The sequence below is a fragment of the Ambystoma mexicanum genome, chromosome 5p (genome assembly GCF_040938575.1).
Source record: "Ambystoma mexicanum isolate Mex_15411 chromosome 5p, UKY_AmexF1_1, whole genome shotgun sequence".
Lineage (NCBI taxonomy): Eukaryota > Metazoa > Chordata > Amphibia > Caudata > Ambystomatidae > Ambystoma > Ambystoma mexicanum.
The window spans coordinates 557,782,254-557,854,342 of NC_090930.1; positions in this window are offsets into that span (position 1 = coordinate 557,782,254).

Here is a 72,089-nt window from a genome sequence, read left to right on the forward strand (position 1 = left end):
ATTTAGAAGTAAGGATTGGCAATAGGTTTATTAGTATAGGCCCTTTTATTTTGACAGACTCGGCTAGGACTATGTTAGTATTATTTGACGGTCGTAGCTTGCTCCCATCCTTAGATTTAGGTTTAGATAGGCATTCAACCAACACATTTAAAGTTCAATAAACACCCTTGAACTGTGATCACCTGTGTCTGTCTTCACTGCCTTCACTGTTTGATACCATGCCTTCCTTATATGTGGTGTCAGCAGTGTGATGTGATTTAATTGAGACAAATTGGGGGACCCTAAAATTCCAGAAACTGAGTCACAGAGCCTCAACTCCCTCCACCCCATGAAAGAATTCATAGGCTTTGGCATTTGTAGTAGCTGAGACACTACTATCCCTCCAGGGAAAAGAGGGATGGTTTGCACAGATTTAGTCTTATTACCCCCTGAGGGTTGTTATATAAGACTAGCCCCAAAATCTGGCCCATCCTGGAAGTTTGCTCTGGATGTCCTAGCAGGCATCATAGATCCTGACTTTGAGGCAGACATAAATGTTCTACAGAATCATGGTGAAATTCCATTTGAAATACATTGTGGGGCCAAAATTACACACAAAATTCTTGATAAGGCTCTATTTCCCAGTTTTCAGGAAGAAAGTGAACCAGAAGAAACCGAGTGATGTAGCTTAGGCTTTGAAGAGGTTGATAAACCACCCACCATTGAGGCAAAAAGGGAAGAAGAACCTACCATCTTTCACGATTTAGCCTTCGCCCATAGAATTGATCCAGCACTCTCAGAAGCTTTCGTACAGGTGATTTCTGAGGGAGAAGGACAAGAAAGTGGAAGCTACTTTTTCTTCCTGAAACAGGGATTACCATATAGAAATTCAACATCCAGAGAAGGTCTAAGTAAAGTTCCATTAGTAATCCCCAAAACTCCTCGTAAGATTATGTTAGAGATTGCACATTCTCATTTGACAGGGGGACATATAGGACAATCTAAAACCCAAGCTCACATCAGTGGGAAGTTCTACTGGCCTGGTATACATGTGGACATAAGGAACTTCATCCAGACATGTGAAATATGCCAGACACTTAGTGCTCATATTCCCCTACCTGCCCCTCTAAACCCGTTACTAATAATCAAAGTCCCTTTCTCCCAAATTGAGATAGATACCATTGGACCATTGGAAACATCTAGACTGGGTAATAAATATGTCCTCATAATCATTGATTACACTACCCGATACCCAGAGGCTTTCCCCATGCAGAACAATACAACCCAAAAGATCTTAAAACATCTTTTACCATTGTTTTCGAGGGTTGGTTTCCTCAAGGAAATTCTAATGGATCAGCTATCCAATTTTATGAGCAAATTGATGAGTGAAGTCAAGGAATTACTACATAGCTCTACCTTAAGAACCTCAGTTTACCACCTCAAATGGATGAGCTGGTCAAGAGATTTAATAAATTACTTAAGATGATTTTGAGAAAATGGTAGATCAGTATGGAAAGGACTGGGATGGCATCATCTCTATTGCTCTATTTGCAGTAAGATAAACCCCTCAGCAGCCACTGGTTTCTCTCCCTTTGAACTACTTTGCAATAGAGAACCAGGAGATGTATTAGACATGCTCTGGGAGACCTGGGAAGAGAGGGAAAAGGCACCTATTCCCCTTTCACAAACCACTACCCGATTACGAGAGCATATGAACCTTGTTCGAAATCTAGTCTACACTCACATGGAAAAAGCTCAAGCCCAACAGAAGTCCACCTGTGATAAGAAAGCAAACTTAAGAACTTTTTCAGTAGGACAATTGGTATTAGTCCTCTTACTTACCTCTGAAAATAAACTTGTCTCAACGTGGCATGGACCATATGAGGTACTAGAGCAAACAAGGACCTGTACCTATAAAATAGCCCAACCTGATAGAAGCAAAAGACCCACCTTTACCATGTAAATCTCTTAAAGGAGTGGAAAGAAAATCCTTCTGCTGCCTGTACCTTGATATTGCCTTGTATAATACCGGAGGAGATAGACAACTCAGAGCTTATTCCCCAAGAATTACCTAGATAAAAAACAAGAAGACTTAAACAATCTGGTCATGTCCTTCTTTGATGTATTCTGTAAAAAAAAACAGGGAGCGTACATGGTACTTATCATTATATCAGAACTCCAAAGAGAAAAGTGGGCTATTTAAAACCCTATAGACTCCCAGAAGCTTGAAAACAAATAGTGGCAGAGGAAGTTAAGAAAATACTGAATGCAAACATTATCAAGCCTTCTTCCAGCCCATGGTCCTCCCCTATTGTACTGGTAACAAAACTGGATAATTCTTGGAGGTTTTACATAGACTTCACACAGGTTAACACCATCTCCACCTTTGATGCCTATCCCATGGCGCACATCAATGAGTTAACAGATAAATTCGGAAGCGCAGTCTTTCTTTCGACCCTAGACCTAACCAAGGGATATTGGCAGGTCTGAGTATTTTGACCTTTCAAAGAAAAAACTGCTTTCTCGACACCCCTGGGACTATTCCAGTTTAAGGTCCTCCCTTTTGGACAACGTGGGGCCCCAGACACTTTCCAAAGGCTTATGGACAGGATATTTCAGCCCTATTCCAATTTCTATGGGGCTTGCATTGATGACAATGTAATTTACAGAAAGACTTGGAAAGATCATATTTTCCATCTGTATACCATAATGAGAACCCTCAGAATAGCGGGCTTAACTGCCAATCCATCCAAATGTAAGCTGGCCCAATCAGCTATGAAATACCTCTGCTTCTTTGCAGGGAATGGCAGTGTCCATCCCCAATGAGAAAAAGTGAAAGCTGTCCTAGATACCCCCACACTTAAGACTAAGAGAGACCTCAGGGCATTCCTAGCATTGATTGGTTATTACTGTAGGTTCATTCCAAATTTCTTGGATAAAACAGCTACGTTAACTGACAAATTAAAGAACGCTGAACCCCAGAAGCTTCATTACACTAATGAGGATGATATATGCTATTCCAATTTAAAACAAACCTTGTGCCAAAATCCAATCCTAAAAGTGGTAGATTTTTCAAAGGAGTTTGTGTTACAAACTGGTGCATCTCTCACAGGGTTAGGAGCAGTCTTATCACAAATGTGTGATGTATTAGAACACCCTATCCTGTTCACTAGCTGAAAACTCTTCCACCGTGAAAAGAACTAGTCCATCTTGGAGTTAGAGGCCCTAGCCATCAAATGGGCAATTACCCATCTAAAATACTACCTTTTGGGGAGTAAATTCACGCTTGTCACAGACCACCATCTTTAGTATGGATAAGCCAACAAAAGGACTCTAACCCACGAGTCATGCGATGGTTCTTCGACCTGCAACCCTACTGTTTCACTATGGAACACTGAAAAGGCAAAGACCAAGGCAACATTGATTTCCTTTCCCGGGTACCCTGTGAAACAGATGTGGCTACATCGCAATGGGGAAGGGTGTGTGAGAAACCAGAAGGTGTCTCACCCACTAGTCTCTGCAGATATCTCTCTCAGGTGGCCAGGGCCAGCCATCGCCTATGGATCCAGACCCTGGGGGTGGACCAGAGTGGGAGGATCACCTGGGTGAGGGGTCTTCGTGGAGTGTGAGTATCACACTGGATGGCGAGATGCAGTATCCCTCCTCCTGCAACACCTTTACCCCATCGTACCAGGTCAGACACATGGGAACCTTACCTCTCCTTTCCCTTATCCAGCACTTTCACATGGACAGCCCACTCTGGGAGAAAACAGACTCACACCTGAGCAGTGTACCTGACATGTCCCGCTACTGTGGTCAGGCAAGGTCAGGCAATTACTGACAATCACTCACACCTGACTTCTATTAAACTTCCCCACATTGATAAAAGGCAGAGCCCGAGAGCACACTCTGAGTGAGGCAAAGCACAAGAAGGAACAGCAGTTTCAAGTTAGCAGCTGAACGAGGGGAGAAAAATGGCAAACCAAGAAGGGCTCGTAAGAAGGGAAGTAGCCTTGACCATTTTGGCAAGACGCCATTACTTTCAAAGAACCTTCAAGGCAGAAAGTGAAAGCCCAGGAAACCAGGGTAAAGAATCCTTCATTTTGTGTTGAAAATACAGAGGGCTCTCGCGCGTAACTGACCAAGGTGGGGAGGAGCAGCAGCATCAACCACTGTGGTATTGTTGTTGGCTCTAAGAACAAAGAAGCGCAAAATAGATCAACAAAGCCGGTAAGTTGGGGAGGCTGATGTAAGATCGGTCTGTGTTCAATTCAAGGTTACAAGCGGCAACATTGTATAACAAGCGCTGGAATAAACATTGTTCAACATGTTACAATGCTATTGAGATAGTGGTCCGGCACCATGAATGTGCTCAATCAAAGGTCTCTGTAAATTATCCCGCCAAGAGAGATGAAAGTAGAAGATTGAGGAAAACAATTGTGTGATGTGAATCAAAGTGGTCCTGTAACGGTTCAAGCAAAACGCATTGCACATTCGTAAGTCTTCTATTTTGGTATAAAAGAGGATCCGAGCCCAAATGAGGGAGGCCAAATGTAAACATTGAGATAGCAAAAGGATCCGAGCATGAATGAGGGAGATCCATGGTCCTAGCCCAAATGAGGGAGACCAAGTGTGAACATTGTGATAAAAGGGAGTCTCAGCCTGAAGAGGGAGACCCATGATGAACATTGAAAGTGAGAACTTGTGCATGTGAAAATCCCAATAGAAATGGAACTTTGAGACTTTGTAACAACAGACCTTCGGCAGTAAGAGACTTTTATGGGAATAGAGGCTTTGGCAGAAGGCCCTGATATGTGTGCTTTGAACTGTATCCCCATGGCCGGGAAGCCCAAGTGTGTGTGAAGCCCAAACATGCCGCCTTGTGCTGTGCTCAAAAAGGTGGGGAAGGGGTGCCAACTGTTCAACCTTCCTGACATATTATTTCTTGAACACTTTTCGTTTTGCATACAACATTGTCCCACACCCTTTTGTATTTACAAGTAAGGATTGGCAATAGGCTTATTAGTATAGACCCTTCTATTATGACAGACTCGACTAGGACTACGCTATTATTATTTTATGGTTGTAGCTTGCTCCCATCCTTAGATTTAGGTTTAGGTAGGCATTCAACCAACCTATTTAAAGTTCAATAAACACCCTTGACCTGTGATCACTTGAGTCTGTCTTCTCTGTTTGATACCATATCTTCCTTACAGACTCCACAGGTGACTGGATGAATTGATGATCTAGAGAAGTCCATCTGAACAAACTACTGGCGGTTGGCGAGGGAGGACTTGAACGAGCGTAGGACAGGGTTATTCACCCCATGTGGCAATGAAGGATGTTGGTGAGCACCTGGTGGTCTACTGTGTCAAAAGTGGCAGAGAGGTCGACAAGAATCAGGAGGCTAGGTTGGCTGTCATCAAGGATGTTGAGGCTGCCGCCGACCACCTGTATGGTTGCCGCCTCCGTGCTGCATTTGGGTCTGAATCTGGATTGGTAGGCTTAAGGAAATTGTTAGTATGTGTTGCTGCATTTGTGTAGCTACTGCTTTCTCAAAGATCTTACCTAGAAATGGAAGATGGGTGATGGGTCGATAGTTACCTAGGTTGCCAGGGTCCAGAGTGGATTTCTTTAGTAGAGAGAGGACTTGTCCTGTTTTTAGAGTAGATGATAAGGTGCCTTGAGTTAGGGAGCTATTGATGATTTCCAGGTAGGGAAGTAGAGTTTCTGCATGTAGGGTCTTGAGTATGGATGCTGGGGGATGTCTGGATAAATGTGACTCTGTGGGCAGCCAGGGTTTCTACTAGGCCCTCTGTAGATATTGTCTTGAAGTTTGTCCAGAGTGTGGAGAATTCATGAAAAGGGACAAGAGGTGGGTCTGTGGATGCAGAGCTGGTGTGCTGGAGAATCTTGCTGATTTTGTCGATGAAGAAGTTGTTAGGCTGTGGATTTCTGAATTGAGTATGGTATGGCAGGGTCGGTAGTGGTTGGCACAGTGTTTGATTGCTTTAAAGAGAGCTCTGCTTTTGTTGACGACTTCTGCTATGATGTTCTGATAGTAGGAGGCCTTGGCTGTGTTGATTAGTTGTCAGCGGGTTGCTCGCAATTCCTTGATAAGCACCAGGTCGGATGCAGTCCTAGAGCGTGGCCAGGTTTCTCTTGTTTCCTGATGACTCTTTTGCTATGGTTGAGTTCTTTTATGTACCAGGGTGCTGATGGTTTCGATTTGCAGATGCTTTGTTTCAGATGTGCGTGTCTGTCAATGGAGGTAGAGAGGGTGATGTTGAGTGCTTTCAGTAGAGAGTCACAGTTTGGTTGGCATGGTTTGGTCTATGTGAGATGGAGGGTGGCGAGGTCTTCTGTGATGGCTTCCTATGGGACGTTCTTCAAGGACCTGAAGGTTTCTCTGATGGGTTTCAGCTGGGAGTGCTTGACTGGGGTTGTTTGCAGGATGTTGAAAGGCACAGCCAGGTGCTCAGAGCAGTAAAGTAGCTGTAGTCGAAGGATTGCAGTGCAGTGATGATTAGGTTGAGGATGTTACTTTTCCTGTGTGTTGGGTCTTTCATGTGCTGTGTGAACCTGAGGGTGTTGAGAAGGCCAAGGAGAGCTTCCTTCATTGGTTTGGTGGCATTGTTGCCTGGGACGTTGAAGTCACCTAGGAAGATATTGTTGACGTGCATGAGGGACATGGTAGTGACCAGGTCGGTGAAGTCTCTAATCAAGGCACTTTTGGGTCTGGGTGGTCTGCAGATGAGATGGAAGGTGACTACGTCCGTTGGGAAGAGCGGGAAGTAGTAGGAGATAACTTTGAAGGAGCCAATGTTGTCGGCATGAAGTCTAGTGCAGGGCCACAAGGTCTTGTGGATGACTGCAAGGCCTCCAGCTGTCTTGTTCGGCTGGTCTCTGTGTTCAATCTGTAGCCGTCAAGGACAAGGACGTCTTTGATGTTGGTGGAGGTGTGTGTCAGCCAGGTGTCAGTGTTGAAGTTGGCTTCAAGGTTGTATGTAGTGATGAGGTCGGCAATGTCTGCTGTATGGATGATAGCTGAGTGGATGTTGCATAGCTTCAACATCTGTTTTGTGGACAGTGATGGGGTGTTGATGGGCTTGAGGCTAATGTGGCTGGGGTTGCTGCATTGCGAAGCCCATGCCTTAGAGGATGAGCAATGATATTTGCGTTGCCTGGTGATGGTGGGTATGGCCTGTGGGGACGGAGGGAGAAATGGCATGTTGGTGTGTTCCACCTGTGGTCTGAGCAGGGTTTTGTAACCATGGTCCTCCCGGTCTGAACAGGTTCAAACAGGAATTGCCCTTTTCTTCATCTGCCCTTCACTTTGGACACCCGGAGGAGAGAGACACTCTTTTTCTAGGAGGTAAGGGCAGAAAGGAAGAGGCAGGGCTAGGAAGGTTGGTGGGGTTTAGGTACATGACCTGGATCCACTTGCACCTGCTCACCAACTGAAAACGAAAATAGGCTGAGGGCTGCTTAAGTAAGGAAAAGTGGTGGGAAAGGATGGCATCTTCCTGGGCCAAGAGACCCGAGTTACTCCTCACTGATGAGGCCCAACAAGGCTGAAACATGTTTGGGGATGCTTGTGGTCTTGTCCAGATGGGATTTGACCTATCAGTTTGGGCTGGACTGCCCCTTTTGGGGTGGGACCAAACCTGATTTGCATATGGTCTTTGCCCTTCTGTAATGGCTTGGCAGGTGAAGAACGATGGTCTGGAGGATTGTCCAGAGCAACGCCAGTGGTTAAGATTCATTGTAAACCTTCCAGCCATCACCTCTTTGTTTTTGCATTTTTACATCCAGTCAGATTAAAAGGTCTGAGATATATTGCTCCAGTGGTATGCTATGGGGATACCACTAGAGGTAAATACCTATTTATAGGTTCTATGTGTGCATGACACAGCACTATCAGCATATGCTAATATTCGGAAATTGTGATTCCTTTTCTTTTTTATAAAGTGTTTTTCAGGTATGGTCCTTAATTCTTTACTCAGCATCATATTTGGCTTCAGCTGGGGGAGTGTGTCGGCCTCCCAGCCAATCAGGAGGCTCAGAACAGGGAGGTTACTACATGCCTCCTCGGAAGCAGGGGCACCATCTTCCACACCGATACTCCCTTGCTCCCCTCTTCCCACACCCCAACCCCAATGTCCACATCCCCACACACCCTTACCTCATCCCTACTTACCTTGCGCTCTTTCCGCCCTCGCTGGTGCTGGGAACAATCTGTGTTCCCGGCGCAGCTCTGTCACGACAATGGCCACCATGGAAAGGAAACAACGTGCAGTTCCCTTCTCCCTGATCGATGGCGGCCACCTAGTTTTGCAGTTCTTTTTCAAGGTGAGAAATGGCAAACACACCGTTCTCAACTTGGACAAGCAAACTACTAGTATCCTGGTACAATGTGCGGGGATGTTAATAGCAATAACGGGCCCAGGACATTACCTTGCCCGGTTATGCCCCCGCCCCTTGGGGTTTATTGCTTAATTATATGCGGTACACCCCTAATCTGTATACTACATGTCTTATGTGTACGTTTCTGATATGTTGTGGTTGTGGTGCATGTGAAAGCACATTGTAAAATGTGTTGCACGTATGTCATATAAAAAGGCTGTGGAAGGCCATGATTTATCTTCTAAGTGCATCCTTTAAAGAGTATAAGGTATGGAGAGAATGCTGAAGGAGGATTGAGGACGCATTTCAAGGAGAGTGTTAAAAGCATATTGATCTTCTTCCAATGCTTGAGCACATTACATGCTATTACATACATCACCTTCTAGAGCTATTTAACATGTCTTAATTTATTAAGATTTAAATCATGACCAAAATGTTACTCTGACAAGAAAAGAGAGGAGAGTGACCCTTGTGACTGAATGAATAGAGGCATAGCTCTCAACTCACACGCTTTTGGCGGGTGTCACCCGCCTTGTGAAGGGCTGACTCACCCGCCAAGCATCCTGCAAGCCCATTCATTCCAATGGGCGTCTCACCCGCCAAAAACAAAATCGGGTGATTACACCCGCCTTTGTGTCACAAATGGTTGAGAGCTATGATAGAGGCGTTGCTAGGGGGGCTGAGGGGGTTATAGTGCCAGGTCTTTTGGTTGTAGCCCCGTATAGAAGCTCAGGGGCTACAACAAAAAGCCTTGCCAGCCCCGAGCCCCCACAGTCCCGACATTAGCGTAGACACGGGTTTTTTCAGACCTGGCAACACCCGACAAAGACACTAAAGAAATACCTTCTTCCTTTTAATTCACGATGTGAGTTATTGTTACGGACAGGATGTGTGGAAGAAAATCTGCACGGGTTCATCTTCTGACTGTTGCCTTCTAGGGCTGCCTTAGACTTAGGATTTAAAGAGCAATATGTTCTTTTGTTGACTAAAGCCTTTAGGACCTTGTTTCGAGGATTTCCTTTTATTTGTAGGGTATAACTGTTGGCTGGCTTGAAGATAAGCATTTATGATGTTTATTTCACGATTTATGTTTGCCGTATGTCTGACATCGAGGGCTAGCTGTGTCTCGCACAGGGAAGCCTGTTCACTAACTCGATATTCACAATGATCTATGCTAGGGTCTTTTCACACTATATCGTTTTTTTAAATCGACTTTTGACAGAGCAATGCCCAGAGATTCTCCAGTGCCCTAGAAACTGTCGGAGGCTGCTGTGGTGTATGTTCGGGCTGCTGCTGCCTGTTCTGCATTCCCGCGTTCAGGGCAATGCGCAGCCTGTCACTTTGCGACTTGGCAATGCTGAGCCGAGCGCGCAGTGGCTTCTGGGGACTAACCCTGCCTCCCGGGTCCCATTGCAACATGATTTTCTGTTATACACCCACACAGATGTTGCATGATAAGCACATGGCGCACAGCGGCCTCCACATGGCAGTTGTCAGGGTCTCTGCTCTGTGGATTGTCACATGATCCTCAACCGTGAAGGTCTGTTAATAATGTAGAACATGCGTTGCTTTTTCTAAATAATTTATAGAGGTTTTAATAGATTGGTTTTTGAATTATTTTACTTCGTGGCAGACAGCATGTGCGAATGTTTTAGATAGCGGGGTTACACAGAAACATTAATATGCACCCTCTGTTATAGCAGGTTTATACACATCGAGTGCATTGCTTATTAAGTGCTCATAATTCAATTTCCTCTAGTGGTGTAGAACACGTATTTTGATGGTTGAAATATTAAGAACGATTATTGATTTAAAATAATCTATTATTTCAATCACATTTACTAACAAATTCTACTAGAAAGAAAAAGAAGTCCGGCCAGGCAAAATTATTTTTAAAAAGCTGCCTGCCTGGCGTAGCCTTATGAACAACGCAGCCCCTAACGCAATACCGTATTATCTCTTCAACTAGACATGTAGTGCAGTAACTAATATTATTTCAATACGTAGGTCTGAGTACGTCATGGATAATGTCACATACAGAAATACGTTTTTAATAGCGAGCCTGCTATGCTTTACACAAGGTGACCGTGGGGTGGCAGATCCTCTTTTCACATCTTGGCCTGTAAGGTATTCCTCTGATTTAATGTGAGGGTGAGAGCAACATATGTTAATGTTGTACCGCGGAGTGGTCCCCTGGCGCTCGCTAGGCAGAAGCATCAGGAAGGTAGGAACAGCATCAGGTTAAAACCCAGTCCAAAAGATCTCTGAAACAAGTATGGCAAAGCCACTAGCTCTGGCTGTCTTTCAGACATGGGGTAGGGTTTTTCGAGGCACTGCGGTTAATAGCACTTGGAGACGAACGAGTTGGCTTTGCCAATGCTTGTTTTAACATGAATTTCTCACAAAGAAAATATGCAAGGACACACTATGACAGAATGCCACCTGGCGAGGGTGGGATGCTAGACATTGTTTGAGTTTTGGAAATCAAATACAGTGTGTAATTTTGTTCCTGTTAATCAGACACTCGTTTCATAATGTTCCATGTCAAAATCACAGTGCACTCATGTGACTTTGCCCTCGCTGTCACTTGACATCTCAAACAACTGCCCTGCAGTGGAGCAGGACATATTCTAAGGTCACTGGTACATTCCACAAAGTTTCAGCAGGCAAAGCTACCTTTTTTCACCTCTGCCTCTGAACCAAAACATAATAATTGTGTACCCTAGTCAGCCTGATGGCTTGAGCCATGTCTGTTTATGATATGGATTAAAGAGCAAGGTCATGGGATACCTGGCTGATGAACGAAGGGTGAACACACACCTATGGGGGTTACACCTTGGTAAGTGTGTACACGTTAATGTAAATGAATTCTGACAAAAATGTATCAGGACAATTCTGAGTACTGCAGTCAGATTTTTAATAAAACTGCAGTTTACGTGTTTGTAGATACACTTAACTTGGAGTTACACAAGATACAACAGTATTTACACATTTTTCAGGTATAGTAACCGGTTTGTAAGTGACATATTTCAAATATTTGTAACGTCTTTCCAATGCTTACACATCCACTGAGGGCTCCTTGGAAGGAGACCAGTGGATTTAGTGAGGTGATAGCATGTAATAATCAGCACATATACATCAAAACAATGTGAGGTTGAACAAGGACAACGCAGACAATAAAACAGTCAACACAACAGTGTTTCGGCCAGAAGGTGAGCTGGGATGAGCTCTGATGGTGTGGCCTTTACCAGGACGAGATATTCCGAAGCAGGAAGTATCTTGTGAGGTCGGGACTTGGGAGCGCAGTGGCTCAGGGAGTAGAAGTGTCAGGAGTACACTGGAGGATTTTCGAGGTCCTAGAAGTGGCCGTTCCTTGAGGAGGCCTGTCATAATGAATACGCAAAGTCAACCGCAAGCGTGAGGGGCTAGGGTTAAAGGAAGGATGAGCGCTGCAGAGCAAGCTGTCAGCGGTTGCGGTCCCTGGCAGGGTATTCTTCACGCCAGCCTGTTCCACCTATAATTTGCGCTGCAACAGGCCTCCCCAAGCAACGGCCACTACAGGACCTGAGATGCAACTCAACCCATTGAATTGGACCAATTCAATGTGACCTGATCGCTGGCTCGACTCCATGGAAACCACTGTCAAAAATGGCAACAAAGTCACACGTGAACCAGCACGATAGTTCAAGGGTGTTTATTGTAACTTTGTGCAACCTAGAGCCCTTCCACTGTCTCTAAACCTGAGGCGGGTGTTCCGATCACATCCCAGGCAACCTTAACCCCCAAGTTAGTATCTATAGCCAGATAACCCTTCTGGCTAGATCTTTCTTCTGTAAGGATGAACTTCCCAAGTGCAGGCTATTTTACTTCCTTGCTACTCTATATGTTAGTATTCTATAAGGAGCTGGTATAGTGCCTTACACTTACACAGTGGGGCACCAGTTGGTTCTTTCAGGCACGCAGTCAACTTACTCTCTCTACTCTATTTACTCCCTACTTCTTGTCTCGTCTTCTTCTATCCATCCGATGTCACACACTCCTCCTATTACTACCACATTCAATCCGCTACTGCTCCTGTACGGCCTCCTGCTACTCATATGCCTTTCCTCTTCCTCTACTCCTCCTCCCACACTACTAATCCTCCTCCTTCCACAATTCCACTCCTCCTCCTTGCACACTACTGCAACTCCTCCTCCCACATGACTGCAACTCCTCATCAGACACTACTACAAATCTTCCTCAGACACTACTACAAATCCTCCTCCCACACTACAACTCCATACAATATTTTAAACTAACTACATTCACTATACAGATACACGCGCTCACATTGCAGTAAACGTGCCCCCACTAAACCAATTCCTCACCTTCTCAAACTGTAGCCTCCTGTGACAAATCAACTTCGAGGAACCAGTGGCCCTGGGGTGAATAACGGTTTCTAAACCATCAATCAGCCCTACACCTCTAGTACAACAGAAGGGATACAAACATATTGTATTGTATAATAACAAGCAAACTGTAAACACTATTTTCCAATTTTGGTATCGTTGACGGAAAAATACAATTATTACCCAACGATAAAAGGGACTGTCTAGGCAAGGTTGTATAAAAAATATCGACTTTATATCACAACAGAAAGTTCTAGCAACACTACGAAATACAAGCCACCCTGTGTAGGAATGCAGAGGACAGATACTTTTAAAGAAGGAAAATGCATGCACTCTGGATACTGACAGGAGGGTAGTTGGTATGATTCATAACCACAACAGTTTAAGGTTTCTTGGTTTCAGCACCAAAGGAGCAATGGGTCTGGGGCATTCTTGGAAGGATCGGGGGGCAGAACCACAATATACCTTCTGTTGGAGGTTATCTTGGTTCTCAACAGGGTTCATTCAGCTTCAGGGTGCTTCGCAGGCTTCTGTGACAGAGTTCAAGATGGGAGTCAGCTGGGGGTATCAGGCGGCAAGGCGGTTTGGGGAGCAAAGCTGAACGAATGGCTGCAGGCTGGCCTACACAGTGGCTCGGGGTCAGGAATCATTTTCTCAGTGCTGTTGGGTGGGTTTGAAGCACTGGTCGAGATGTCTCAGATGTCTTTAAGCGACTACAGCTTGACAATGGTCAGTGTTGCAGTCAGGTGCAGCTCGAGGAACTCGACTGGCTTAAAAATGTCTTTTAAGGCGGACATTGGTGGATGCTCATCGAGGCACTTCTCGCAGCTTCTTCAATGGGCTTGTTTTGTCCTATAAAGTGGACGTCCCAAAGCTGAGGATTGGGTTGAAGGCAGTTACCTTGCAGAGACATCTTTATCGGTGCACGTGTCCCGGGCCCCCATCCTGGGAAGGGGCCCACACATGCTGCCCAACTTGAGGGGGATTGGAACTTTAGGGGGGGGAGGTCTGGTGCCCAGCCCGGAGGGGGAAGCTGGCTAGGACAGAAAACATTGCCTATTGAAAAAGAAAAAGCCTTTTTTTCAAATGTTCAAATATCACAAGAATATGCAGCAGAGCCGGTGAGCCCAAGCTTGCATGTTCACATTATAAAAAAAGTAAAGTCACCTTTTCACTTCTCCCCCTCCCTGCCCACAGCCCACACTCACCAATCAACCAATCAAGTGCTGGGGCTGGGGCCTGGGCACATGTTCACTGTTGGTGGTCTGAGTGCACCAACAGGAATGATGATAAAAGCACCAACATTGTAGATGGAGGGTCCGATGGCGTGTGCTGTTGCTGAACTGGTGCTGCTCATTCTCCTCGCATAGTAACTAATCAATGATGCACCTTTCAGTAGCCAATCACACGACCTAGACTCTGGTTTCCTTTCCAGTCTCTGCCCATCTGTGGCTGCCTGAATGCAAAGAGAAGAGGACAGGGTGTGGTGCGAGCCTTCTTGACACAAGCCAAGTGTCCCAAGGCTTCAAGTGCGTATGAGTTTTGGGGTTTGTAACTTTTCATTTAGAAAAGGGAGTTGTATTGTCAATTGATTTCGAAAAAATAAATTGTTTGATGGTTTATTCTGTTCAGCTCCTGTTTGTGTTTCTTTAGGCCCCCACCATAATTAAAGAAGTTTAACCTAAAGGTGTGGGTCAATAGAAACAATGCATTATTCAATATCGGTTAAAGGGCTGGTGATCCTTGAAGCACTCCGTCCGTGTTATACCTAAATTGGTTCAGGGCTAAACCGAGCCTTGATGTGGATTGGACAATAAGGCAAACGAGTTCAATACAGTGCCCACGGTCCTTGATACCAGGGTTTTTCATCTGAGTCGTGACCATGTCCAAGGCTGCCAAAATTGCTTTCTAATTTCCTGGCATGCAGTTGTAGTATAGTCCTCCAAGTAGAGCCCACCATGTTCTGGGTTTGTATGCACTTGTAGTGAGTGGAATTGTGTTTGCAGGGAGAAAGCAAGAGAAGTGCCTTCAATTGGATGCTAATTCAAATGCTCTGGTAGGTGCCCCATCTATTGGGTTATAGACCCCCAACCCTATGTGCTTCAGGAACATAGCCATCACCCCACCACATGCGAACGCATGGCTCAGTGCACATTGTCTTCACTAGTTATGGTCTAATATCACATGTATGTCATACCTACATCATCCACATCCTGACCCTCGCACCTTGCTCAAGTAGCTGATACACCCACAGCACCCCATGTGACTGTCAATACACAGGTCCAGGCCTGACTTTTAATTGTGGGATTTGTGTTGGGCCAGTGTCCCATGTGCATGATTTATCGTTGTAGTCTGTAGAGTTAAGCAGTACACAAATGTCAACTATGCACTCATTTTAACAGCGCCTCCGAATTCAATTGGGGTAATGTGTACCATGCACAAATGGTGCATGTGCTAGGTGTGTGATTTAGTGCTGATGTGAGGCATGATGTGGTATTTATCTTAGCAAATCATAGTGTAGGGTGCTAACAACTAACATGATTAAACACTAACCCTACTAAGGAATAATCTAAACAAGACTAATACTAGTGATTATTATAAATTAGAATGGGGTTGCATAGGCCATAGTCCACACTGTAATGTCACTTTAAATATGAGAATTGAAAACTGAGCATAGAAAGCTGAGCTGCAGTGTATCTTATGAATGTTGGGCTCAAACAAATTGAAACAGCAGAACGTGCACCAGCAAAAAACTGTTCCTTTGTTTAAACAGGAAGTTGGCCTAAGAATATCAGGATGCCATGTTGCACATTTTCTCCCTGAAAATCCCTGTTTGAGGAATGGGGAATTTCAAGAAAAATGGCCCGCAAATGTGCATTTTACGCGCAAATAATTCCATGAATCAGGGGCTTTATCTGGGCTGGAAAGAAGTGCTGTACACATTTCATTGTAGAAAAAGTAGAAAGGTTTGGAAAGTTACTGGGGTGTTGACAAGAAGCATAGGTGATGATTTAGAACGGGAGGTGATGTTTGACTGATGATCTCATGACAGGAGTCATGAATGTGGGTGATGAAACAATATGGATTGTTTAGGGAAATATAGGCAGGGGGGAGGAAGCAAAGAGCTTAAAAGCTGGGCAAGGAGGAAAGAAAGGGTTTGGCTAGAGAACGATTGAGTGGGAGAAGAAGGAAGAAATTAGAACATGAAAATGTAACAAGATCAGTTGCTTGATGGTTGTGAGCTGTGAAGCTGCAGTCTGAATCAGGAGCTGGGTTTATTGCAAAGGAGGGAGACGGGTGTGTGAGGAGTGATGTCTGTAATCTCAGAGGCAACTGATCGAGAGAGAGAGTTAATGGCCACAAAAAGAAAAAGGGTCCAGCCGTGCAGACAATGTGGCACTGAATTCTTGGTGAGCATAAGAGACAACATAAAAGAGAAATATCTAATTAGAGATAACATTATCCTAATTAGTGATGTGTCAAATTAGGCACGAGGGGGAGAACCCATTTCTTCTTGGTGCACTGGAGAACAAATGTGTTTTCCTCTGCGCAAATAGTCACTTGTTGGTAAGTGGGAGTTTGTATCCCTACTAAAGTATCAGTTATATTTGAAGGTTGAATATAAAAATGTGTGTGCTCTGCCATGTTTGCTAACAGAAAAGCCAGTTTTGCTGGGCACAAAAGAGAAATCATTGTTTCGGTGGCGAAGTTAAGAAAGTCTATAACAATTTAATATGGATATAAACACACTAACCGATTATTAAAACTGCATTTATGTTAAGCAGTGTTTAGATATTTTCCTATTTCTGGAATTTGTAATGAGTTGCAGCGCTGATGTTTTTCTCTGCATTTGCTTTATTCTGTTTTGTTAAATGAAGATACAATGACAGAGCGTATTTGTGAAAGTCTTGTGTGGTCTGTATTTGTGTGATCTGTTTATTTCATGATACATAGAGTGTGAAGCATGGTGCATCTGGTACCGTCAGTGGCCAAATCTAGTGAGCTTAGCTCATCACTAACTCTTGGAAGTTTCTAGCCAGAGGTTGTGGTATAAAATCATAGCATATGAACTAATTCACTGCATCTTGGCAAGCCTTTCAAGCTTTTCTCTGTTTTTGTTTTTTTCATGCTTGTTTTGTTCAATGTAGCACCTGGATGCCTAAGGGCTTTGGCGCTTTAGAAATACATAGACATAGACATCTTAGTACAAGTGTTTCACAGAAAAACACACGCTTCTGCAAATGGTGAAAGTGGTCTAGATATATTTCCCAACATATTTGGTGAATAAAGCGGACATATTTTGGCTTGTTGCAGTTGCTGTGCTTGGCCCAATTGTAGTGTGGTCATACTGTGTTTTGCTGCGTGCATTCTCTTTTCCTTTTTTATTCTTCTTTTTCAATTGCTTCAGTGACATTGTGTGAAAGTGACAGTGGTACATTGCGGATATGACAGAAATTAAAATAGCTGACCTTTGTGCATATGCAGAAACCAAATTGTTTGCCTTAGCAACCTGGACATCTGAAAATATTTCAAATTGGCAAGAACAAATAGTGTCAGAGATGAGGGAGGAAAGTCCTGAGAGATTTTTGCCAGAAGGGACTGTTTTACAGATGTGTTTATTAAGACTTGTTAATTCTGAGGATCGGAAGACACAGACTGATTGCGTCATTCGCCTGGGTGCAAAAGTGTGGTTTGCTTTATGTAGGCTTATTGAACTGAGAACGAAGGAGAATGATATAATTGCCGGATTATGAGGTGACCTAGCAACTATGCACAAGGAAATGGTTACAATTAGTATAGAATTTGAAACAGGGTGAACTCAGTGTAAAATTACAGAGTAGATATGACAATTTAAAAGTGCAGTTTGCACAAAATGAGAGGCAGTTGGTAGAATGCGAGGGGGAAGTTGATCATCTTAAGAATATTGTGGAAACTATAGGAAAAGATAGAGCTTATCAGAGATACGGGCACCATGCACATGTAGTTCTCAATACTCCAAAGACATACAGTTGTAGGAAGATGGGATTTTCTGGTTGATGTCTGAAGGTGATACAGTTAAAAGCAATCCATGATTATCAAATGAAAATCACAGATATGAGTTCATTCTTAAACTGAGAAAAGAGAATACTGCATTTTATGAGGAAACACAAGAATTACAAGCACAGAGAGATAAAATGAAAAAATGTGGGTGTCAGAGAATGCAGCTGTTCTCGAATCCATGTGAGCAGCAGGGCATTACTCTCACTGAGGCTGAATGCAGCCACAGTCTTGGAAATTTGCCAGCCCCAGCAGCAAGAGCCTGCTGCTCTACAATGCTCAAGAACGGGCCTGCTTAATCAGAGCAGGGAAAGGGGGGGGTCAAGATCAATTGCAGTCTAATGCAATCAAAATCATGAAGAATATTTAGAGTCTGATTAAGCTTTTTAAGAAAGGTTCAGATGTAAGTATCGAAGAACACTTGGAAGCTATTGTTGAGCTATTTCAGCTGTTGGGCATCCCCAAGGCTCAGTATGCCAGATTTTTCCCTTTATCTATGGAACCCAGGTCTGCTAGCTTCATATGAGATTTGAATGAACAGGGGAATTTACCCTTGGTTGACTTTGAAAGAGAAATTAGAAAACACTTCTTGCCATATCGCTCCATTCAAGGTGCCAAAAAGGTGGCATACACCATGACAATTCAGTTAGATGAATTGCCACACCATTTCTTGCAAAACCTAAAAAGAGCTTTTTCACGTTTTGACACCAACTGTGACACAGACTCAGCAGAATTTAAGACCACTTTTTTTACGGCCTGCAAAAAGAAGTGATCTCTCAGCTCAATTGTGAATTCACTAGAGACCAGAGTCTGAAGTGGGTTGTCGAGCAGGCTACCAAAGTCTTAAGAAATAATCTCACATGGGGATAGAAATAAGGAGGCACAACCACAAAAAACAAAAGAATCATCAGACCCTGCAGTGTTATAAAAAAAAGTATGGGAAAATGCCCTTAAAGACTGCTCAAGTAAAGAATGGCACACAACATAACCAGAGAGGCTATCCCAGGCCACTGTGTTTCAATCAACGGACCCCAGCGACAGAAGCTCGTACATTAGTCCTAGGTATCTTGGTAGTTCACCAAAGGATGGATTTAGCTATCATAAGCTAGTGTCTAATAACACCCATATTCAGATGTATAACAGGTCATACCAGGTAGTAGTGGGCCAGAGTATATTTGACCCTGCCACAGTGGTATATGGCATTCAAGCAAGGCAAGGTTATGTAATAGATTCATTGAAAATGGAAATCAACAAAGGAAACAGTATCAATCAAATGAGAGATAAAATGTAACCTATGACCCTCACTCTTATGTTCAGTCCTCTCCACAGGTAGATCATGGACAGAGGATGGTTACCTAACTCTCTACCCCCTGTGACCCAGGAATTCAGTGGAAACACAAACAGATATCAGTCTCCTGAAAGGAGCCAAAACAGGCCTGATCAATTTGAATTCACCCAGTACCAGCCTAGAGCACAGAGGAATGCGTTCAGCGAAATGGACAGATTCCAGTGCTTAGAGGCAAAAGTGAAAATGTTGGCTGGGCAGTTGGAAAACTGTGTCACATAAAGAAACAGCAGCTGAGTGAGAGTGCAGAATCTCACAAGAGTGACATTGCACAAGGCAGCAACAAATCACTACTCAGCCAGGCCTCCCACAATGAAAGTGCAAATGACAATGATCCACTATTAAATGAACAAACCAAATTGCCTAATGATTTAAAACCAAGAAGACAGTCAAATAATGATGACAAAGGAAGCAAAAACAAACACATGAAGGAAGTGTGGTTTTATTTAGAGTTGAACCAAACCATTCATGTATGTGAAGATGTGAGAGAAAAAAAAGAAATACACGGGAAGAACCCAAAGAGCCAAGGATCAGAAGAGAATTTAAAAAGAACATGCAACATGAAATGAATGAAATAGTAGGTGAACATAGAAAAACAAATAAAAGAGTCTCATTGCCTGAAAATTGTGATCATATCGCCACAGAAATGAAAATGTTGCAAAGGACTGGTGTGAATGAGTCCGCTGAGGAATATTGTAAGCCACAGATGTTCCATGAGGCATAGCCGACTGGTACGGTGCAAGAAACAGGTCAGCTTCTAACACAAGATGGTGGTGTTCTGCCATACAATGCTAATGAACATACAAAACAATTGTACTCTAGAGTGAAGGTAAGTGAAGGAGATCCAAATGATGGGGAACAATCAGATGAGGAATACAGTGAGAACACAGGTGGCCCCAATATAGAAGGGGGCAATCAGTGACAAAACTCCAAATGAATCCTTAGGACAGAAAAATAAACAGAGTCAGATTGAAAAAGAGATGAGCAAAAAGGGGAGGTAAAAAGTCATTTCATATGCCTATTTAATTAGTAAGAAGCCAAGTAGGCCTAAAGAAAATAAGTCCTCAGATTAGCAACAATTCACACTTCCTGAAGACAGGTAATATGCCCCTGTTACCATTGAAGAGAAATGCAATGTTTTTGCAATGGTGGACACAGCCGCATAGGCAACCGTGATGTCAAAGAAACTATTGGACAGTATAAATGAAGGGAGACCCCCAGAAAATATGCTGGCATTGAGACAGAATGAAGTACCTGTGCATAATTGAAATGGGGAAGAAATACATGTGGAAGGTGCCACTGAAGTTGTCTTCAAGGTAGGAAAGCATAGACTGAGACAAGAGGTGGTGGTCACACCCATTGAAGAGACCCCATCCCCTCTAGGAACAAATTGCCTGTCACTTCTCATTGATGGGGTAAATTGGGTTTTGCGGTCTCTGTCCAAAAAGCTCCTGAAAACTAAATAATTGATGAGCAAGAGTAGCAATGCAAAAGAATGCCACACCATTGCTAGAGCGGAGAGAGCAGTAGAAGTGTATCTTCAGAATGGCTGCGTACCTAGCTTCACTGTCATTCTCATGTGCCAGGGTGAAATACAAGGAGAAAATGAAGAGCAGTCATTTAAGATCAATTTGGATCCCAAGAAAAACTGGCAAATACAGGTAGATGAAAACACATTGTAGTTTTATCTAAGTGATGAAGACTGTGAACAAACTGAGGTTTCAGAGTTGGATCAGAAAAAGTATATTTTAACAATTACATAAATACTAGTGAGAGAAGGTCAGGCCTGGAAATCTGTGTATGTGAACAGGCATCCAGAACTGACTAATGCAGTTTTGGCCCTTGAGCAAGAAAGACATTTTATTAATGAGAATGTGTTGAAATAAATGCTTGACAGAGAAGAGATACCAAGTTTTAAAATAATAAATCAACACATATTTGGTTTAGATGGCCCTGATTAGGGACAAAGAATTGTGGGAAGATGCATTTTGAAAATCACACTAGGCTCCAAAAATATTAATCACAATTAATATTACAACCTAGTATTGGTGTGTGCCTCTAGCCAAAGATATACAAAATCTATTTGCCTATTTGTTTAATCGACAACAGAACACATGGAATCGTACTCTGTTTGGGTATATCAATAGTGGGCATGTGTTTGGGAAATTTCTGAACAAAGTACTCCCAGATGCAGCCGAGAGAGGAACTGTGATCTATTTTTATACTGTACTGATAAAAAATGAAGACATAAAAAGCCACTTCCATTAAATTAGACATGTGCTCAGCCAGTTATAAAAGTCTGGGGCAAAAGTGTCATTGCAGAAAGCTCAGTGGTGTAGAAGAAGGGTAATCTTCCTGGGCCATGAAGTGACAGAACAAAGGTTAAACCCGCAAAAGAAAAAGTTGGAAGCTATCCAAAATGTAAAAGATCGCATAAATCTGGAATGCCTGAAGAGCTTCTTATGGATGACAAGTTACAAGAGGAAATGTATTGAAGATTATGCAGAAGTTACCCAACCATTGACTCATTGACTAAACTACTGAAGCAGGGGATGCCCTGGAAGTGGGGAAAGGAACAATGTGTGACGGTAGCAAAATTTAAAAAAACTGTCTTATAAAAGCCCCATGTTTAGCTTATCCAAAGAAGAACCAAGATTTCTTTATAGAAATAGGGTTCACAAATCAGTGTATGTCAGCAGTAAAATATTCAGATCAGGGAATTTAGCCCAGTCAAGAATTACATTATGGACATTGGCGTTGCTGGGATTCCCAGTGGAAGTGAAATGGTGTCATTTTCTTTGTCACAATAGTCACCCTGACAGCAAGCAAAATGTGTGAAACACATCAGATATATATATATATACAACTTTAGACAGTTTCATTGTTTGAGCTTGGGCTGGTGAGTGAAGATAGGAGAATGTTAATTTGGATTGTTTTTTTCTGGGCTGACACAGATAACCAATGTTTTTGGTTTAGGTTACACATCTTGTACTGTCGAAGGCTCTCCTTTGTTATCTAAGTAGAGAAACTGCTCTTTTCAATATTGCACATTATACGGGGGGGTGGATTGTCAGTGGGGTGCGTGGGACTGGGGCCGGATTGTTGGTGGTGTGGATGGGAATAGGCACTCTGGGGAAGTATTCTGGTGGTCTGGGACACAATTGACCCCCATGCCTGCAGAACATTGCTGTTCCCCTGGCAGGGCAATTTGGAGGTTTGGGCCACCATTTTGCCGACCACTGGAGGCAGCAATGGCCACTAGTCCATCTGGGAAAGTATGTTCTGATTGGTGGGGATTTCCTTGCACTGCTTCCAGGCCTACCACGCACTTAGAGAATGTAACTGTAACCCTACAGTCCCTTGTGCTGCTTGCACTACCCAGAGCCAGGCTGCCCTGGCTCCACTTACTTAGAGCATTGCTGCCCTGTTTTCCCCTCCCCTCTCCCTTGCACTTGCCCCCTCCCTTTCCCCTGCTTTTCTCGTTCTTGCACTTGCATGATCTGGATGATAGACAGTCTAGTAAGATCGTTTGTCTTGTCCTCCCTCTGTCTTCCTTCACTTGTCTTGTCGCACCTAAATGACTTATCATATCATATCATATGCCACTTGCCCTCATCCGCATTTCCCATCAGTTTGCAATTTACCCTTCCTTAGTGGTAGATGAATGATATGTCCCATTTATCTAGCCCAAGGAAGGGAAAGGTTTACAGATAGCTGCCTGAAAGTTTGGATGTGTTTTTGCTGGGCTGACCACAGATGATCATTGTTTTGGTTATTTAATTTACAGTTGGGGCAGGTTGAAGCTTTCACTGGCTTATGTAAGTAGTACGGAATGTCCTTTTGGTATTATATATTATAATTTTGGGGTGGTTTGTCAGTGCGGTGGGCGGGACTGTGGATGGAATGTCAGTGGTGTGGGTCAGAATGGGTTGTGCGGAGGTAATTGTAGAATGATGTGTGTGACCTGTATAGAGGATGCTGGCTGCTTAGTATAAAAAAAATTGCATTTTGTAAACATATTGACTACCACTTTCTAAAACACGTTTGTACTAGTAATGCAGACGTTCATTTCTTCTGAGCATGCAATGCACACTTGGTATGGGGTTCTTTCCTTTTATTAGAATTGGCACCATTTGGGTTGACAGTCTCCAAGTTCCAGCAGCGACCCAAGGAGCATCAGCAAGGTCCCCATCCCTTCCCGGAGGAAAAAGCTGTAACACGGCCCAGCTGAGAACTGCAGGCTGGGCTTGGGGACGGGCAACCCACATGGAAGACAAGCACCGAAGGCCGGGGACTAGCACCCCCAGCCCTCCCTGAAGTTCTGGCTGGGCTGCATTACTTCCTGGGTATATGAACAGCAGGTTGAGTAAGGGTTGGGCTCCCTCCTGCCCATCTTGAAAAAGCCAGACAGCTGGCCTTGTCACACAACCTACTCAAACATGGATTCGTTTTGCTGGTATCCATCGGCTTGCCGTCTTGAAAGTGGACTTGACCTAGCAGACCCATTGTCCCACTGCCTTTACTCCTGCAGAGCAGTAGTCATTTTGTCACACTGGTGGCGAGTAGTTCTATTTGATACAAACTGTGCCTAAGGCTTAGGCAGCCAAAGTACAATACTGTGCATTGAACGTTAGTGAAATAGCCAGGTATTTGGGGATTTTTACAGAATGGAACTGAACATAGAGTCAGTGAGCGGCCTGAAGTCTAGTGTCCTTTGTGAGCTATTTCAGGAAAAGTTAATCCCCATGGCAGTACGGTTAGTAGACCTGAAATGCTTAAGAGCCTCCAAGCCTTTCAGGGAGCTTGGGTCTTGGTGGAGACCCAGGGGGCTAGTAGTGGTCTGGAGCTCCCAAACCAGGTACCGGTTCAACTGAGTGTGTGGCAGTGGCTGGTGAGAGCAATAGCAACACTTGTTCTCACTATTCTTCCCAATGGATGGGTATGTAAGTGATTTCAATCCGGCACACATCCAAGTCAACACCTAGTATGTGGTGCACAACTGAAATCCTTATTTATTTTTGTCTAAAAGTTCTTTATTCTGAACGATATACCACTCATATCACGCCCTTCTCCTGGAACCCCCCCGGTCACACTGAACCAGGAATCAGTCTGGTTTGCGAAGGTAAATATTTATTTATGGATTCAAAATGTTATCACAATAGGTTTTATTAGGTACACAACAATCACCAATGGGGTGATCCAACAGTGATAAATCTCTTTAATACACAAGGAGTGAGTAGCGGGCAAAACAATTCAGCAAAGAAAATAATACTTTTGTGTTGGTGCAGATCTGATAGCACAGTGGTTAGAGATTCCCCCTGCACGCCCCACAGCCCCCAATAGGCAATGTAAAGAGATAGGAGGAGAGAGCAGGTATTCAGGAATTGCAGAATTCAAACAGAATATCAATCCCACTTCCCCCTTTTAAACACAAGAGAAAACGGAATTGACTCTCAAGCTGTCAGAAAGGCTTTTAAAGTTATCTTTAGGATGGACTGGGCAAAAACACCAAATTTCGTCAAAAATTGCTGAAATTGTTATCAATTCTTATAGGAGCTGCTTTGGATAGTTGCACACAAACACAAGCAATGATTTAATCCAAAAAAAACATTTGTAATCTTAAAATTCAAGATGGAAGCAATTAAAAGCTGTTTTACACGTGTAAAAATTTCCCAAACCGAAAATTCACGGCAAACTTTTCACTGTGCGATATTCGCGATAACGGGAGAATCGCATTGATTTTGAATGCAGTTTTGGGTTAGATGGAAAGCTGTCGATGTTAGCTACAAGCAGAAGTTGACATTTTGTTTCTATCACGTTTTAGTAGAGGACGTTTTTCGAGATAGGCGCAAGAAGGGAAAACAGGGATGCACTTTTAAAATTGACAAAAGGGTTTCTTACACTAGAGGATGGCTATGAACAAAACAAATACCACACAGGAACACAGTCACTTGATCAGGATGACTGCCTGCTAAGGAAACTCGCCTTCTTCAGAAGGGAAAAGGATCAGCGCAAAGATAGTTTTAACAGTACTACTTCTGGAGAGAAATAGGATGGTTTGGAGAGAGGTTTCAGACAATGCAAAGATACTCCTAACAATACAGGTTCTGAATCTAAGATAGGATGGGTCTAAGATAGACTAAGACTATGCAAAGTACATATGCTAGTGGCACAATTCTTCCTATTTATACTCACTGGATACATTTTTAAATGGGACCGTCAGTTCTGGTCAGGGAATCGGATCTGGCTCAGGAAAGACAGCTTGGCACAATGGACTGGGCAGGGTCAGCAAGGCGCTCTGGTCACAGCACAGCACAGGACTGAATGGGATCTGCAAGGCACTCTCGTCACAGCATGGCACACACTGGATCCGATCTGCCCTTCTTGGTTCTGAGGATATTTATTTCAGTACGGCAAGCAGTAACAGCACAGCCCAGCTGTATTATGATGCTTCCCCTTAGGCTTCTGGGGTTCTGTTCTGGAATTTGAGGCCTAGCTGAGAATGGTTCAGCTATGCAATAGGCCATTTTCTTTGCCAAGTTTCTGGATCTGGAGCAAGGAAGATGTAGAGTTCAGTAGCAGGGTGCTCCACCAGAATCAGGATAGTGAGTGAATCTGTCTGTCCTATGAGTGGTGAGCTGTCTATATTTATGCTATGAAACGACATTATAAAGGGGGTGTGTGTGCCAGTTTAGCCTAAGCTTGCCCCTTTGAAAGGTAATTTGTTTGTTTGTTTATTCACTTTTTATGCGCGCCAGACCCAGGGGTAGCAGGGCGCAGAGGTAAGAAAATGCAAAGCTTACAGGTTACATCGGAGCATAACGTGCAATATAAAATACAGTAGTTACAAAGTTTACAAATTCGAGAAAGGTCAATCACGTTAAAGGTTACATCATGGCAGAATGTACAGTAGAAAATACCATGAGGTCATAGGACACATAATTACAAAATATACATGGGACACAGTTACAAATATACAAGGTTCAACTGAGGGCAATCAGGGTTGTAGGTGACATAGGTCATGTGAGGTCAGCTGAGGTCAGTCGAGGTGAGGAGTTCGATGACATTTTTTCTAAAGCGAGGGTAGGGTGAGTCCACTCTCAAGTCTTGTGGTAGTAAGTTCCAGGTCTTTGCAGCCTATACCTGAAAACTATTACCTCTGATCGTCTTAAGTCTAAAGTTCGGTATTGTCAGGCAGTTGGAATTGACAGCTCTAGTCGGTCTGAGGGATGTTCTCCTGTGGAATTTGTCAATCAGGTATTTGGGGGCAGAGTGATTCAGGGCTTTGTGGGTCAGGGATAACATCTTAAGTGTTATTTTGTTCTCAGTGGTCAACCAGTTGTGATAGCGTCTGGCGGCAGAGATATGGGATTTTTTGTTTATGCCTAGTGCTGCTCTCAGGGCATTATTTTGTAATATTTGTAGTCTTTGTGTTATAGTTTTATTCGCTCCGGTGTAGAGAGCGTTGCAGTAGTCAATCCTAGAGAGTATTAAGGCTCTAGCCAAGATTAAGCAGCTCTTATTGGAAAGGAAAGGTTTACCGGCTCTTATTAATTTGCACATGTAAGCCGTGGAAGAGGCAAGGGATTTTAGCTGTGTGTCAAATGAGGAGAATTCCTGACCTAGTATTTAGATATTAGTTTGAGTGCCCAGGATAATCAACTCTGTCTTATCATCGTTCAGACAGAGGCCATGAGTGGCCATCCAAGCCTGGATGATAAGATATACCTTGTTCACCAATTCCGTGTCCTTCGCATGATCCCCAGAAAGCGGGAGGAGGATCTGTGTATCATCTGCGTAATTAGTGTAGGTGATACCGAGATGGTCCAAATCATCAAACAAGGGCTTGGTGAAGATGTTGTATAGAGTTGGGGAAACGCAGGAGCCCTGGGGGACACCGCATGAGATGGGGGTAGGATCTGCCGCTGCTGAGGGGGAGAATACTCTCATCGTTCTTTCACTCAGAAATGACTCCATCCATCTGATGGCTTCCGGGGAGAAATGGGCAGCAGAATCTAAGTGACTACAGAGGACTTTATGATCCACCAAATCAAAGGCGGCTGAGAGGTCAAGGAGTAGCAGAAGTACTGTTCTCCCTTTGTCTCGCAGCTCGTCAATTTGGGATTTCAAGTCAATAAGGGCAGTTTCGGTTCCATGTAAGGGGCGGAAGCCCGATTGTCTCTCTCCTAGGAGGTTGTGTAGTTCTAGATGCTTTTGAATTTGGTTATAAGCGGCTTTGTCCAGAATCTTGAGAAGAAACGGTACTGTAGTAATAGGGCGGTAATTAGTAGGGATGAGGGGGTCTAATGTCTGCTTTTTAAGTAGGGGGAGTACCCAGGACTGTTTAAGGTTGGCAGGGATGGTGGCTGAGGCAAAGGAGGCGTTAATCAGTTTGGTGATAAAGGGCGATAATTCTCTGGCAGCGTCTTTTAATAACTGTGCTGGGCAGAGGTCACCTTTACAATTAGAAGGTTTAAGCGACAGGATCATTTTTTCTACTTCCAAGGTGGTCATTTTAGAGAAGTGGAAGGAATCACTGTGAGCCAATAGATTATTGGTGTTGGGCGTTTTGGGCGAATCCTGAATTTTAAGTACTTCTTTTTTTTGTTGGATTTTATTTTGTGGAGTAGTGATTTTGTTTGTTAGGGCATGCTGGATATCTGTGCACCAAGGTTTGTCCTTGATGCAAGCGTCTGGTGTGGCGTTGGAGACTCAAGTTCCTTTAGGATAGAGAAGAGCTCTTTCATGCTGGAGTTAGAGTTGGCTATGCGGTCATCATACGAGTTACGTTTAGCCTGGCAAACTTCTTTTTTGTAAAGTGAGGAGAGAGAGGTTAGTTTGGCTTTGTTGTCGACTGAAGGACAGAGCCTCCAGGTAGTTTCACTTTTTCTTTTCAGGATGTGCAAGTCTCTTAGCTGTGGAGTAAACCATTTGTTTAGGTGGGCTTTTGGTTTACTTGATCTGAGTTTGAGAGGTGCCAGTTTATCTAGGGTGACAAGCATGATATTATTGAATTCTTGTACTAGAGTGCTGGGGCTTAGATTAGCTGATAATGCATTGAGGGTCGGTAATATAGCTGGGATCACTTTCTCTACCGTAATGCATTTTTTATTTCTGGTTAAGCAAGGCGGTGCTATAGGAGGGACTATGGGGATGGGTCTGGCAGTGGCTAGGTTAAAGGACACTAAAGAATGGTCTGTCCAAGGTAGGGGTCTTATGGATAGGATAGTGGCTGAGCAGTTACAGTCAGCTATCCAATCTAGCGTTCTTCCCTTGAAGTGCGTAGGCTTGTCAACTCTTTGAGTTAGGCCTAGTGCGTGAATAGTATTGGCTACCACTGTTGCATTAGTGTCCGTGGTATCATGGAAACCTAAGTTAAAGTCCCCAAGGAGGATTATTTGAGAACAAGGTTTAAGGTTATTAGTGAGAAGGTTGTGGAGATCCTCTTCAAAGATGCCTAGGGGGCCTGGGGGTCTATATAAAAGGTGGATGGTGAGAGTTTGATTATTATTTATCTGGAGTTTAGCAGATAAGGTCTCGCAAGATTGAATCGATTGTGTGGGTACTAGTCTAAGTGAGAGGCTTGTTTTGGAGATTATGGCGATGCCGCCGCCTCTTGCACCTTCTCGGTCATTTCTGATTATCGTATAGCCATCCGGGATGGCTAGCATGAGCGAGGGTCCTGCTGCATTGTGTAACCACGTCTCTGTAATAGCGAGAAAGTCAAGGTTGCCTTCTGAAATTAGGTTGGCAATGTCTAGGGCATGGGCAACAAGCGATCTCACGTTCAGGAGTGCTCCAACGATAGTTGGGGAGTTGGAGACCTCTGTGGCTTGGGGAGATGGAGTAGTGGGTGTGTTAGTGGGCTTAATGTTCTGAGTTGGGTAGGTATTGGAATTAGGTGAAGGAGGAGGTCTGGTATAGCGAGGAATGCAGATCTGCTGGAAGTTAGTTTTGATGTTGGTAGGGGGTAGAGACCTACAGGGAGGTTCATACAGTTTAGTAAGCCTGGCACAGAGTCTGAGGTTTCTACTAAGTGTATCACATGGACGTGATACAGAGGTGGTCAGATGTGTTACCAATGTCAACGGAGGCAGGGTGTTAGGTAGGTTAACATCTAGCATGGTGAGTAGATGTAGGATAGTCCTCAGTAGGACTGTGTAAGTAACTGGTAGATACATAGTTGTATAAGGAGGCCTATCTAAAGTGCCACATTAGTAGTCGGTGAGAGCCGTTGGTAACAAGTACAAAGCACGATGTATGCTAGAAGTATTAGCATGTAGGGACAATCTAGTAGTAAAAGTCACCTAGATAATTGCGTCAGAGTCTACTCTCTGCCTTGATAGGAGGAGAGAAACATAGTGTCATCTTTATGGTGTGATTTTATGAGGCTGAGAATCCACCCCTAGCCCCTGGAACACAAAATCTACTTTTGGTAAAATACATATTTCCACATGTGCAACCTCTATAAAAATCACATATACAGATTACATATTTTACATGGCAGCTATTCCTCAAAACCCCATAGCTGTGGGATCTTGTCTCCGCTTCTCACAGAATTGTGCCCTTTTCACTATGAACACAATGTCCAATTTTTAACAAATTTCTACAAATGTGCATGTTTAACATGGGAATAAGTATATAAAGATTCATAATTGTAGCGGAAATACATTTTGCGTAAAATCACATTTCTTGCCATTGCTGTCCAGAACATGTCACATAGTTCTGGCGCCTCTTCACCAGTGTAGCCAGAAATTAAATTAACAACTCTGTTATTTTTATATTTTTCACAATTTTACATAGTAAGTTATCAGTCTTTTTAAAATATGTTCTTTGTCCATGTTAAGCAACAAATGGTTCTTTGGCTCCACCCCTTGGTCTCTCCCTGGAAGCCCAGGAGCCATCCCCCATGTTTGTTCCTTGCAGAGGCCATTTACGACTGTCTTCACACTTCGAATTTCCTGAGCTGCAGCTTCTCATTGTTCCTTTTGCCTCTGTAGACCAGGTTCTTTCCTACCATGTAATTAACACCTCTGCGTGATTTCCTGCTGGGGGGAAAGACCTTCCTTCTGTGAGAAAAACCTGTTATTCAAGTTCTGCAGCTTCAGACAGATTTAAATTAATTGTTAAATTATGTGGCCTTTTCCTTAGCACAAAACAAACGTGTTGTGTCAAATACAGCTAGAATTCTCATTCAAGATGTTAAACTATGGGATCAAACAATTACAATATGGGTTACTATCAGTAACAGGCCTCTTAGATTGCAAACATTTTATTTTCAGTTTACATGTTAAAGTTTAATCAGGCAGGCCCCTGACAGCTGTCATCACAGTAGTCCTCTGCTGCACAAAGATTTTTGACAGATCCAGAGGCAAAAATGTCTCTATGCTTTCAGCCATGCAGGACCTTGTAAGTTCACAATGATTTCATAACTAAGTGAATTGTAGCACCCAGTAAGAATTTTGAATTTTTTTTAAAGGTGTTTTGTACCGGCATTCTGAAGTTTCAGCACCAAAGAAAAAGAGATTTAAAGCAATCTTGGAGTTTCATTTAGCAAAGCACTGCTTTTTCCTTCTGGACTCCACTTTCAATTGTTGTGGAGGCCAGTGACACATTTCAGTAGTGAGAGCTCTGTTCCACTACCGACAACATGCGTGGCAGATTGGGCAGCCATCTTTTTTGTGCATGGAAAAGCGCGATTTTCAGGGGTTTTGGCGCGCACAAAGGTTTTTCGGCAATTTCGCTTTTTCTGGCACCATCATAACAGAGTGATGCACAATAGCAGTGCAAAAGTAGGTTAATACATCCCAGAGGTAGTATTATTAACCAGAGGTCCCATATCTAAGCCAGGTCCCAGTGTACTGCAACTGGGGTGGAGCTGTGTAAGAGAAATCTCCTTCTAAAGAGGGGCACTAGCAGAGCATAAGCAAATGGATCTTGTGATGTTGTACACAATAGAGCTTGAGGAACAGAATTAGGCCCTCAAACAAATCTCTATTATGGAGGGAAGTATTTCCAGTTGTTTTACCCAAGGAAAGCCTAGGCAATACATCCCCAAGGACTTAGTCAAACAGTATGTGATGGGGAAATACATCTTTGACTGGTTAAAAGCACTTGAGTCTTGCAGCTCCAGGAGGTGGAAGAGGGATTGTGGTGTATAGCCCTAATGAGCCCTCTATCAATGGCCAGAACTGAAGTTACTAAGTTGGCTCCTGAGGAAAAGCCTGTTTATGCCAAAATGCATGCTGCCGTCCCCAGGAAGTTCTGTAAGACCCCATAACAATACTTAGGAGCTTTAGGGAGCTCAAAAAAGGGCATCTACCTTTTGAGGCATTTTTCCACCAGTCCTCGAAGTGGATGGGTCACTGGTAACAATGTTAACACATTAGAGGGATGTTTAATTTGATTGCATATACTCATGTCCTTTAAATTGTAAGGCAGAGTTATACCGCCATATAGTGGACAAGAATATCACAGACCCTAGGAAGCATGCAAAGGCTGCCAACAGGTATGTGAGTAATCATGTACAGAACAAGGCTCAAGCAAGGCAAACACATTTGAACCAGATGAAAAGCGTTCTGATAAGAGGAGGACAAGGACAAAAGTTCTACTCATGTCAGGAAATAGTCCCAAAAGCAAGATTGGAAATACCAGCTACATGTCCCATAAGCAACCCACAGAAAGGATAGGTCAGGGTACCCCTTACTCTGGGCACCAGCATCCTCACTATCCAAACAATGTTTTCTTTGTGGGACATAACCCATAGGAAGAGAGATCCAGCCTGCAAGGGTAGACCAAAAAAGGCCATTGTCAGTGCTGGCATCATAGACTGGGTCGACGTCAGTATTGGCATCTTAGTTGATGAATTCCACTCTTGAGGAGGCCCTTTTTTCCTGAACACTCTGAATGTTTTAGGGCACGTCGTCAATATTAGGAGCAAAGCAAATCTCCTGCACTGTTTGACACAGCTGCCAGTGTCACCACTGTCCGGTGACAGCTGGTGCAAGATGTACAGATGATTTCAGGTCGTGGCAGGAAATGCAGGATGTTTGATGGATTTAGCTAATACCCTCTGGCAATGGTAGAGTTTAGCTGTAGGGGGAATCTCTCAGTGCAGTAGCATGTTCCCTGAATGGGGAAATACCGGGCCCTCCAAGGTTGGAATGGCCCGGTATTTCCCCATTCAGGGAATCCAGACCCGGTATGCAGTATGGGGTAGCCATGGCTACCTCCAACCTTGTAATAAGGCCATAACTTTAACTCCAACTTGGCTGACTGGATCGGTGGCTTAATCATCCAATTCGAAGTCATCTAGTTTCAACTCCAGCGGCTAAATTAACTTGGTCGAGAGAAAAAGGGGCGGTGTTCATACCTGAAAAAGAGACGGGACATGGGTATAAGTGAAACCTTATGTCCATGGGGACTAAACAAAGTTAGCGAATCAGTGGTGAATTGTAACAATTTAACATTGTCCACCTCTGTAGAGTGTTTAATACTCTAAAACAGTAAGGGGCTGGCTTAGGACAACAGACATCAGAGACGGTCACACTAAAATCACATGAGTTAATGCTTCAACAATATTGGACTCCATGTCCCAATATTTTGAGAAAAGGACTGCATTTAACTTGACTTGGGGTACAAGTAGACATATTGCTTCCCACATCAAGGTGGACAACTATACACATCATACGTTACTCCTACATCAGAAGATTATGTGAGGGCAATACTATGGTTCACATGTAGCAACACACATTGGGGAACACTCACCAAACTCAGAACATTCATGGATCGACTTCGGGATTGAGTGCCAGAGTGATCCTCAGGAAATGATGTTGAGAAGAGTTAACGTCCCCAGTGGGTGGATGAAATCGAAGATTCAAAGTCTGAACTTGAGCGCAATAAAAGGCAGAGTGCACTTAGGTTTGGTCCGGGCAAATAACGATTTCAAATAGCGTTATGGCGGACAAAGGGTCTACTCTATATTTACCTCAACAGGTACCGGAAGCAATGGTTCGAACAAGATGTGTGCTGATCGGTATCAATCGGGCAGCTTGTCGTCTGACTTATTGGTGGAACTGTTGACAAATATGGCAAAACACATAGCCAAAATGTCAGACTGAGCTAAAATGGTGGCAAAACCAAATAAGCAGCATTAATAGCGTGCAAATCACCTGCAGGTGATTGGAGACTTTGTGCCTCAGGGTTACAATTGTCGGGTAAGCTGGTGGTTCACAGCCTTTGTATGGTATGTCTAAACAATGTAGCATTCTATATCATCGGCCTCTAACATAATGCAGACTATCCGTCAAAAGCAAAGTCCATGGATAAATAACCTGCAGACATTATGTACCTGGTGGATTATGTACCTGGTCTCAGATCCACAATGGGTTACCACATGGAACAGTCTAACAACAATCGCAAGGCTAACCCGGAGTTGAAAAAACACTTTCATGACCAGATGCCTGCTATGACAGTGTACACTTGTGACAACATGACTTCTGCCCTGCATGAATACAAGGATGAGTAGTGGCTAAAGCACCTACTCAGCACTCACAAGTCTACAAAACAACAGTGAACCCAATCATAAAGAAGAAACAGTCACATGTAACTCCTTCACCTTTTGTGGTAATATGAGCCGAGAAAAGATTGTACTCTCAAGAGGGGTGTGAATTTGATACAGTAGCTACCCAAACAACAAACTATGACAGTTCAAAACAAAGGTAATGTCCACTCAAGGTTCTATAAAAATGTATATACTTTAATTAAAAACACCATGAGCAATAATACAAAAGAAAAACACTACACAAAACCAACCCCTGTGGAAAATACCCAGAATGTGCAGAGATAGATAGATTCAGCACTCTGTGTAGTCAAACAGGCGTGAAAGGCAAGTAAAAAACACAATGTTCTTAAAAAGTATATGTTCTTGTGTGGAACAGATTAAAGGTCATCTAACCAGTCTATAAGGACCAAAGATGGATCATGAGGCAGTTATAAGTCCATAATACATTACACTGTTTTGGCAATTCAACAACATCAAACCAGGCTTCTCAGTCCGGTTTGTGCAGTTTGACTCAGGCTGAAATGTCGTGGTTGCGTTGTTCAAAGCTGGGAGCAAGTTGACAAGCTGGGGTTGAGTTGAAGTTTTTACCGGCTTGAAGAAGTTCAGATTGTGAGGACCAGCAGGGTCAGTTCCATAGTCCATTAGACAGCAGATATGCTGGTTACTGGGTGCATAGTTTGAGTCATGTGGCCTGATAGCGATGTTCGAGGGTTGCCGTTTGATGAGGCTACCAGGGTCCATTTGACTGTCAATGAAGATGCCTTTGGTCCAAAAACAGTGCACTGCAGCGTTCAATGATGTGTGGATTGTGAGGATCACCAGGGTCAGTTTGATAGCTGGTTTGATGAAGATGCTGGTGAAAAGATGAGCAGTTTGAGTTCGAAGGTCAAATGCTTTTGAAGGTCGCAGTTCGGTGAGGAGCCCAGGGTCTGGTAGACTGTCGATGTAGATCAGCAATGAAGATGCTATCAGTTTGAAAAGTGGTTAAAAGGTGCAACAATAAGCCTTGAGTTCAAGATGAGGCAACAAGGGCTAAAGCTGACACATTATATGATATGATATATGAAAAGTCATTTATAATGCGCCTGTAGACAAGTGTTTCTAGGTGCAGTTGAAGTGGCAAACTGGTTGGAGAGTGCAGTACAGCAGCTCAAAGATTGTTTGAGTGCCAAAGGCAGCGCCAGAGAGTCCTGTTAGTCTGATGGACTTGCAGCAGTTTAATGGCAAAAACACAAGGATCATGGCTGTCTTCACTGTAAGTTTACTGTGAGCCCCAATCCAGGGATTCAAGGAGAAGATTAATCCTTGTTCTCAGGCTTTGAAAAACGGTGGAGACTGACATACATCTGCAGGGTTCCTCTACCTCAGTGAGGTCCTGGGTACCAGTGTGGCTGGCAGAGAGGATTGTCTTGCTCCTGCAGCAGGTCACCCCTAGTGTACCCTGGGAATGGTTAGGGAGCAGGGCTTGCTTCTGCCTTGGACACTCAGTCTTCACCTTCACGCATCAAAGACCATTTTGGCATGAAGCAGCCTGGTGCGCTGCAAGTCTGTTTGGGATGAGTTTGCCCTTAGATACCTATTTCGTATCACAGCTCCTGTTGGGATTCTGTCCTGCTGAAGAGCGGTGCTACCAGACCTCATATAGGATCAAAGGAGAGGTCCAGCCGTTTAGTCTAATGTCTTTCAGGTTGGCAGACACAGGCTTTATGACCAGAATGCACATAACTCTTCCACAGCTAAGCTGGGCTCACAGTGCTGACACATTTATAGTATCAATTTGATGTGGCATTAAAAAATATGAGAGATACTAGCCACCATATCCTAAACTAAGGCATTGCTTATATGTATAGTTTACAACTTCCACTAGGGTATTAACTCTCATAATGATGTGGTTTTGTTAACAGGAGTGCATGAATGCAGTCCTTTACTAAAATGACTTGGCTGTCACTGTAGATGTCAGAGGGCGCATTTGACCTCTAAACAATCTATGCCACTGGAGAGCAGGCGCTACCGATCAGGATACTGATTCAGTAGCAAAAGGGTGTACTCTATGCTTTCGGCATGTGAGGTTGTTGAAAGGGTGTTCTAATCATCAGCAGGCCACCGTTTCTGAGAAATACCCGCAGCATTCTATATTTAATACAAATTAAAAAAAGCTTTTCCCAGCTGTAATTACTCACATGTCTACAGCCGAAAAGGTCGAGACTCATCTTTCTAAGGGTCTGGTTCATCCTCCTGGTGACAGTACCTGCTGAGGACATCTGCACTGGAGTGCTGTGACCTATGCTTATGTTGGATGTACAAGTCTAATCCCTGTAGAGATATTGCCCAATGCGGTAACTTGGGATTCTATCCCTGCTTGGAGATAATCCACCTAAGAGGTATGTGGTCTCTTTGGAAATTGAAGTCAGACCCAACAATGTTTCAGTTGCGTACCACCCAAATCACTTCAAATACCTCCTTTTCAATTGTGGCCCAGTCACGCTCTTGCTTAGTCAAGCGCCTACTTAGGTACGTGGAAGGTTGTTCTACCTCCTCAAAGTTCAATTGTGCTAACATTGCACCATTTACAAACCCACTGGAATGAGTCTAGATAATTAATTCCTGGCCATAATCTGGAATCTGTAGAACTGTAGCCTGGCACAGGCCATCCTTTAAGCTATTGAGTCATATCTGAACTTCAGGGTTCAGGTGACCTTCTTCAGTCATTTTCTGGAGTTGGAATCATTGAGGGGAAGGGCAGGTGTCCCATACCCATTAATAAAAGGCTTGTAATAACCTGTGAGGCCCTGGAAGGCTTGACGGTAGGGATGTCGCAATTAATCACTGCCTGGACTTTGGCCGAGAGAGGCTGTCTCTTACCGGCGCCCACTTAGTGTCCTAAGTAAGTCACAGTTCTCTGTGCTACCTCGCACTTCGTGGCCTAGCTAGTCAAGCCTTCTGCATGACTTATAGCACCTGTTTCAGATGGGATATATGGTCTTCCCAGATCTGACTGTAAACTGCAATGTCATATTAGTGGGAAACGCTGACGTTTTACAGTCCTGATAGTACCTGGTTTAAAGGTATAACAGAAAATGGATAGTGCCATTCTAGAGTGGAAACACTGCCTTCTCTTTTGCTTGGTCTTTTAGGCCGAGCTGCCAGTACCTTGCTGTGATGTCAAAGATATTCATGAATTTTGCAGCATCAAATCTGTCACTTAGCTTGTCCACCTTTGGCATGGATTGTGCATCCTTCTTGGTGACATAATGGAGCCCTATCTGGCACACCCAAAAGCAGACTGCAATCTTCCCACTACTGGACATTTTAATGACCAGTACCACTGGGCTAGCCCAAAGACTGCAGAATGGTGCAATAACTGCACAAGTCCAACATCTTGTAGACTTCCTCTTTGATGGTGTCCTTGACCTTGTTGGACATCACGTGCATCCTAGCCTTCACTGTTCCAGTATCGATATAATGTATGCACCAATAAATGTTCCACGGAAACAGTGGGAACCGACCTGTGAACTAGCCCAGAAGTTGATAGCAGTCCCACAATTGTTTCTAGATAGGTTGTGGGAGATCGGGACTCCCCCTAGAGATCCTTCAGTGTACTAGGTGTGCAACAAGTCTGGGAGAGGATCTGTCTCCTCCTCAGTATATTCATTAGTGACCAGAGCTGTCAATAAGAGATCCTGGCTGCAATGCAGCTTTCGCCAGTTGACATGGAAGAGCTGATGCAGCTCCTTCAGGGCCTTGATATTAGTGAGGTAGTTAACCACACTGAATCTCTTGAGTACCACATAGGGTGCAGTCTACTTATCGTGAACAGCACTGGCCTTGTCTGGTCTCATGATCCAAACCATTTGGCCTAACATGTACACAGTCATAGTGGCCTTCTGGACATGCCAGTGCTACATGGGCTCCTAACTAACCTTCAGGCTCTGGGAATTCTATTCCCTATACTTGGCCATTCTGGACCTGAGGCCAAGTACATAGTCCACTGTGTCTCGGGAAGGAGTTAAGGTATTGTCCTCCCACTCTCTCCAAGCCTAACCACACCAAACTTAGAAGGCTCCTAAGAGGGTGGCTAAACAAGAGCTTGAAGCAATTGAACCCAAAACTGATTTGTGGCACCTGCGAGTAGAAGAACTGCAGGCATGGCAGGAGAATATCCCAGGAAATGTATTTGACTACCCTTCAGAAAGCAATGCATGACTAAAACTTTAATATGGGATTGAGGCACTGAGTGATTACTCATACAGAGCCAGGACTCTATAGTGCATACATACAGGAGGGGATGAAACCAGGCTTACTTGATTAGATTCCCTATCCCTTGGATAATGAAAAAATGTATGCATCTGAGACTTAATGTGTTAACTTACTGAGCAGTGAAAATACCTTGATTTAAAATTGCTTGTGAGGAAAAACACTGGTGACTCTACAAGGACATAGAGGCCCTAGGGTCTCAAAGTGTGGTTTTAAACAACACACATTGCCTATTCTTGGACTGTTTTGCTCATAGCAAAGCACCAATTCGAAACCGACACTTTTTGGGAATGGAAGGCAGCAATCATTATTAACTGCTTTAATGCACCTATGGGTTGAAATAATTAAACTAATTACGCAACAAATGAACCGATGAAGTACTGAAGTCTGTGAACAGGAATGATGTATATGACTGACGATGGTATTAGGAACATAAGGAAATGCAGACTCTTTTGGGGAAAATCTGATTTTTTGCAATTGTTACCTTGATTTTAATATATTACATATGTTATTTTTAAGTGTGAAACGTTAGTGTTTAGAACTGTCACACGTTATTTACAAATAAAAAAAAGATCAGAGAAACAAATCATGAATTGCAAGGGGACTAATATTACTATTGATGGGGACTGATAAATAGAAGTGGCCAAAACATTGGTCTTACTGATGATTACTGCTGAATCTAGATGTGTCTAAAGTTCCAATACTAAGAACACATCAAAATGTAGCAACTAAATCCCTTTTGTGGGTTTTTATAGTTTTTGCAGTAGTTAGTTGTATAATTTATTTATTTAATTAAAGTATATATATATATATATATATTCAGTGAAAAAACTTCATTAAAGGGATGTTATGGTTAAGTTGCCCTACTAAAAACCAATGAAATTCAGTGAAAAAACTTTGTTAAAGGGACGTTATGGTTATAAGTAAAACCGAAAAACCACTGAAATTCACCAGTTATGATAGGGTAAGCAACCATAAATCACGCCACCACTGTGCACTGCTGAGAATAACACCTATGACATCAAAGATGACATCACAAATATCATTGATGACATCACTGATGAGATGACATGTGCGTTTAATTGTCATAGGAAGTCTCTACAAAGGGTTGTGAATATAATGTTGCCAAAAAAGTGTCAGGGATGATCGAGAGATGTGTAAAAACTACATACTTCATTACACAATGTACTGCTCTAAAGAACATTCCATTGCAGTGTTCTTTCTAGTACAGGAACCTGCTCATACAGAAATGTAGGTATTGGATGCAGTATACACCATAGAGGTGCGATATTTGTAATTTTCCAATGTTAGATAGTAAACCGGTGAATGTTTCTGTATCAGACTTTTCTGCACTTGGAAACATGTACTGAGTACCTAATAATGCATCACTTACTAAATATGTGTACCACTACAGACAAAACATAAAAAGACAACAATGCATACAAATATGGGACTTATATAGGGAAAGTAAAGTAAGCAAACAAGAGGCAGTATCATTAGCAACTGTGTATAACTGAAATGATTATTTTCATGCACAAAAATGATTCCTGTGTTTCAGGCCTGCTTTTCCTATGTATATGCATCATAAGATGCGATTGAACTCTAAGGAAAGTAGCGTAAGAACATGTGAGAATGCAAACGTCTACAAATGTAATACCTTTTGCATTTTACGTTTCTGACTATCAGTGTATAAACCCACCTGGCCTAGATATATCAGTGAACAATAAAGAAGGGGATAGACACGTGATGTCATCAGTGATGTCATCAATGATATTTGTGATGTCCTCTTTGATGTCATAGATGTTATTCTTAGCAGTGCACTGTGGTGGCGCGAATTATGGTTGCTTACCTTACTATAACTGTCGAATTCCAGGGGTTTTTTGGTTTTACTTATAACCTATAACCATTTTCACTGAATTTCATAGGTTTTTAGTAGTGCAACTTAACCATAACGTCCCTTTAACAAAGTTTTTTCACTGAATTTCATAGGTTTTTAGCAGTGCAACTTAACCATAACAGCCTCTTAACAAAGTTTTTTTAGCTGAATATAGATATAGATATCATGAATTATTTGATAGTTTTTTAGCAGGATTCCTTTCGTTTACATACATGTACCATACTGAACCCCCTGTCCTATGGTAGTGGTTGTGATGTCCGCGGACCGTACGCATGTCCGCGGATGGACTCGGTCAACATCAACACTATCCACAAACTCAGAGGGTATTTTACATTGTTTTATCATGCAATAAACACACTAAACATGGTCAAGGAGCTGCATATAAATAAATTACATTAAAAAAGAAATAAAAAGTGCAAACTGCACATATGTAACACAGCAACAGTCCAATTACAGAGTTTTTACACATAATGGGACATACCAAAAAAAAAATGTCATATGCCCTCAACTGAATTACCTCACTGATGCTTTATTCAGAAACTACACAACAAATATCAACAGCAAACCTACATAGCAGTAAGAGGAAAACTAAAAACAAACTGGTATGTACACTACATTAATTCCTATATTTTTAAACTTTCTATAGTACAATACTCTAAAAAATAATGTATCTTTTTTATACACAGAATTGTCTAGTACTTTGTAATGGCTAGAAGAAAATTTTCCTCAGGACGAAATGAGTGAAAATAGTGATACTAATGGTAGACACTGCTCTTTTCTAAGTAAGCCGTCATTAATAAACATTATTTTGTGTGTACCTAACACATTTATTTTTCTTTAACAGAACACACAGAAAATAAGAATAATACTAAAACAGACACTTTGGAAAATCATCTACAGCGTTTAGAGCAAATTATGGATCAATTAATGACCAATTTCATTATTTTGAAGAACTTTGTAGAAAACCATATCACGGAAAAAAATAAATATCACTGTCCCACATGCACCTGCACCCCTTCTCCATGTCTCAGTCAACCATCCCCAAAAAATCCCCATCACCAAAAACATTATGATGAGACTTTAATCCCTTCCTTCCCTACCATCCAACATGTAGAAAACGTTAATTCCCCTATATTTGTCTCAATTTCAGCTTCCCCCTCTCTTTCATAATTTCTATATGTTTGTACAATAATAAAATATGATGTATGTTGTTACTATATTCCTCTATTTTTTTTTAAAGGCTGTTGGGGTGTCCATGGACAGCGCGGGTGTCCGGCTTGTCCTCAATTAACCAAAATGGGGGTGTCCTAAGAACACTATGCCTGTCTGCACTGTCCACAATCGAAATGGAGGTGCCGCAGGGCACAGAATCTGTCTGCATGTCCGCTATTATTCAAAATAAGGTGTCCTAAGAACATCTCCCTGTTCGCATTGTCCGTAATCAAAGTCAATATGTCCGTAGAACAAATAGCCTGTCTGCATGTCTGCAAAGTTGTAACGCACATTTAATTAGTTCGGGGACCTGAACCCTGTCCGGCGGACACCTGCACACATGCGTATCCCATCCTCGGGTCCTACGAACATTGCGCCTGTCCATAACTGTCTGCCACAGGTGTGTCGCACTTTTAGTTGGTTCGGCAACCCGAACACTGTCCGTAGAACACCCGCACACATGCGTACAACCAACGCTGTGCATTTGGTGTCCTACGGACCCGTCCCATTCGTGAATGTGTCCGTGACGTCATCATGTGACCACACCCACGCTAAGCATGGGTCCTTGTTTGCGAACACAGTCCAGGCCTCCAGACACCCAAAAAGTGCTTTTATTTAGCAATCCAAGGTATTTTCCTGTGAAACTTCACCCTTGCACATGTCCCAGACCATGTCCCTAACGATCTGGATACTTTTTGGATCATTTTGAACTCTTTTTGCTGTTCGAAGTGTTTGTGGACCGCGCGCTATCTGCAAAGCGCACACCAGCACCCCTATAAAAGGCCACACCCCAGAGCTCCTCCTTATTCTGCTTTTGATTTCCAAGTCATAACATTGCCTCTTTGGCTTATACTGACATTGGCTGTCATTCCTGTCAATTGGTGCAGGTTCCTGCTGTTCCTGATTCCTGGTTGCTGATTTCCATAAACTTCCTGATGGCATCCCAAGCTGCTCCTGCTATTACACCCTCAGCTTCAGCACCACCCCCACCCCCTCCACCACCAACACCACTTTCCCAAGGGCCTGGAGAGGGGAACAGGCATGAGGATGCAGAGGCGGATGAAGAGGATGACCAGGATGAGGTAGTGGAAGTCCCTACTATTGACAGCCCCTGTGAATCATGGGTGTGGAGGTTGTTTGCCACTCTTGAAGGAGTACCCAAGGCTTGCACAAACAAGGTGCGCTGCACTGAGTGCCAGATGGTGCTCAGTCGTGGCAAACCAGGTTTGTACAGTTACAGTACTACCTCCATGGAGCGACACCTAAGGTCATTTCACACTGGGGCAATTCGTAGGGTTGTCCCCTGCGATAAACGTTGTAGGTTGAGTTCCTCTGCAGCATCCTCCATTTCTGCTTCTGCCACCATAAGAGGCATTCCTGTGGGGCAACGCATCCCTCCAGCTGCCTCGCAGGCCTTACGCGACACAGTAGACCCTTACCTTTCAAGGGTCACGGTATTGTGTATGTACTGCGACACAGTACTCTGTAGGGGGAAGTGCTTTTGAGGCTGCAGTCCGGTAGCATGAGAAGGACTGCTCATTACCTGATTAAGACCCACCCTACTTCTTCCTCTCTCCACCTTCCCTTTCTTATCCCCATGGTTGGTGCCCCTTCCTTACCCTCTCTTCTCTTCCTTTCCTTTTGTGTCTTGTTAAAAAAAAACAAATACAAAACAACAAAAAACAAAAAAAGACTCTTTTGAGAGCCGGCTTTCACAGTTTAAAAATAGAAGTGCCAATGAAATGCTGCAGGTCCCTGTGCATTTTTAGAAGTCTGCGGACAGTCTGCTGACATTTAACATTTTTGGGGTGCTGCGCTATCAAAACCATTGCACTCTTCTCCGGGAGGAAGTGGTGGCTCTGAAAAGAGCCTTTTTGTGGGTTTTTTTGTGTTTTGAAAAATTGAAATGGTCAACACCTACGAGAAAAAGGCTTGCTATAATTCTAAAAAGGGTTGCAATGCATTTTGTATATTTTGCAGAAAAATCTGATTCCCAGCATAAGAAAGATGTATTCCATCTCTGCGAAAAATGTGTGTACTTCGAAACATAATATTTTCATTGTGAAAAGAGGACATGCCAAAATCTCTCAGAAAGGCACAAACAGCGTTGTTGACATTGCACCTCGCTTTCTCCATTTGTGGACCAAATGAAGAAGAACGCAGCCACATTTGTCTCTGCGCAATACGAGTAAAAACTACTCAGGAGTTTGGAAACATGTCCATGACTTTCCCAAGACCTTCTTTCATTGCAAATTGCAAAGAGATTCCGGACACATGTCCTAAACTGTTCCCTCCACAATGAATAATAATAATGTCTGGATTACTCTGTGTCACCAAAGTAGCACAAAGAGGTACCAAATCCAGCCACTTCATTCCACACACTCCATGCCAGTGCACATCCACATGAGGGAATTCAAGATGTACATCCACTCCACAGCGATCTGCATGCACCTCCAACCAATTTATCCACAAGTCACCCAAAATCCAGACAATCTGTCTTCTGAAAGACACAGCCATAGTTATCTGTTCTCCTCTTAGAAACAGACTTTCTGCCAAAGTCTTTCCTTACACATCACACCCAGTTATCCTTATTGACCAATCCCTTGCCCTGCACAGTCTCATTTGCATGCCTCTCAGCCTCAAATTCCCGGTATGTAATACACACTGTCCGCGGAAAAACGTGGTGTCTTTTCAGGGGGAACTGCTAACCACAGTGCTATCTGATTTGAACCAACACAAAGCATTATTTTCTGTGCTGCATTTGTTTTGCTCATTACTTAGTCCTAGTGTATTAAAGAAGATATTCTGAGTTCTGTCACCCCATTGGTGATTGTTGTTTAGTTGTTTACCTATCAAAATATATATATTGTGATTTTGATCTTAACTAAGTAAATAAATAATCCCTTTTACAAACCAGCCTGATTTCTGGTCCAGTGTGACCCAGGGTATTCTTAAATAAGGGGTGTGACACGAGTGGTACATCTTTCAAATAATTGAATCTATATCTTATATACGTTTTTCCATTGTGCTGTGCACTAGGTCAGGAACAGAGTGTATAGCCTGATTGAAATCCTCAACAATATTTGCTAATATGGGTGGAGAATGAAGCTGGGCCAATGCCAATAATTCCCCAGAAGACCCCCAACCCTGTGCTACCAGAACAATGGTGATGTTGAAGTTGGTGAAAACGCAGGATGCAGGGCGATTGAACAACTTCCAGCAATGAACGTAGGAATGACAGTAATAATGGATCACTATTGGATGTGTGGATCAAAGACGTATGAAAAACTGCCACTTTATTGGGGAAGGGTATACTCCCTGGTACACATCAACATGCCTTTATTGGTGGTACCCAAGAAAGATGTGAAGGTTGAAGAGTACCCAAAGATGGAGAATAACAGACGAAGGAAGCGGTCGGTTGAGAAAGCACCAACAACTAAACCCAGGGAAACAGAGAAACCTGCCAGGGTGAGAAGAGTGAAAAGAGTGAAAAGAGGGGGGAATTACTTCTCAGACAAATCAGAAGCAGCTCTGGATGAGATCCCAGTGGAACACAGACTGTTCAGCAGAACAGAAATGTTCTTCGCATCACTGATACCAGGAATACAGACATATATGAATGCCAAATGGTAACAGATCACTCAACAGTAAATGGGTTCAACACCATAAAGGAAGCGGTCAGAGCAATTAGGTTGGTGGCACTCCAGAATAGATATGTTCTGGATCTCCTCACAGGAATGGATGAAGATAATGGAACTCTCTCAGATGCAGCAGTACAATTGGCACAAATGAATGCGAAGATGGAAGTTGAAGCATGCAGGACTGCAGTAGAGGCCATTAGAATGCAGGAACTCAGTGCGATTCTCCCATTATCGCCAATATCGCACACGGAAAAGTTTGCCGCAAATTTTCATTTTGAGAAATGTTTACATGTGTAAAATAGCTCTAAACTGCTTCCAACATGGAATTTAAGATTTCAAATGTTTTCGTTGCATTAAATCATTGCTTGTGTTTGTGTGCAACAATTCAAAGCGGCTCCCCTCGGAATTTACAAACATGTAGGCATTTGTCCATACATTTAGAGTTCTTGCTCAGCCACTTTAAAAGTCATCCTGACAGTTGAAAAGCCCACTTCGTTTTTCTCTTTCTGTGTAAGGGGGGAAGGGGGAAGTGAGGCACTGTTTGACCTGTACATTCCTGAATACCTGCTCTCCCCTCATATGTCTTTACATTGCCTATTTGGAAGTTGTGGGGGATTGCAGGGGGAACTGCTAACCACAGTGCTATCTGATTTGAACCAACACAAAAGCATTATTTTCCATGCTGCATTTGGTTTGCTCATTACTTTGTCCTAGTGTATTAAAGACATCATTCTGTGTTCTGTCACCCCATTGGTGATCGTTGTTTACCTATTAAAATATATATATTGTGATTTTGATCTTAACTAAGTAAATAAATAATCCCTTTTACAAAACAGCCTGATTTCTGGTCCAGCATGACCCTGAGTATTCTTAAATAAGGGGGTGATATGAGTGGTACATCTTTCAAATAATTGAATCTATATGTTAAATAAGTTTTTCCATTGCGCTGTACACTAGGCCAGGAACAGAGTGTATCGCCTCATTGAAATCCTTACCAATATTTACTAATATGGGTGGAGAGTGTAGCTGGGCCAATGCCAATAATTCCCCAGTAGACCCCAACCCTGTGCTACCAGAACAATGGTGATGTTGAAGTTGGTGAAAACGCAGGATGCAGGGCGATTGAACAACTTCCAGCAATAAACGTAGGAATGACAGTACTAATGGATCACTATTGGACGTGTGGATCAAAGGCATACGAAAAACTGCCACATGATTGGGGAGGAGTATACTCCCTGGTACACATCAAAATGCCTTTATTGGTGTTACCCAAGAAAGATGTGAAGCTCGAAGAGTACCCAAAGATGGAGAATAACAGACGAAGGAAGCGGTCGGTTGAGAAAGCACCAACAACTGAACCCAGGGAAACAGAGAAACCTGCCAGGGTGAGAAGAGTGAAAAGAGTGAAAAGATGGGGGAATTATTTCTCAGACAAATCAGAAGCAGCTCTGGGTGAGATCCCAGTGGAGCACAGACTGTTCAGCAGAACGGAAATGTTCTTCGCATCACTGATTCCAGGAATACAGACATATACGAATGCCAAATGGTTACAGATCACTCAACAGTAAATGGGTTCAACACCATAAAGGAAGAGCTCAGAGCAATTAGGTTGGTGGCACTCCAGAATAGGTATGTTCTGAATCTCCTCACAGGAATGGAAGGAGGAGTTTGCGCAAAAATAGGGAGTTGCTGTTGCACTTTCTACCAGCTAACGATGAAGCTAATGGAACTATCTCAGATGCAGTTGTACAATTTCCACAAATGAACGCGAAGATGGGAGATGAAGCATGCGAGACAGGAAAGGACAAGAGCTGGCTAGCCTATCTATGGTCATGGATGCCATCATGGCTGTCTGATGGCCTGAAGGTGATAGCTAGAGCACTCCTATCTGGAGCAGCATCAGTATGCGGGATAAAGATATGCGTTGGAAGGTGTAAGAAAACAGCAGAAGAGGTGATTGGAATGCAGATACTAATGGATGTGAACATAGAGGGAACAAAGGATGACATTGTGAGAGAAAGAGACAGGCTGAGAGAGAAGATTGCACAATGAGACTTATTTCTGGCAGGAACAATAAAGCTGGAGAATCCCTGTATTCCAAGAACCTAAGAAGGGAACTGAGTGTGCTGCAACCCTGGAGGAGTATGCTGTTACATGTACTGGTCTTTTGATAATCACACAAACTATTATGGACAGCTTGGAAGAATAAGGAAGATATGGCAGCCCAGAGAAAAGGGGTGGACCTATCCAGATTTTGTCGACAAGTCGACCACAGGGGGGACTGAAGAGAGATGGTTGAATCCTACTTCTACTCCCCCTCCCACAAGATACATGGCCCAGAAGAAGAACCACAGATACCACAATCGCTGACACCATTTTGGACCAATTCCTAGCGCTCCTGTGATAGACAAGTATGTGGAGAGGTACCCACTCAGCCAACCCTATAGCCCAGGAGCAGTGCAAACGCTACCTTGAGTGGATGATGAGCCTCAAACTGTGACTAACAGACTTCAATTGATAGTATTGACTAAAGCGCCATAAAGCCACGCTACTGACATCATTTATTATTATTATTATTTATTGATATTTTTAAAGTGCACATCAGACCAAGGGCATCGTGGCGCTGTTACATATATAAATTGCTGGTTACACAGGAAGGCTTGGTAGTTACATTGATATTTGCATTTACGGTTCATCTTGGGTTTACATAGTTCATGGAAGATAGCATATATAATGCAGCTAATGGGTTTGCTGGGCAAAGAGTGTTAGGGCGCCAGGGTTTGGTGAGGGTTATATGAATAGTGTGGTTTTGAGGGATTTGCGAAAGGCAAGTAAGGAATGTTCTGATCTGAGTTTGTTGGAGAGGGCATTCCAGAGTTTCGGTGATACGTGGGGAAGCCAATGCCGCCGGCATTGGCTCTTTTTATGGATGGTACGCAGAGTTGGTTTGCATGATGGTTTTGTGGGACGGGCAGAGATTTTTTGGGATATCTTTTCTGATAGGTAGGATGGGGCGGAGAGATTAGATGCATTTATGCATAAGGGTGAGAATATTGAAGTTGATCCTTTCCTTGACTGGAAGCCAATAGGCTTCCCGTCTGGACTGTGATATATCGTCACTTTTTGGAATGTGTAGGGCTGCGTGGGGTGCGTTGATTTGTGTTATTTGGATCCTGTTGATGTTTATTGTAGAGGTGCCTGCCAGAAGGGCATTGCAGTAATTGAGTCTGGCTCCTATTGTGGCTCTGGTTATGCATAGGCAGTTTTGAGTGGTTAGGTAGGGTTCTATGGCAGTTATACATTTTGTGGTTTGGGCGGAGGCAGAAGAGATGGTGCTGACCTGTCTTGTCAGCGAGAGTGTGGAGTCTAAGTATACTCCAAGGGTCTTTACAGATGTAGAGACTGATATATTTGTGTGGTCAATGGTAAAGTGAGTGTATTTAGTGTTGAGTTTGGGGCCCAGGATGATGATCTCAGTTTTATCCCTACTTAAGCAGAGACTACTGATTGCCATCCAAGTTTGAATGGTGGAATATATCTGGAGGAGAGCTTCTGCATCATGGTCATATTCTCCAGTAAGGGGGAGGAGGATGTGGGTGTCATCCGCCTAGTTTGTGTATGCTATGCTGAGCGCATCCAACATGTCAAAGAGAGGTTTGGTTAACAGGTTGTAAAGGGTAGGTGCAGTACATGAGCCCTGGGGGACTCCACAGTTGATGGTGGTGGGGGCTGCATTGGCTTGGTCAGAGTAGACCTTCATGGCTCTTCCTTCTAGGAAGAAGGTTATCTAGGAGGTGGCTTTGTCAGAGAAGTGAGTGGTGTTGGGCAGGTAGGAGGTGAGGATATCGTGGTCCACAAGATCAAACACGGCAGAGAGATCGAGGAGGAGCAGGAGGGCAGGTTTTGCCAGTATCCATTATTTTGGTGATTTGGTTCTTAAGATCTAGGAGGGCGGTTTCTGTGCCATGGCCTTTGCAGGAGCCTAATTGTCTTCTGCCTAGGATGGCATTGGATTCCAGATATTGTTGGATTTGGATGTGGGCGGCTTTATCCAGGATTTTGAGGAGGAAGGGAACAGTAGAGATGGGGCGGTAGTTGTTGGGGCAAGTGGGGTCTAAGGTATTTTGTTATGAGTGGGCGAACCCAGGCTTCTTTTAGGTTTTGTGTTACGATTCCAGAGGAGAAGGATGCATTAATGAATGCTGTGATGATGGGGGTGAGTGAGTGTGTTCATTCTTTGATGATAGTAGGGGGACAGATGTCCCCCTTACAAGTAGAGGGTTTGATATGTTTGAGGAGATTAGCAACTTCTGTCTCAGTGATGTCTCTGAAGACAAAGAGGGGTATTTGAGAGAGAGGTTTGGGGGGCGGAAGTGGAATGTCCTGATTGCGAAGGGCTTTGCGCTGTGCTATTATTTTTTCTTGGAGCACTTTTAGTTTGTTGATGAGGGCGTCCTGAATGCTCGAACACCAAGCTTTGTCTTTGGTGATTTCATCCGGGATAGTAGCAGGGGAGGTGAGATCTTTGAAGATAGAGAAAATGTCCCTAGATTTTGAGTTAGCTTTGGAGATTCTTTGGTTAAATGATTCTGATTTGGTTCAGAATATGGCTCTTCTATATGTGGATGAGATCTCTTTAAATTCATTTAGTGAGGATTGATTGGGCGAGGATTGCCATTTGGCTAGAGCTCGATATTTATTGGTGCATAGGGCAGATAGTTCTTCCGTAAACCATGAATTAGAGTGCATTGATTTTTTCTCTTTGTTGTTTTCTAGGGGAGCTATGGATTCAATAGCTTGGATGAGCATGTGTGCATAGGTGTTGGCCAGGGAGATGGGGTCGTTGTTAAATGGAGGTTTAAGTTCAGGGATATCGAGAAGCGGTGCAAGGCTAATTAGAGACACCATGACATAGCAGCGTTAGACACAAAGCACACGTGCCATCCGCACATCGGGACACACTCACGCACCCAAATACATGAAAAATGCATGCAGAAAAGTTCTATAAATTAGAGGACGGATAAATATACATACTGCCTTTGCTTTATTATTTTGTCATTAGCTTATCCACAGCAAAGCAGAAACCGCAAGAAGCAAGAGATCCTGAACAAGTTTGGAAATGCTTACATGCAACTAACCTAATGGAACTGCAGCAGCAGCTATAGGACCTGACAAAACCAATGCATTACTAAACATATGGAGAACTATAGAATAGCCCGGATATGTAGAAGCCACACCATGGCTTAGGAAAATCACAGTATGCCACAAACGTCTCAGTAAAAGCTTAGCTAAGCTGAGTTCAGACTGAACAGGAGATCAACCGTGTGGGACGAGGGCCTGCTGCCAAGGCCACCAAGATACGAGTGACATTCCATTCCCTGAACGGCAGTAATACCAGCTGCAATAAATATGAATAAATCCATATAAATCTGAGTAATTTGTAGCTCCAGAGACCCAAAACACAGTCGCTGAACACATGACTCGGCAACTTGGATGATGAATCGAAACTGGTGCTGGGAAAGAGGATAGGTCTCACGCCGCCAGACAGAGGTGTGCAACAAAGTCATTACAGCAAGAGACAAAGGTTGCTTTATGTGAACGAGCAGTCCCATAGACTTTGGTGGTATAGACGAGTTACAATGGAGATGCATAGTTATACTTATTACCTTGAAAAGGTACACCTCGAGCTGAGAACCATTTCAGATCCTAGGCATGGGGAAATCTGCTCTAGCCAATCACAGTTCAGGACCCTAGGGGTGGGTAGCAATGGGTTAGAACCAATGGTAAGACTATCACACTGCAACATTGTGTAGTATTAGATCATCGGGTATGGGCCAGGCCAGCCACCTGACAAGTGACAGCCTGTGAACTAACATGTATGGAGTCCACTATAGGTGGACTACCACTCAACCCCCAATCCCAGGTGACCATAGGTTTTACAGAGAGGGGCCCAGGTTGTAACATCACTATGATGTGACCAGGATTCAAAACTGACCTACAAACCAGAGATATTTGAGATTTTCAGGATTCTCGACTATCCGTGTACTGATCCCTGCTGGTTTTGGCTTTAATAAACTGCAGTTTGAACTTGCTGTCCATTTGGGCCTCCGTTCCTTTTGGGAAGGGAAGATGTTGGGCCTTCCACGAGTTCTGAGTCTGCAAACGCCTAGTAGCCCTCAAACCTACCTGGGAGTTTGTCCCAAAAATTTAGAAGTAAGGATTGGCAATAGGTTTATTAGTATAGGCCCTTTTATTTTGACAGACTCGCCTAGGACTATGTTAGTATTATTTGACGGTCGTAGCTTGCTCCCATCCTTAGATTTAGGTTTAGATAGGCATTCAACCAACCCATTTAAAGTTCAATAAACACCCTTGAACTGTGATCACCTGTGTCTGTCTTCACTGCCTTCACTGTTTGATACCATGCCTTCCTTATATGTGGTGTCAGCAGTGGGATGTGATTTAATTGAGACAAATTGGGGGACCCTAAATTTCCAGAAACTGAGTCACAGAGCCTCAACTCCCTCCACCGCCATGAAAGAATTCATAGGCTTTGACATTTGTAGTAGCTGAGACACTACTATCCCTCCAGGGAAAAGAGGGATGGTTTGCACAGATTTAGTCTTATTACCTACTGAGGGTTGTTATATAAGACTAGCCCCAAAATCTGGCCCATCCTGGAAGTTTGCTCTGGATGTCCTAGCAGGCATCATAGATCCTGACTTTGAGGCAGACATAAATGTTCTACAGAATCATGGTGAAATTCCATTTGAAATACATTGTGGGGTCAAAATTACACACAAAATTCTTGATAAGGCTCTATTTCCCAGTTTTCAGGAAGAAAGTGAACCAGAAGAAACCGAGTGATGTAGCTTAGGCTTTGAAGAGGTTGATAAACCACCCACCATTGAGGCAAAAAGGGAAGAAGAACCTACCATCTTTCACGATTTAGCCTTCGCCCAGTGAATTGATCCAGCACTCTCAGAAGCTTTCGTACAGGTGATTTCTGAGGGAGAAGGACAAGAAAGTGGAAGCTACTTTTTCTTCCTGAAACAGGGATTACCATATAGAAATTCAACATCCAGAGAAGGTCTAAGTAAAGTTCCATTAGTAATCCCCAAAACTCCTCGTAAGATTATGTTAGAGATTGCACATTCTCATTTGACAGGGGGACATATAGGACAATCTAAAACCCAAGCTCACATCAGTGGGAAGTTCTACTGGCCTGGTATCCATGTGGACATAAGGAACTTCATCCAGACATGTGAAATATGCCAGACACTTAGTGCTCATATTCCCCTACCTGCCCCTCTAAACCCGTTACTAATAATCAAAGTCCCTTTCTCCCAAATTGAGATAGATAACATTGGACCATTGGAAACATCTACACTGGGTAATAAATATGTCCTCATAATCATTGATTACACTACCCGATACCCAGAGGCTTTCCCCATGCAGAACAATACAACCCAAAAGATCTTAAAACATCTTTTACCATTGTTTTCGAGGGTTGGTTTCCTCAAGTAAATTCTAATGGATCAGCTATCCAATTTTATGAGCAAATTGATGAGTGAAGTCAAGGAATTACTACATATCTCTACCTTAAGAACCTCAGTTTACCACCCCAAATGGATGAGCTGGTCAAGAGATTTAATAAATTACTTAAGATGATTTTGAGAAAATGTTAGATCAGTATGGAAAGGACTGGGATGGAATCATCTCTATGGCTCTATTTGCAGTAAGATAAACCCCTCAGCAGCCACTGGTTTCTCTCCCTTTGAACTACTTTGCAATAGAGAACCAGGAGATGTATGAGACATGCTCTGGGAGACCTGGGAAGAGAGGGAAAAGGCACCTATTCCCCTTTCACAAACCACTACCCGATTACGAGAGCATATGAACCTTGTTCGAAATCTAGTCTACACTCACATGGAAAAAGCTCAAGCCCAACAGAAGTCCACCTGTGATAAGAAAGCAAACTTAAGAACTTTTTCAGTAGGACAATTGGTATTAGTCCTCTTACCTACCTCTGAAAATAAACTTGTCTCAAAGTGGCATGGACCATATGAGGTACTAGAGCAAACAAGGACCTGTACCTATAAAATAGCCCAACCTGATAGAAGCAAAAGACCCACCTTTACCAAGTAAATCTCTTAAAGGAGTGGAAAGAAAATCCTTCTGCTGCCTGTACCTTGATATTGCCTTGTATAATACCGGAGGAGATAGACAACTCAGAGCTTATTCCCCAAGAATTACCTAGATAAAAAACAAGAAGACTTAAACAATCTGGTCATGTCCTTCTTTGATGTATTCTGTAAAAAAAACAGGGAGCGTACATGGTACTTATCATTATATCAGAACTCCAAAGAGAAAAGTGGTCTATTTAAAACCCTATAGACTCCCAGAAGCTTGAAAACAAATAGTGGCAGAGGAAGTTAAGAAAATGCTGAATGCAAACATTATCAAGCCTTCTTCCAGCCCATGGTCCTCCCCTATTGTACTGGTAACAAAACTGGATAATTCTTGGAGGTTTTACATAGACTTCACACAGATTAACACCATCTCCACCTTTGATGCCTATCCCATGGCGCACATCAATGAGTTAAAAGATAAATTCGGAAGCACAGTCTTTCTTTCGACCCTAGACCTAACCAAGGGATATTGGCAGGTCTGAGTATTTTGACCTTTCAAAGAAAAAACTGCTTTCTCGACACCCCTGGGACTATTCCAGTTTAAGGTCCTCCCTTTTGGACATCCCGGGGCCCCAGCCACTTTCCAAAGGCTTATGGACAGGATATTTCAGCCCTATTCCAATTTCTATGGGGCTTGCATTGATGACAATGTAATTTACAGAAAGACTTGGAAAGATCATATTTTCCATCTGTATACCATAATGAGAACCCTCAGAGAAGCGGGCTTAACTGCCAATCCATCCAAATGTAAGCTGGCCCAATCAGCTATGAAATACCTCTGCTCTTTGCAGGGAATGGCAGTGTCCATCCCCAATGAGAAAAAGTGAAAGCTGTCCTAGATACCCCCACACTTAAGACTAAGAGAGACCTCAGGGCATTCCTAGGATTGATTGGTTATTACTGTAGGTTCATTCCAAATTTCTTGGATAAAACAGCTACGTTAACTGACAAATTAAAGAACGCTGAACCCCAGAAGCTTCATTACACTAATGAGGATGATATATGCTATTCCAATTTAAAACAAACCTTGTGCCAAAATCCAATCCTAAAAGTGGTAGATTTTTCAAAGGAGTTTGTGTTACAAACTGGTGCATCTCTCACAGGGTTAGGAGCAGTCTTATCACAAATGTGTGATGTATTAGAACACCCTATCCTGTTCACTAGCTGAAACCTCTTCCACCGTGAAAAGAACTAGTCCATCTTGGAGTTAGAGGCCCTAGCCATCAAATGGGCAATTACCCATCTAAAATACTACCTTTTGGGGAGGAAATTCACGCTTGTCACAGACCACCATCTTTAGTATGGATAAGCCAACAAAAGGACTCTAACCCACGAGTCATGCGATGGTTCTTCGATCTGCAACCCTACTGTTTCACTATGGAACACTGAAAAGGCAAAGACCAAGGCAACATTGATTTCCTTTCCCGGGTACCCTGTGAAACAGATGTGGCTACATCGCAATGGGGAAGGGTGTGTGAGAAACCAGAAGGTGTCTCACCCACTAGTCTCTGCAGATATCTCTCTCAGGTGGCCAGGGCACAGCCATCGCCTTTGGATCCAGACCCTGGAGGTGGACCAGAGTGGGAGGATCACCTGGGTGAGGGGTCTTCGTGGAGTATGAGTATCACACTGGATGGCGAGATGCAGTATCCCTCCTCCTGCAACACCTTTACCCCATCGTACCAGGTCAGACACATGGGAACCTTACCTCTCCTTTCCCTTATCCAGCACTTTCACATGGACAGCCCACTCTGGGAGAAAACAGACTCACACCTGAGCAGTGTACCTGACATGTCCCGCTACTGTGGTCAGGCAAGGTCAGGCAATTACTGACAATCACTCACACCTGACTTCTATTAAACTTCCCCACATTGATAAAAGGCAGAGCCCGAGAGCACACTCTGAGTGAGGCAAAGCACAAGAAGGAACAGCAGTTTCAAGTCAGCAGCTGAACGAGGGGAGAAAAACGGCAAACCCAGAAGGGCTCGTAAGAAGGGAAGTAGCCTTGACCATTTTGGCAAGATGCCATTACTTTCAAAGAACCTTCAAGGCAGAAAGTGAAAGCCCAGGAAACCAGGGTAAAGAATCCTGCATTTTTTGTTGAAGATACAGAGGGCTCTCGCGCGTAACTGACCAAGGTGGGGAGGAGCAGCAGCAACCACTGTGGTATTGTTGTTGGCTCTAAGAACAAAGAAGCGCAAAATAGATCAACAAAGCCGGTAAGTTGGGGAGACTGATGTAAGATCGGTCTGTGTTCAATTCAAGGTTACAAGCGGCAACATTGTATAACAAGCGCTGGAATAAACATTGTTCAACACGTTATAATGCTATTGAGATAGTGGTCCGGCACCATGAATGTGCTCAATCAAAGGTCTCTGTAAATTATCCCGCCAAGAGAGATGAAAGTAGAAGATTGAGGAAAACAATTGTGTGATGTGAATCAAAGTGGTCCTGTAACGGTTCAAGCAAAACGCATTGCACATTCGTAAGTCTTCTATTTTGGTATAAAAGAGGATCCAAGCCCAAATGAGGGAGGCCAAATGTAAACATTGAGATAGCAAAAGGATCCGAGCATGAATGAGGGAGATCCATGGTCCTAGCCCAAATGAGGGAGACCAAGTGTGAACATTGTGATAAAAGGGAGTCTCAGCCTGAAGAGGGAGACCCATGATGAACATTGAAAGTGAGAACTTGTGCATGTGAAAATCCCAATAGAAATGGAACTTTAAGACTTTGTAACAACAGACCTTCAGCAGTAAGAGACTTTTATGGGAATAGAGGCTTTGGCAGAAGGCCCTGATATGTGTGCTTTGAACTGTATCCCCGTGGCCGGGAAGCCCGAGTGTGTGTGAAGCCCAAACGTGCCGCCTTGTGCTGTGCTAAAAAAGGTGGGGAAGGGGAGTCGACTGTTCAACCTTCCTGACATATTATTTCTTGAACACTTTTTGTTTTGCATACTACATTGTCCCACACCCTTTTGTAAGGATTGGCAATAGGCTTATTAGTATAGACCCTTCTATTATGACAGACTCGACTAGGACTATGCTATTATTATTTTATGGTTGTAGCTTGCTCCCATCCTTAGATTTAGGTTTAGGTAGGCATTCAACCAACCTATTTAAAGTTCAATAAACACCCTTGACCTGTGATCACTTGAGTCTGTCTTCTCTGTTTGATACCATATCTTCCTTACAGACTCCACAGGTGACTGGATGAATTGATGATCTAGAGAAGTCCATCTGAACAAACTACTGGCGGTTGGTGAGGGAGGACTTGAACGAGCGTAGGACAGGGTTGTTCACCCCATGTGGCAATGAAGGATGTTGGTGAGCACCTGGTGGTCTACTGTGTCAAAAGTGGCAGAGAGGTCGACAAGAATCAGGAGGCTAGGTTGGCTGTCATCAAGGATGTTGAGGCTGCCGCCGACCACCTGTATGGTTGCCGCCTCCGTGCTGCATTTGGGTCTGAATCTGGATTGGTAGGCTTAAGGAAATTGTTAGTATGTGTTGCTGCATTTGTGTAGCTACTGCTTTCTCAAAGATCTTACCTAAAAATGGAAGATGGGTGATGGGTCGATAGTTACCTAGGTTGCCAGGGTCCAGAGTGGATTTCTTTAGTAGAGAGAGGACTTGTCCTGTTTTTAGAGTAGATGATAAGGTGCCTTGAGTTAGGGAGCTATTGATGATCTCCAGGTAGGGAAGTAGAGTTTCTGCATGTAGGGTCTTGAGTATGGATGCTGGGGGATGTCTGGATAAATGTGACTCTGTGGGCAGCCAGGGTTTCTACTAGGCCTTCTGTAGATATTGTCTTGAAGTTTGTCCAGAGTGTGGAGAATTCATGAAAAGGGACAAGAGGTGGGTCTGTGGATGCAGAGCTGGTGTGCTGGAGAATCTTGCTGATTTTGTCGATGAAGAAGGTGTTAGGCTGTGGATTTCTGAATTGAGTATGGTATGGCAGGGTCGGTAGTGGTTGGCACAGTGTTTGATTGCTTTAAAGAGAGCTCTGCTTTTGTTGACGACTTCTGCTATGATGTTCTGATTGTAGGAGGCCTTGGCTGTGTTGATTAGTTGTCAGCGGGTTGCTCGCAATTCCTTGATAAGCACCAGGTCGGATGCAGTCCTAGAGCGTGGCCAGGTTTCTCTTGTTTCCTGATGACTCTTTTGCTATGGTTGAGTTCTTTTATGTACCAGGGTGCTGATGGTTTCGATTTGCAGATGCTTTGTTTCAGATGTGCGTGTCTGTCAATGGAGGTAGAGAGGGTGATGTTGAGTGCTTTCAGTAGAGAGTCACAGTTTGGTTGGCATGGTTTGGTCTATGTGAGATGGAGGGTGGCGAGGTCTTCTGTGAGGGCTTCCTATGGGACGTTCTTCAAGGACCTGAAGGTTTCTCTGATGGGTTTCAGCTGGGAGTGCTTGACTGGGGTTGTTTGCAGGATGTTGAAAGGCACAGCCAGGTGCTCAGAGCAGTAAAGTAGCTGTAGTCGAAGGATTGCAGTGCAGTGATGATTAGGTCGAGGATGTTACTTTTCCTGTGTGTTGGGTCTTTCATGTGCTGTGTGAACCTGAGGGTGTTGAGAAGGCCAAGGAGAGCTTCCTTCATTGGTTTGGTGGCATTGTTGCCTGGGAGGTTGAAGTCACCTAGGAAGATATTGTTGACGTGCATGAGGGACATGGTGGTGACCAGGTCGGTGAAGTCTCTAATCAAGGCACTTTTGGGTCTGGGTGGTCTGCAGATGAGATGGAAGGTGACTACGTCCGTTGGGAAGAGCGGGAAGTAGTAGGAGATAAATTTGAAGGAGCCAATGTTGTCGACATGAAGTCTAGTGCAGGGCCACAAGGTCTTGTGGATGACTGCAAGGCCTCCACCTGTCTTGTTCGGCTGGTCTCTGTGTTCGATCTGTAGCCGTCAAGGACAAGGACGTCTTTGATGTTGGTGGAGGTGTGTGTCAGCCAGGTCTCAGTGTTGAAGTTGGCTTCAAGGTTGTATGTAGTGATGAGGTCGGCAATGTCTGCTGTATGGATGATAGCTGAGTGGATGTTGCATAGCTTCAACATCTGTTTTGTGGACAGTGATGGGGTGTTGATGGGCTTGAGGCTAATGTGGCTGGGGTTGCTGCATTGCGAAGCCCATGCCTTAGAGGAGGAGCAATGATATTTGCGTTGCCTGGTGATGGTGGGTATGGCCTGTGGGGACGGAGGGAGAAATGGCATGTTGGCGTGTTCCACCTGTGGTCTGAGCAGGGTTTTGTAACCTTGGTCCTCCCGGTCTGAACAGGTTCAAACAGGAATTGCCCTTTTCTTCATCTGCCCTTCACTTTGGACACCCAGAGGAGAGAGACACTCTTTTTCTAGGAGGTAAGGGCAGAAAGGAAGAGGCAGGGCTAGGAAGGTTGGTGGGGTTTAGGTACGTGACCTGGATCCACTTGCACCTGCTCGCCAACTGAAAACGAAAATAGGCTGAGGGCTGCTTAAGTAAGGAAAAGTGGTGGGAAAGGATGGCATCCTGCTGGGCCAAGAGACCCGAGCTACTCCTCACTGATGAGGCCCAACAAGGCTGAAACATGTTTGGGGATGCTTGTGGTCTTGTGCAGAAGGGATTTGACCTAGCAGTTTGGGCTGGACTGCCCCTTTTGGAGTGGGACCAAACCTGATTTTCATATGGTCTTTGCCCTTCTATAATGGCTTGGCAGGTGAAGAACGATGGTCTGGAGGATTGTCCAGAGCAACGCCAGTGGTTAAGATTCATTGTAAACCTTCCAGCCATCACCTCTTTGTTTTTGCATTTTTACATCCAGTCAGATTAAAAGGTCTGAGATATATTGCTCCAGTGGTATGCTATGGGGATACCACTAGAGGTAAATACCTATTTATAGGTTCTATGTGTGCATGACACAGTACTATCTGCATATGCTAATATTGGGAAATTGTGATTCCTTTTCTTTTTTATAAAGTGTTTTTCAGGTATGGTCCTTAATTCTTTACTCAGCATCATATTTGGCTTCAGCTGGGGGAGTGTGTCGGCCTCCCAGCCAATCAGGAGGCTCAGAACAGGGAGGTTACTACATGCCTCCTCGGAAGCAGGGGCACCATCTTCCACACCGATACTCCCTTGCTCCCCTCTTCCCACACCCCAACCCCAATGTCCACATCCCCACACACCCTTACCTCATCCCTACTTACCTTGCGCTCTTTCCGCCCTCGCTGGTGCTGGGAACAATCTGTGTTCCCGGCGCAGCTCTGTCACGACAATGGCCACCATGGAAAGGAAACAACGTGCAGTTCCCTTCTCCCTGATCCATGGCGGCCACCTTGTTTTGCAGTTCTTTTTCAAGGTGAGAAATGGCAAACACGCCGTTCTCAACTTGGACAAGCAAACTACTAGTATCCTGGTACAATGTGCGGGGATGTTAATAGCAATAACGGGCCCAGGACATTACCTTGCCCGGTTATGCCCCCGGCCCTTGGGGTTTATTGCTTTATTATATGCGGTACACCCCTAATCTGTATACTACATGTCTTATGTGTACGTTTCTGATATGTTGTGGTTGTGGTGCATGTGAAAGCACATTGTAAAATGTGTTGCACGTATGTGATATAAAAAGGCAGTGGAAGGCCATGATTTATCTTCTAAGTGCATCCTTTAAAGAGTATAGTAGAGTTAAAGGTATGGAGAGAATGCTGAAGGAGGATTGAGGACGCATTTCAAGGAAAGAGTGTTAAAAGCATATTGATCTTCTTCCAATGCTTGAGCACATTACATGCTATTACATACATCACTTTCTAGAGCTATTTAACATGTCTTAATTTATTAAGATTTAAATCATGACCAAAATGTTACTCTGACAAGAAAGGAGAGGAGAGTGACCCTTGTGACTTTAATAGTGAATGAATAGAGGCGTTGCTATGGGGGCTGAGGGGGTTATAGTGCCAGGTCTTTTGGTTGTAGCCCCGTATAGAAGGCCAGGGGCTACAACAAAAAGCCTTACCAGCCCCGAGCCCCCACAGTCCCGACATTAGCGTAGACAAGGGTTTTTCCAGACCTGGCAACACCCGACAAAGACACTAAAGAAATACCTTCTTCCTTTTAATTCACGATGTGAGTTATTGTTACGGACAGGATGTGTGGAAGAAAATCTGCACGGGTTCATCTTCTGACTGTTGCCTTCTAGGGCTGCCTTAGACTTAGGATTTAAAGAGCAATATGTTCTTTTGTTGACTAAAGCCTTTAGGACCTTGTTTCGAGGATTTCCTTTTATTTGTAGGGTATAACTGTTGGCTGGCTTGAAGATAAGCATTTATGATGTTTATTTCACGATTTATGTTTGCCGTATGTCTGACATCGAGGGCTAGCTGTGTCTCGCACAGGGAAGCCTGTTCACTAACTCGATATTCACAATGATCTATGCTAGGGTCTTTTCACACTATATCGTTTTTTTAAATCGACTTTTGACAGAGCAATGCCCAGAGATTCTCCAGTGCCCTAGAAACTGTCGGAGGCTGCTGTGGTGTATGTTCGGGCTGCTGCTGCCTGTTCTGCATTCCCGCGTTCAGGGCAATGCGCAGCCTGTCACTTTGCGACTTGGCAATGCTGAGCCGAGCGCGCAGTGGCTTCTGGGGACTAACCCTGCCTCCCGGGTCCCATTGCAACATGATTTTCTGTTATACACCCACACAGATGTTGCATGATAAGCACATGGCGCACAGCGGCCTCCACATGGCAGTTGTCAGGGTCTCTGCTCTGTGGATTGTCACATGATCCTCAACCGTGAAGGTCTGTTAATATTGTAGAACATGCGTTGCTTTTTCTAAATAATTTATAGAGGTTTTAATAGATTGGTTTTTGAATTATTTTACTTCGTGGCAGACAGCATGTGCGAATGTTTTAGATAGCGGGGTTACACAGAAACATTAATATGCACCCTCTGTTATAGCAGGTTTATACACATCGAGTGCATTGCTTATTAAGTGCTCATAATTCAATTTCCTCTAGTGGTGTAGAACACGTATTTTGATGGTTGAAATATTAAGAACGATTATTGATTTAAAATAATCTATTATTTCAATCACATTTACTAACAAATTCTACTAGAAAGAAAAAGAAGTCCGGCCAGGCAAAATTATTTTTAAAAAGCTGCCTGCTTGGCGTAGCCTTATGAACAACGCAGCCCCTAACGCAATACCGTATTATCTCTTCAACTAGACATGTAGTGCAGTAACTAATATTATTTCAATACGTAGGTCTGAGTACGTCATGGATAATGTCACATACTGAAATATGTTTTTAATAGCGAGCCTGCTATGCTTTACACAAGGTGACCGTGGGGTGGCAGATCCTCTTTTCACATCTTGGCCTGTAAGGTATTCCTCTGATTTAATGTGAGGGTGAGAGCAACATATGTTAATGTTGTACCGCGGAATGGTCCCCTGGCGCTCGCTAGGCAGAAGCATCAGGAAGGTAGGAACAGCATCAGGTTAAAACCCAGTCCAAAAGATCTCTGAAACAAGTATCGCAAAGCCACTAGCTCTGGCTGTCTTTCAGACATGGGGTAGGGTTTTTCGAGGCACTGCGGTTAATAGCACTTGGAGACGAACGAGTTGGCTTTGCCAATGCTTGTTTTAACATGAATTTCTCACAAAGAAAATATGCAAGGACACACTATGACAGAATGCCACCTGGCGAGGGTGGGATGCTAGACATTGTTTGAGTTTTGGAAATCAAATACAGTGTGTAATTTTGTTCCTGTTAATCAGACACTCGTTTCATAATGTTCCATGTCAAAATCACAGTGCACTTATGTGACTTTGCCCTCGCTGTCACTTGACATCTCAAACAACTGCCCTGCAGTGGAGCAGGACATATTCTAAGGTCACTGGTACATTCCACAAAGTTTCAGCAGGCAAAGCTACCTTTTTTCACCTCTGCCTCTGAACCAAAACATAATAATTGTGTACCCTAGTCAGCCTGATGGCTTGAGCCATGTCTGTTTATGATATGGATTAAAGAGCAAGGTCATGGGATACCTGGCTGATGAACGAAGGGTGAACACACACCTATGGGGGTTACACCTTGGTAAGTGTGTACACGTTAATGTAAATGAATTCTGACAAAAATGTATCAGGACAATTCTGAGTACTGCAGTCAGATTTTTAATAAAACTGCAGTTTACGTGTTTGTAGATACACTTAACTTGGAGTTACACAAGATACAACAGTATTTACACATTTTTCAGGTATAGTAACCGGTTTGTAAGTGACAAATTTCAAATATTTGTAACGTCTTTCCAATGCTTACACATCCACTGAGGGCTCCTTGGAAGGAGACCAGTGGATTTAGTGAGGTGATAGCATGTAATAATCAGCACATATACATCAAAACAATGTGAGGTTGAACAAGGACAATGCAGACAATAAAACAGTCAACACAACAGTGTTTCAGCCAGATGGTGAGCTGGGATGAGCTCTGATGGTGTGGCCTTTACCAGGTCGAGATATTCCGAAGCAGGAAGTATCTTGTGAGGTCGGGACTTGGGAGCGCAGTGGCTCAGGGAGTAGAAGTGTCAGGAGTACACTGGAGGATTTTCGAGGTCCTAGAAGTGGCCGTTCCTTGAGGAGGCCTGTCATAATGAATACGCAAAGTCAACCGCAAGCGTGAGGGGCTAGGGTTAAAGGAAGGATGAGCGCTGCAGAGCAAGCTGTCAGCGGTTGCGGTCCCTGGCAGGGTATTCTTCACGCCAGCCTGTTCCACCTATAATTTGCGCTGCAACAGGCCTCCCCAAGCAAAGGCCACTACAGGACCTGAGATGCAACTCGACCCATTGAATTGGACCAATTCAATGTGACCTGATCGCCGGGTCGACTCCATGGAAACCACTGTCAAAAATGGCAACAAAATCACACGTGAACCAGCACGATAGTTCAAGGGTGTTTATTGTAACTTTGTGCAACCTAGAGCCCTTCCACTGTCTCTAAACCTGAGGCGGGTGTTCCGATCACATCCCAGGCAACCTTAACCCCCAAGTTAGTATCTATAGCCAGATAACCCTTCTGGCTAGATCTTTCTTCTGTAAGGATGAACTTCCCAAGTGCAGGCTATTTTACTTCCTTGCTACTCTATATGTTAGTATTCTATAAGGAGCTGGTATAGTGCCTTACACTTACACAGTGGGGCACCAGTTGGTTCTTTCAGGCACGCAGTCAACTTACTCTCTCTACTCTATTTACTCCTTACTTCTTGTCTCGTCTTCTTCTATCCATCCGATGTCACACACTCCTCCTATTACTACCACATTCAATCCGCTACTGCTCCTGTACGGCCTCCTGCTACTCATATGCCTTTCCTCTTCCTCTAATCCTCCTCCTACACTACTAATCCTCCTCCTTCCACAATTCCACTCCTCCTCCTTGCACACTACTGCAACTCCTCCTACCACATGACTGCAACTCCTCATCAGACACTACTACAAATCTTCCTCAGACACTACTACAACTCCTCCTCCCACACTACAACTCCATACAATATTTTAAACTAACTACATTCACTATACAGATACACACGCTCACATTGCAGTAAACATGCCCCCACTAAACCAATTCCTCACCTTCTCAAACTGTAGCCTCCTGTGACAAATCAACTTCGGGGGAACCAGTGGCCCTGGGGTGAATAACGGTTTCTAAACCATCAATCAGCCCTACACCTCTAGTACAACAGAAGGGATACAAACATATTGTATTGTATAATAACAAGCAAACTGTAAACATTCTTTTCCAATTTTGGTATCGTTGACGGAAAAATACAATTATTACCCAACGATAAAAGGGACTGTCTAGGCAAGGTTGTATAAAAAATATCGACTTTATATCACAACAGAAAGTTCTAGATACACTATGAAATACAAGCCTCCCTGTGTAGGAATGCAGAGGACAGATACTTTTAAAGAAGGAAAATGCATGCACTCTGGATACTGATAGGAGGGTAGTTGGTATGATTCATAACCACAACAGTTTAAGGTTTCTTGGTTTCAGCACCAAAGGAGCAATGGGTCTGGGGCATTCTTGGAAGGATCGGGGGGCAGAACCACAATATACCTTCTGTTGGAGGTGATCTTGGTTCTCAACAGGGTTCATTCAGCTTCAGGGTGCTTCGCAGGCTTCTGTGACAGAGTTCAAGACGGGAGTCAGCTGGGGGTATCAGGCGGCAAGGCGGTTTGGGGAGCAAAGCTGAACGAATGGCTGCAGGCTGGCCTACACAGTGGCTCGGGGTCAGGAATCATTTTCTCAGTGCTGTTGGGTGGGTTTGAAGCACTGGTCGAGATGTCTCAGATGTCTTTAAGCGACTACAGCTTGACAATGGCCAGTGTTGCAGTCAGGTGCAGCTCGAGGCACTCGACTGGCTTAAAAATGTCTTTTAAGGCGGACATTGGTGGATGCTCATCGAGGCACTTCTCGCAGCTTCTTCAATGGGCTTGTTTTGTCCTATAAAGTGGACGTCCCAAAGCTGAGGATTGGGTTGAAGGCAGTTACCTTGCAGAGACATCTTTATGGGTGCACGTGTCCCGGGCCCCTATCCTGGGAAGGGGCCCACACATGCTGCCCAACTTGAGGGGGACTGGAACTTTAGGGGGGGGAGGTCTGGTGCCCAGCCCGGAGGGGGAAGCTGGCTAGGACAGAAAACATTGCCTATTGAAAAAGAAAAAGCCTTTTTTTCAAATGTTCAAATATCACAAGAATATGCAGCAGAGCCGGTGAGCCCAAGCTTGCATGTTCACATTATAAAAAAAGTAAAGTCACCTTTTCACTGCTCCCCCTCCCTGCCCACAGCCCACACTCACCAATCAACCAATCAAGTGCTGGGGCTGGGGCCTGGGCACATGTTCACTGTTGGTGGTCTGAGTGCAGCAACAGGAATGATGATAAAAGCACCAACATTGTAGATGGAGGGTCCGATGGCGTGTGCTGTTGCTGAACTGGTGCTGCTCATTCTCCTCGCATAGTAACTAATCAATGATGCACCTTTCAGTAGCCAATCACACGACCTAGACTCTGGTTTCCTTTCCAGTCTCTGCCCATCTGTGGCTGCCTGAATGCAAAGAGAAGAGGACAGGGTGTGGTGCGAGCCTTCTTGACACAAGCCAAGTGTCCCAAGGCTTCAAGTGCGTATGAGTTTTGGGGTTCGTAACTTTTCATGTAGAAAAGGGAGTTGTATTGTCAATTGATTTCGAAAAAATAAATTGTTTGATGGTTTATTCTGTTCAGCTCCTGTTTGTGTTTCTTTAGGCCCCCACCATAATTAAAGAAGTTTAACCTAAAGGTGTGGGTCAATAGAAACAATGCATTATTCAATATAGGTTAAAGGGCTGGTGATCCTTGAAGCACTCCGTCCGTGTTATACCTAAATTGGTTCAGGGCTAAACCGAGCCTTGATGTGGATTGGACAATAAGGCAAACCAGTTCAATACAGTGCCCACGGTCCTTGATACCAGGGTTTTTCATCTAAGTCGTGACCATGTCCAAGGCTGCCAAAATTGCTTTCTAATTTCCTGGCATGCAGTTGTAGTATAGTCCTCCAAGTAGAGCCCACCATGTTCTGGGTTTGTATGCACTTGTAGTGAGTGGAATTGTGTTTGCAGGGAGAAAGCAAGAGAAGTGCCTTCAATTGGATGCTAATTCAAATGCTCTGGTAGGTGCCCCATCTATTGGGTTATAGACCCCCAACCCTATGTGCTTCAGGAACATAGCCATCACCCCACCACATGCGAACGCATGGCTCAGTGCACATTGTCTTCACTAGTTATGGTCTAATATCACATGTATGTCACACCTACATCATCCACATCCTGACCCTCGCACCTTGCTCAAGTAGCTGATAAACCCACAGCACCCCATGTGACTGTCAATACACAGGTCCAGGCCTGACTTTTAATTGTGGCATTTGTGTTGGACCAGTGTCCCATGTGCATGATTTATCGTTGTAGTCTGTAGAGTTAAGCAGTACACAAATGTCAACCATGCACTCATTTTAACAGCGCCTCCGAATTCAATTGGGGTAATGTGTACCATGCACAAATGGTGCATGTGCTAGGTGTGTGATTTAGTGCTGATGTGAGGCATGATGTGGTATTTATCTTAGCAAATCATAGTGTAGGGGGCTAACAACTAACATGATTAAACACTAACCCTACTAAGGAATAATCTAAACAAGACTAATACTAGTGATTATTATAAATTAGAATGGGGTTGCATAGGCCATAGTCCACACTGCAGGCTGTAGGCTCACGGACATTCACACTGTAATGTCACTTTAAATATGAGAATTGAAAACTGAGCATAGAAAGCTGAGCTGCAGTGTATCTTATGAATGTTGGGCTCAAACAAATTGAAACAGCAGAACGTGCACCAGCAAAAAACTGTTCCTTTGTTTAAACAGGAAGTTGGCCTAAGAATATCAGGATGCCATGTTGCACATTTTCTCCCTGAAAATCCCTGTTTGAGGAATGGGGAATTTCAAGAAAAATGGCCCGCAAATGTGCATTTTACGCGCAAATAATTCCATGAATCAGGGGCTTTATCTGGGCTGGAAAGAAGTGCTGTACACATTTCATTGTAGAAAAAGTAGAAAGGTTTGGAAAGTTACTGGGGAGTTGACAACAAGCATAGGTGATGATTTAGAACAGGAGGTGATGATTGACTGATGATCTCATGACAGGAGTCATGAATGTGGGTGATGAAACAATATGGATTGTTTAGGGAAATATAGGCATGGGGGAGGAAGCAAAGAGCTTAAAAGCTGGGCAAGGAGGAAAGAAAGGGTTTGGCTAGAGAACGATTGAGTGGGAGAAGAAGGAAGAAATTAGAACATGAAAATGTAACAAGATCAGTTGCTTAATGGTTGTGAGCTGTGAAGCTGCAGTCTGAATCAGGAGCTGGGTTTATTGCAAAGGAGTGAGACGGGTGTGTGATTGCAAAGGAGGGAGATGGGTGTGTGAGGAGTGATGTCTGTAATCTCAGAGGCAACTGATCGAGAGAGAGAGTTAATGGCCACAAAAAGAAAAAGGGTCCAGCCGTGCAGACAATGTGGCACTGAATTCTTGGTGAGCATAAGAGACAACATAAAAGAGAAATATCTAATTAGAGATAACATTATCCTAATTAGTGATGTGTCAAATTAGGCACGAGGGGGAGAACCCATTTCTTCTTCGTGCACTGGAGAACAAATGTGTTTTCCTCTGCGCAAATAGTCACTTGTTGGTAAGTGGGAGTTTGTATCCCTACTAAAGTATCAGTTATATTTGAAGGTTGAATATAAAAATGTGTGTGCTCTGCCATGTTTGCTAAAAGAAAAGCCAGTTTTGCTGGGCACAAAAGAGAAATCATTGTTTCGGTGGCGAAGTTAAGAAAGTCTATAACAATTTAATATGGATATAAACACACTAACCGATTATTAAAACTGCATTTATGTTAAGCAGTGTTTAGATATTTTCCTATTTCTGGAATTTGTAATGAGTTGCAGCGCTGATGTTTTTCTCTGAATTTGCTTTATTCTGTTTTGTTAAATGAAGATACAATGACAGAGCGTTTTTGTGAAAGTCTTGTGTGGTCTGTATTTGTGTGATCTGTTTATTTCATGATACATAGAATGTGAAGCATGGTGCATCTGGTACCGTCAGTGGCCAAATCTAGTGAGCTTAGCTCCTCACTAACTCTTGGAAGTTTCTAGCCAGAGGTTGTGGTATAAAATCATAGCATATGAACTAATTCACTGCATCTTGGCAAGCCTTTCGAGTTTTTCTCTGTTTTTGTTTTTTTCATGCTTGTTTTGTTCAATTTAGCACCTGGATGCCTAAGGGCTTTGGCGCTTTAGAAATACATAGACATAGACATCTTAGTACAAGTGTTTCACAGAAAAACACACGCTTCTGCAAATGGTGAAAGTGGTCTAGATATATTTCCCAACATATTTGGTGAATAAAGCAGACATATTTTGGCTTGTTGCAGTTGCTGTGCTTGGCCCAATTGTAGTGTGGTCATACTGTGTTTTGCTGGGTGCATTCTCTTTTCCTTTTTTTATTCTTCTTTTTCAATTGCTTCAGTGACATTGTGTGAAAGTGACAGTGGTACATTGCGGATATGACAGAAATTAAAATAACTGACCTTTGTGCATATGCAGAAACCAAATTGTTTGCCTTAGCAACCTGGACATCTGAAAATATTTCAAATTGGCAAGAACAAATAGTGTCAGAGATGAGGGAGGAAAGTCCTGAGAGATTTTTGCCAGAAGGGACTGTTTTACAGATGTGTTTATTAAGACTTGTTAATTCTGAGGATCGGAAGACACAGACTGATTGCGTCATTCGCCTGGGTGCAAAAGTGTGGTTTGCTTTATGTAGGCTTATTGAACTGAGAACGAAGGAGAATGATATAATTGCGGGATTATGAGGTGACCTAGAAACTATGCACAAGGAAATGGTTACAATTAGTATAGAATTTGAAACAGGGTGAACTCAGTGTAAAATTACAGAGTAGATATGACAATTTAAAAGTGCAGTTTGCACAAAATGAGAGGCAGTTGGTAGAATGCGAGGGGGAAGTTGATCATCTTAAGAATATTGTGGAACCTATAGGAAATGATAGAGATTATCAGAGATACGGGCACCATGCACATGTATTTCTCAATACTCCAAAGACATACAGTTGTAGGAAGATGGGATTTTCTGGTTGATGTCTGAAGGTGATACAGTTAAAAGCAATCCATGATTATCAAATGAAAATCACAGATATGAGTTCATTCTTAAACTGAGAAAAGAGAATACTGCATTTTATGAGGAAACACAAGAATTACAAGCACAGAGAGATAAAATGAAAAAATGTGGGTGTCAGAGAATGCAGCTGTTCTCGAATCCATGTGAGCAGCAGGGCATTACTCTCACTGAGGCTGAATGCAGCCACAGTCTTGGAAATTTGCCAGCCCCAGCAGCAAGAGCCTGCTGCTCTACAATGCTCAAGAACGGGTCTGCTTAATCAGAGCAGGGAAAGGGGGGGTCAGGATCAATTGCAGTCTAATGCAATCAAAATCATGAAGAATATTTAGAGTCTGATTAAGCTTTTTAAGAAAGGTTCAGATGTAAGTATCGAAGAACACTTGGAAGCTATTGTTGAGCTATTTCAGCTGTTGGGCATCCCCAAGGCTCAGTATGCCAGATTTTTCCCTTTATCTATGGACCCCAGGTCTGCTAGCTTCATATGAGATTTGAATGAACAGGGGAATTTACCCTTGGTTGACTTTGAAAGAGAAATTAGAAAACACTTCTTGCCATATCGCTCCATTCAAGGTGCCAAAAAGGTGGCATACACCATGACAATTCAGTTAGATGAATTGCCACACCATTTCTTGCAAAACCTAAAAAGAGCTTTTTCACGTTTTGACACCAACTGTGACACAGACTCAGCAGAATTTAAGACCACTTTTTTACGGCCTGCAAAAAGAAGTGATCTCTCAGCTCAATTGTGAATTCACTAGAGACCAGAGTCTGAAGTGGGTTGTCGAGCAGGCTACCAAAGTCTTAAGAAATAATCTCACATGGGGATAGAAATAAGGAGGCACAACCACAAAAAACAAAAGAATCATCAGACCCTGCAGTGTTATAAAAAAAGTATGGGAAAATGCCCTTAAAGACTGCTCAAGTAAAGAATGGCACACAACATAACCAGAGAGGCTATCCCAGGCCACTGTGTTTCAATCAACGGACCCCAGCGACAGAAGCTCGTACATTAGTCCTAGGTATCTTGGTAGTTCACCAAAGGATGGATTTAGCTATCATAAACTAGTGTCTAATAACACCCATATTCAGATGTATAACAGGTCATACCAGGTAGTAGTGGGCCAGAGTAGATTTGACCCTGCCACAGTGGTATATGGCAATCAAGCAAGGCAAGGTTATGTAATAGATTCATTGAAAATGGAAATCAACAAAGGAAACAGTATCAATCAAATGAGAGATAAAATGTAACCTATGACCCTCACTCTTATGTTCAGTCCTCTCCACAGGTAGATCATGGACAGAGGATGGTTACCTAACTCTCTCTACCCCCTGTGACCCAGGAATTCAGTGGAAACACAAACAGATATCAGTCTCCTGAAAGGAGCCAAAACAGGCCTGATCAATTTGAATTCACCCAGTACCAGCCTAGAGCACAGAGGAATGCGTTCAGCGAAATGGACAGATTCCAGTGCTTAGAGGCAAAAGTGAAAATGTTGGCTGGGCAGATCGGAAAACTGTGTCACATAAAGAAACAGCAGCTGAGTGAGAGTGCAGAATCTCACAAGAGTGACATTGCACAAGGCAGCAACAAATCACTACTCAGCCAGGCCTCCCACAATGAAAGTGCAAATGACAATGATCCACTATTAAATGAACAAACCAAATTGCCTAATGATTTAAAACCAAGAAGACAGTCAAATAATGATGACAAAGGAAGCAAAAACAAACACATGAAGGAAGTGTGGTTTTATTTAGAGTTCAACCAAACCATTCATGTATGTGAAGATGTGAGAGAAAAAAAAGAAATACACGGGAAGAACCCAAAGAGCCAAGGATCAGAAGAGAATTTAAAAAGAACATGCAACATGAAATGAATGAAATAGTAGGTGAACATAGAAAAGCAAATAAAAGAGTCTCATTGCCTGAAAATTGTGATCATATCGCCACAGAAATGAAAATGTTGCAAAGGACTGGTGTGAATGAGTCCGCTGAGGAATATTGTAAGCCACAGATGTTCCATGAGGCATAGCCAATTGGTACGGTGCAAGAAACAGGTCAGCTTCTAACACAAGATGGTGGTCTTCTGCCATACATTGCTAATGAACATACAAAACAATTGTACTCTAGAGTGAAGGTAAGTGAAGGAGATCCAAATGATGGGGAAAAATCAGATGAGGAATACAGTGAGAACACAGGTGGCCCCAATATAGAAGGGAGCAATCAGTGACAAAACTCCAAATGAATCCTTAGGACAGAAAAATAAACAGAGTCAGATTGAAAAAGAGATGAGCAAAAAGGGGAGGTAAAAAGTCATTTCATATGCCTATTTAATTAGTAAGAAGCCAAGTAGGCCTAAAGAAAATAAGTCCCCAGATTAGCAACAATTCACACTTCCTGAAGACAGGTAATATGCCCCTGTTACCATTGAAGAGAAATGCAATGTTTTTGCAATGGTGGACACAGCCGCATAGGCAACCGTGATGTCAAAGAAACTATTGGACAGTATGAATGAAGGGAGACCCCCAGAAAATATGCTGGCATTGAGACAGAATGAAGTACCTGTGCATAATTGAAATGGGGAAGAAATACATGTGGAAGGTGCCACTGAAGTTGTCTTCAAGGTAGGAAAGCATAGACTGAGACAAGAGGTGGTGGTCACACCCATTGAAGAGACCCCATCCCCTCTAGGAACGAATTGCCTGTCACTTCTCATTGATGGGGTAAATTGGGTTTTGCGGTCTCTGTCCAAAAAGCTCCTGAAAACTAAATAATTGATGAGCAAGAGTAGCAATGCAAAAGAATGCCACACCATTGCTAGAGCGGAGAGAGCAGTAGAAGTGTATCTTCAGAATGGCTGTGTACCTAGCTTCACTGTCATTCTCATGTGCCAGGGTGAAATACAAGGAGAAAAAGAAGAGCAGTCATTTAAGATCAATTTGGATCCCAAGAAAAACTGGCAAATACAGGTAGATGAAAACACATTGTAGTTTTATCTAAGTGGTGAAGACTGTGAACAAACTGAGGTTTCAGAGTTGGATCAGAAAAAGTATATATTAACAATTACAGAAATACTAGTGAGAGAAGGTCAGGCCTGGAAATCTGTGTATGTGAACAGGCATCCAGAACTGACTAATGCAGTTTTGGCCCTTGAGCAAGAAAGACATTTTATTAATGAGAATGTGTTGAAATAAAGGCTTGACAGAGAAGAGATACCAAGTTTTAAAATAATAAATCAACACATATTTGGTTTAGATAGCCCTGATTTGGGACAAAGAATTGTGGGAAGATGCATTTTGAAAATCACAATAGGCTCCAAAAATATTAATCACAATTAATATTACAACATAGTATTGGTGTGTGCCTCTAGCCAAAGATATACAAAATCTATTTGCCTATTCGTTTAATCGACAACAGAACACAT